The 72089-nt window shown below is 48.3% G+C and overlaps 5 protein-coding genes across 5 annotated transcripts; all 5 read right to left on the bottom strand.

Moving 5' to 3' along the window:
* Window positions 1–24314: 24314 nt before the first annotated feature.
* Window positions 24315–25049, bottom strand: LOC123126000 (zinc finger protein ZAT12-like). The gene has a single exon (XM_044546428.1). The coding sequence runs from the start codon at window positions 24961–24963 to the stop codon at window positions 24439–24441; it is 525 nt and encodes a 174-aa protein (XP_044402363.1). The 5' UTR covers window positions 24964–25049; the 3' UTR covers window positions 24315–24438.
* Window positions 25050–27635: 2586 nt separating this feature from the next.
* Window positions 27636–28562, bottom strand: LOC123125999 (zinc finger protein ZAT6-like). Its single transcript, XM_044546426.1, has one exon. It carries the CDS (start codon window positions 28427–28429, stop codon window positions 27911–27913), a length of 519 nt encoding a protein of 172 aa, XP_044402361.1. The 5' UTR covers window positions 28430–28562; the 3' UTR covers window positions 27636–27910.
* Window positions 28563–32052: 3490 nt separating this feature from the next.
* Window positions 32053–32808, bottom strand: LOC123125998 (zinc finger protein ZAT12). Its single transcript, XM_044546425.1, has one exon. The coding sequence runs from the start codon at window positions 32710–32712 to the stop codon at window positions 32296–32298; it is 417 nt and encodes a 138-aa protein (XP_044402360.1). The 5' UTR covers window positions 32713–32808; the 3' UTR covers window positions 32053–32295.
* Window positions 32809–43436: 10628 nt separating this feature from the next.
* On the bottom strand, window positions 43437–44187 carry LOC123125997 (zinc finger protein ZAT18). The gene has a single exon (XM_044546424.1). It carries the CDS (start codon window positions 44099–44101, stop codon window positions 43595–43597), a length of 507 nt encoding a protein of 168 aa, XP_044402359.1. The 5' UTR covers window positions 44102–44187; the 3' UTR covers window positions 43437–43594.
* Window positions 44188–46794: 2607 nt separating this feature from the next.
* LOC123125995 (zinc finger protein ZAT8-like) lies at window positions 46795–47584 on the bottom strand. The gene has a single exon (XM_044546423.1). It carries the CDS (start codon window positions 47453–47455, stop codon window positions 47054–47056), a length of 402 nt encoding a protein of 133 aa, XP_044402358.1. The 5' UTR covers window positions 47456–47584; the 3' UTR covers window positions 46795–47053.
* Window positions 47585–72089: the final 24505 nt, after the last annotated feature.

The following is a 72089-nucleotide window of genomic DNA, read 5'->3' as shown; positions in this document are numbered from 1 at the left end:
GCCTGGCCAGCGGTGGGAGTAGTATGGGGGCGGTGAGGCCTCCGCGGCAGCACAGCCGGCCACGGGAGGCAGGAGCAGGCGGCACGACCGGCGCTGCTTTGGGCGGCTGGACCAAGAAGACCAGAGGTTGAAGAAGCACTACGGCCGTTGGATGGACATCGTACGGTCACTGAAGCTAGAATCGTTTATATTGACTAAGTTGACAAAGCCCTTGGTACGCTCCAACTTAGTAGGCCCACAGGTCAGCCTCCGAAACGGTGCGCCCCAGATGTCAGGGGGAGGAATCATTTTTTGGGCGGCCGAAGCTAAGAATATCCGAGATTGAAGAAGAAGCACGACATCCGTTGGATAGACATCCAACGGCCACTGCTGCTAGAACCGTGTGTTGACTATAATAAGTTGACAAAGCCTTGCATACGCGTCAACTTATTTTTTTAGGGGACGCGTCACTTAGTAGGCCCACAAGTGTGTGGCAGAGAACTTATAGCCCATTTGCGTTTTGTAAGAATGTACAGCCCATTTTTGAATTCTAATGGAATTTACAACAGCCCATTTACAGTTTGTTAAAAGTACAGCCCATTTTCTAGCTAGGACAACGATTAATAATTTCAACCAACCGTTGAAGACAGAATTCAATAAAATTTCCCACATTTTGATGGGATCCGAAATATTTTTATCCCGAAATTTCTAGTCAGATTAAATATAAATTTGTATTACGTAAAAATCCAACGAAACATTGCGCGCGCAACAATGAAAATTTAAGATTTTCAAAATCCATAAATAATATTTTATAAACTAATTTCGTGTTTGGTGCATTTTTTATAGTTACTGCCCAGTTTTTATAATTACATCCCATTTATTATTTTTTAAAGCCCATTTTCCTGTTAAGCCTAATGCATCCCTCCTAGGAAAGATTTGCAGCCCAGCGGGGCGGAGAATAACAAGTTGACCTTGCCTGGGTATTCCTCAAAAAGACGTATAGCTGGGCTAGCCATTTTCATCTTGAAAAAATTAGTATCTGGGCTGGATATCTGGCCTGGGCTAGACGGGCCACAGCCCGCCCAGTTAATACCCTGCTCTCCTCTGAACAACAACGAAATCATCGCCAAGAAAAACTCTGCAGTGCTCACGCCTCAAAAACACAAATACTGCTCGAGCTGCTTGGTCCCAGCTGTCGGCCGCACCTTGTGCAATTCTCTCGTTTATATTGACTACATAGGTTGACAATGGTGTGGGACCGTGATGTCAGGAAACCAGGAGAAAGCAAAAAAAATATAGTTGTACATAATAAGGAGGCACTTGCGTACGTACGGCTATGGCCCTAGTGGGTCCCTAGTGTCATCCAGTCAAAATAAAGTCATCTCCTGAATCCTCATGTTCGTTGACGATGTTAACAATGCTCGGCGCCACGGCGAGCGCAACAACTCGAAGGACAACGGAGAGGGCCTCGCGGGCCCTACGGATGGTCTGATACAGCGCCCGCTGCTCATTCAGGAAGCCAGGATCATCGGACACCTATGAGCACCTTCGAGAAACTGAGACGGCATGAAACGGTAAGGCCGCGCTTGGGAGCTCTGGTTTATTTCAAACCTGTATTAACATACAAGTGTAATTTACTCGTCATCGGAAACAACGCGTAAAATACAGGCGTAATGAAACCGAGGGCCCGAGGTCTGTAAGTAAAACCGGCGGGTTACGCGTGTAATTTGAGAGACCAGTGTATATTTTACGAGCACTGCTATATGGACGACATTACCAGACGATACATGCACGACGTGCATATCATGCCATCCATGGGCAAGGCTGAAACAGCAGCTAACGGCTGGATTAGCAATCGTCCGAGTGTCGTTCAGCGTTTTTATCGTGTGTGAAGTACTTCCGATATTTTACTAGTCGAAATCGACCAACCAAGCGCCTTCGCCCGAGACCATCTGCTTTAATTTACAAGCGTCAGTTTTACAAGCGGTTTTGGTTGGAAAACGACGATCCAATCATGGCCTAATATCATGAGTTGGTCGGAAGATCATATGGTTTCACGTCTAACCTACCCGACTTGTCGTATAGGCTATGAATGAAACATCAGACGATGAACTTCTTAAGCACGGAAACAACAGAAGAGGATGATCTTCTTAACAAGCAAATCACTGGCATTAGATCGACATGCAAAACAATACGAAGCATTATTCTCAGGAGGCACGGTGAACAGCTCGTGATGCCGCATGCCACAACATTCCAAGCTCAACTTTGCAATCAAACACAAGGCCTGGCATTACATAGACAATATTCAGAACAAACTCTTAACACAAGAATATCTCAGCAGAGTAACTATTTACTTCTAAACTGAACACAGGAATAGGAAAAAACACTCGACGCTGCTCACAGCAAGGGCGTCCCACTCAAAAATATCAAATGCATGTCTTCTGGCTAACATCAATGAGCAAATTTTGACAAGGTTTTCCAATTCCAATATATTAAACTAACGTCTTCTTGCTAACATCAATGATTAAACTTTGACAAGCTTTTCCCATTCAAAATATGTAATGCCTATGATCGTGGAGTCCTGTCGTAGCTTCTTGTACTTGTTTGGGCACTTTTTGCCCAGGGCACTCCACGTGTTGTTAAATTGCCAATGGTCTCTGCAGACTAGTCATGTCACCGGTGTCTAATAATACTCTGTAAAGCTTCTCGGTCATTCCTTCTGTAATGTAGCGCAAACAGTGACTGCTTCTTTCTGCAAAGTGGAACGACCAACTGGACCCAGTAATGCAGCAGTTTGCCTTGGACACATTGGCTCCTTTTGTGCAGTTCAACTAAAATCGAAGTCGGAATAAAACCGAGCTTTAATTTTGATATCCCTGTAAGCAACAATAGGTATAAGGGAAACAATTACTGAGAAATAACGGTTGATGACTTGTACTCCCAGAAGAAAAGCATCTACTGATCTACTTTATCTTAATGGGAAACAAAGCAGGAGAGTAGCAATTCTCCATCAGTGTGATTCATTCATATTGACTGAGACATTATCTTAACAATGCCTTGTTTCAACATGTATAAAGAACGACAAAGCAGAAAAGTACCATTCCTAAAACAATGCAACTGATTCATTTTAACAGAGACATTATCTTAACAATACCTTGGTTAAACATGTAGAAAGAACTACAAAGCAGGATAGTACCATTCCTAACAAGTGTTGCAGTTTTGAACTAAGATTCAGTAGTTAATTAATTCTGAGAGTGGCATTGCTTAATTTTACCAGCGGCATTAGATTAACGAAAAGCATAAACAGTTCCAGGGGAGAGTGGGCGCAACAACAGTATGTGCTTCCATCTACTTATAAAGGGGGTGATGCAGAGTTTGTTGTAACAAAGCAACAAGCATCATGTCTGGGTTGGTCCCATTTTTGTTCACTACTTAATGGGAAAAGACAGCAATACAATAGCTTCAATTCAACATTTATTTAAAACAGTACCAATACAAGTAGCACAACATCTCAAAGCACACTGCACAATCATGTGGATGAAGGCCTGTACTGACCTTTCATGAGACCGACAAAGGTAAAATACGAATCTCGATCTCCTTTTGTGCAGTTCCACCAAAATTAAGCAAAGTCACCGGTGTGACATTCAAGTTGAACTGCACAAAACACTCTTAAAACATAAGTGTTTCGAGTAGCGAAGCAAAATGTCGCAATAGCAACAAGTTGAATCGATAGCCCTGTTTTAACAGAGGCAAAAAAGGAAACAATTACTTGCCGATAAAGGAGGATGAAACAAACGGTGACAGAAAGAAGCATCTAACTTATCTTGGATGGAAAACAAAGTAGGACAGTAGCATTTCTAAAACGGTTGCATTGATTCATATTAACAGAGACATTCTCTTGAAACAACATTCGTTAAAAAATGTAATTTACTTTTAACAGTGGCATTGCTTCAATTTTCCGGCGGCATTCTTAGATTAACAACAGCAAAATAGTTGTATGGGACATGCCAGCACCATGTGCGTCCACACGTATAAATGGGTGATGCAGAGTATGTAGCCAAGCAGCATATATGCGCTGGTCCCATATTTGTTCTCTTTGAACCTTCTTCCTATGTGAGGGCAGCAAATCTAGTCCTGCACAAACTACCCGACCCCCCAGTTTCTTTCCCTTTTCAACAAAGAGATCGGTTCCTTACAGATGTGTGTACTGGGTTACCCCCTTTTCCCTTTTCGACCTACAAAGCGGCTGGATAGCCAGTCTATACTACTTTCCGCCCCTCCTTTCCTCATTGAACCACGTCCTAGATTCTTGCTCCAGCCCACCGCACCCTTCTTTCCTCTTTGAACCAAGACCTAGATTCGACTACAGATCGAAAAAGATCCACATGCAGCTAGAGCAATGACGGTTTCAAAGAACTATACCTTAGGGTCGGGATGTGGCAAGGCGTGCGGCGGAGGCCGGATCTGCCCACACTACGTACGGCAGCGAGGAAGAAGGGGTCGGTGGCCCTCCCGCACAGGCGCTGGGTGAAAGAGAACAGCGCAGCCGGCAGTGGATTGCCTCCCTCGCCGAAGGCGATAGAGTGAACGCTGCACCTCCTCCCCTTCCCGGTGCGACGGGATACGGGCGCCTCCTTCACCAGTTGTGAGGGGGGGAGAGAGACAAGAGGCCAACACAGTCTTGTTTAGATCTGGTGAAGAGAGGGTGAGAGACTGTGAATATAGCAAACCCTAGCAAATGAACGCTGAGCCTCCAGCGTGTAACATATGTAGTGCGGCGAGCGTGTGGAGAGTGCAAACCCTAGCGAACAAGCGCTGAGGCTCCCGCTTATATATATACTACTGTAGTACAGACTCAGCTCCGGTGCCTTCACTGCACCTGCTTTTGGCTGTATGATAGGTGAGCCAGCCACATTTTGGGCCCACCTGTCATAAATCCAAAGGCAAGTGCACTAAGTCAATGAAGATGCGTCCATATAGTACTCTCGTGTATACAGTCAGTGCCGCATTCATGCCTGTCCAGAGCGGACACGACCTCTCACTGGCGTCGGCATTGAAGCGGCACACCGGCCGAGAGAGCGTCGCCCGCGCCGCTTCCGGGTGCACGCGGCTGCTCCGCGTTCAAAGGTCGCAATAGCCGGCTACAACATGCATGTAAAAAGTTCTTGGGAGTCCGTGCTACAGCTAGCTGTTCTCCCCCAACTCGTCAATCTCTTCCAGCAGTGCTAGTACTCCATGGCGCGATCCATCGACAAGCAGGCGGGAAAGTTATCGTATACTCGGTTTGCGGTGAGTGGCATGCCGAGCGACCGTGTGGGGTCGAGCCGTGGAGGAGGGTGAGACACGAACACGACAGACGTGATTTAAACGTTGGTTTTGCTCGATGGCGCGATCCAACGAAACGAAACGTTGGTTTCTCTCCGTTTCCATTTTTTCTCCGGAAAAACGGAAACTTTCCACTCCATTTTCATTCCTATTCCAAGGTTGCCCCGTTACAACATTCCATCAAATACAAAGGAAAACTAACACGCATGCTGATGCATCTCAATGATTCACAGATCATAGCCAATATTTACTTCACAACTAAAGAAAAAAGTTGTGAGAGCGTGTACGAAAGAAAAACTACTGATGGGGTCACTACGACTTAAACCCTAAACCCTAAACATGATTTAATTTCCTGGCCAGGTAGAACCTGTCGAAGGAAAGACGGCTGGCACCCTCGGATCATACGATGCTTTTGTGCAGTTCCACTAAAATCGACCTGAGCATCCCTGATGGCAAAGATATTGAAGAAGTGTGATTAGAATAATAGTACTGGCACTAGTTCATGAGACATAAACTCATCACAAGTAGAAGCCGGTAGAAGTAGAGAAAGATCGACATGGAGATGGAGCTACGGCAGTGGAGCAAGCCGGCTCCAAAAGGAAGATGGACTACCTGGGACGTCGGGCTGTAGCTAGAAGGGCGGTTGGGACGCGGCATCGGCCCATACCGCGGTGACCCCCGATTGGGACGCACCGACTGTGGGTTTTCTCCCTCGCCGATGTCGACCGCGTCTACGCAGAACATTGTTCCCTTCCCCCAGCTGCGGGATCAGGCCCGTCGTTCTATGCTTGTGAAGAGAGCAACCTAAGCAAGCAGGCTTGTAGCTTAGGCTCCTGCTAGTGTATATATAGTGGTTTTCTTTTTCTCTCCATATCAACCATTTTATATTGCGTACGTGTCATTCAAGAGTGAAATGATGGTTGCTTCTTCCGACTAACTTACTGTGTGATTTGACTGCTCCTTAGTGGCCCCTACACGTACTCCCCCTACGTGTATGCAACAGTCACACGTACACATGGACGCAAAAATGCACGCGACGCCCTAATGCATGCATGTCCGAGCACACGACGGAACACACACGGTCACGCTCAAGTGCTCAACCTACACGTGCATGCACACACATACTCAGTCAGGGTGAGCTAGTGACCGTATAAACACCGGAAAATATATATATTGAGCGCAATGAGCGTATTATGAAGTCCACTGACCGTATTTTTACAAATATACAGTGACAGACATTGTATTTATCTCGTTTGAAATTAAGACAATATTAACCGGAGAGGAGGCAGTATGGACTAGCATTACTTTGTTGTGTCCCGTCAACTTGCCGAACGAGGAGAAGGTTGCAGGACGGGAGAAGCTTGCGCGCGGTGGCTCGCAGGACAAGGAGAAACTTTTGACTAATGCAAGCTCTCCCTCGCTCAGGCGGTGGACGTGCAACAGTTAATTCGGTGTCAGATTGCCAGAAGCATACACTATACTACTAGTGCTATTATTGTTCGACTTCCCGAATAGGCGAACAGCCAAGCGCAAAGTAAACAGGTCAGCAAACCTTGCGACGCATATTCGTGCGAACCGTGCTTGCTGCACTTTGAATGTGGCCGAGAGCTGGCTTGATGAAACACCTCGCTTCCTACTTCTTTTTTTGCGGGGTACCTCGCTTCCTAGTGACCAGTGTCTTGGCTGATCGTCCTAAGAATGCTTATATATGAATAAAGCTCTCTCATTTACCCGCAAAAAAGATTAAGCCATATTAACCGGAAAGGAGGGAGTATGGACTAGCACTACTTTTTGGTGTGTCCCGTCAACTCGCAGAACGAGGAGAAGCTTGCAGGACAAGGTGAAGCTCGCTTACGCCTTTTGACTAATGCAACCTACCCTCGGTGGACATGCATCAGTCCATTCGGTGTCAGATTGTCAGAGGCATACACTGTAGTACCCAACATGCGGAGTACCATCATTGTTCGACTTCACGAAGAGGCGAAGAGCCAAGCGCAGTAGTACGAGTAGTACTACTACTAGAACCGCATGGTGGAGCGTCTGTACTCTTATTTTTTTAAATCTCTGATAAAGTACACGTTTATTCCGGAGAAGGGCGGAAAACGGCAGCCCAACATGTAATGAATGATATCGATCAACCAACCATGCTCGAATATATCTTGGCCTCCGTGCGAGCCCGTTTGTGTGTTCTCGCTCCTCGTCTCTCTCAAGGAACGGCGGGTTGGCTCTTTGCCGTCAATTGAGATCGGTTTGCTCACACTCCTGTCCCACATGTCAGTGATATGCCAAGAGGAGGTGCGTTGACCGACTGGCCATACGCGTACTTGGTTTTGCACCTTCATACTACTCCTCCCTCCGTCATAGTTTACAGGGCGCGCTTCATTATGATGCATTTCTCTCAATGCATTTCCACCACCAGAGAGACTTTAGACGCGTTTGGTTTAATGCTCAATTAATTAGGGCGTGGTAACCGCAATCAAGTCCACAATTTTCTCTCCATGTACTGTACTACTACGGAGTGGAGTAAGTGCATGCATGTGTGTACCCGGGGTGGAAGCACTGCATGCATGTGTGTACGCATTATTCCCTCTAGTAATAGACGCCGTGCTATAACTACCAATGCTATTTTTCAGGCCGATCGCTAGTCGCCTTGGTCCCATAGATTTTTTTCTTTTTTCTGAAGCGCGCTGTATAAACAGTGACGGATGGAGTAGTATGAGCTGATTCAAAGAAGAGCGTATTGATGGTTGCTTCTTCAGAGCAACTTACAGTGGGAAAGGTGGGGCTTATGATTTGACTGCTCATTACTCACTATTAATGCGGCGCAACGACCGGGCTGAGTCTCCCATGCGGTTGTGCACTACCCCCTCGGTTCTTAAATATACTCCGGAGTATTTGTCTTTCTAGAGATTTCAACGAGTGACTACTCAAATATTTTTCTTTTTAGAGATTTCAAATGGACTGGCATATACGGATGTATATAGACATATTTTAGAGTGTAGATTCACTCATTAGTCACTTGTTGAAATCTCTAGAAAGACGAATAGAATATTTACGAACGGAGGGAGTACACATACGAAGCAAAATGAGTGAATCTACACTCTAAAATATGCCCGTTTGAAATTTGTAAAAAGACAAATATTTAGGAACGAAGGAGTATAATTTTGTGCATGGCACATGGACCCGGATGATGAAGAGGCTTCTGGCAATGCTATCAAGCTTCCATCATTTGTTTACATAATTGACGTACTATACAAATAATTTTCCAGCGACATGAAATTGTAGAATGGTGTGAGCTTTCAGCTTTGGTTTCGCGTGTCTTGCCATCGATGCTCTTTCGGAAACAATAAAAAACTAACTTCCTTGCTAATGCATGTCAATTATTAGCAGATCAGAGCTAATAATTACATCACAACTGAAGACAGAGTTGTGAGAAGGTGTTAAATTAAAATTGATCCATGCTTTCATTGGCAGCAACGTCCCCCCAGCTCTGTCTAAATCAACAAGGCATGTTGGGAAAAAAGTAGCTGTCTGGAGCATGCAACATTCCGATCATTTTGTGCAGTTCCACTAAAATAGAGCTGAGCGTCCCTGTTCCAAAGATATTAAGTGTGATTACGATAATAGAGGACTGCTGATGAAACAATAAACACACAAATAGAAGCCGGTCACCTTTGCAGTCTCTCTTAAGACTAACTAGTTGGAGAAGATTAGGCTCGGAGTTGGATGAGGAGGATAGAGCAAAACCAATCTCCCTTTGTGCAGTCGCACTGAAATGTAGAGACGTTGCCCGTGTGACATTTTAGTACAACTGCACAAAACACTCTTAAGAAAAAAGTGATTTGTGCAGTTCACCAAAAGGTCGCAATAGCAACGAGTAGAAAGGAAACAATTACTGGCCAATAACAGTTGATGACACATGCGACGACAAAAAAGAAGCATATTCCTTGTCCTAAGGGAAGATAACAACACGGTTGTGTTTGTCTAAAACGGTGTGAGGACGAGAATGCAATATGGAAAGTACGCCGGACGAGCTACGTTTTGGGCAAAGAACTATGGAAGATCCACATGCAGCGACGTGGGAAGACGGGCAGTGGAGCAAGGCCGGAGGGGATACCTGGAGGTCGTCGGGATGTAACTAGGTGAGCGGCGGCGGGCGGAATCTGCGAGCAGGTGGCGTAGGCCCTGCCACGCCGGAGCTTGGTCAGAGAGAAAAGTGTGTACCGCAGATCGGGACGTGCTGCCTCGGCGCCGTCAGACGGAGAAACGATGCACTTCCTCCCTTTCCCCCGGCGGACGGGATGCGGCCGGATCAGTGACCAACGGTGAGAGAGAGAGAGGCCACCGCACTCCCTTTCCCCCGACGGACGGGATGCGGCCGGATCAGTGACCAACGGTGAGAGAGAGAGAGGCCACCGCACTCCCTTTCCCCCGACGGACGGGATGCGGCCGGATCAGTGACCAACGGTGAGAAAGAGAGAGGCCACCGCAGCCTTGTATGAGATACTCTGAAGATCGACAAACCAGGCAGGCAGGCTCCATTGTATATAGTGAGCGGACTACCTTTTTCTCCATAAAAATCGTTTTATATTCTGTGTACGTGCCATTGAGCGCTATAACTTTATTTAAAAATAACGCGGCAACGCGTCAAGTCGAACTTTGTTTCGTGCACGCGTGGTACACGACCTCCCTAGGTAAACAACCGCTACAGGCGTTCAAATTAGCACGTGGGCTGCCATTTCGTAAAGAAATGAGCTCCATCGTGTACCCGCGCGGGTGTGGCTGGGCACGAAGCGTGAGTACATGCACGGTGCACCTATTCTCTTCTTGTATACGTACACCACCTACGTGGGGTTGTGTGAGAGAGATACAAACCTAGAGAGATATAGTGTGTGGGTTCTTGAGAGTTTTTGGGGGGGGGGGGGTCAATCAAAAAATGTAACATATGCAATGTGTGTGAAATAGAGTCCTGGATATAGAGGGGGGCGATCCACGAGAAGAGAGTGGAGGTATCATCGGCTTGAGGTGTCCATAGAATCGAAGAGAGGGATGATGTGTGTGTGTGCGCGCGCGCGATCGATAAAGAGTGCCATCGAATTTGTGTGTGCCCACGTCAAAGATATAGAGTGGCTGGCCTACTGGAATGTGAGATGGGACATGTGCAGTTTGTCTCTGTGGCATGGATACCTACCTGCAGCGCTCGACTATCGGTCTGTGGTGGGGGAAGAGGGAGGCCCAATTAACTATAGAGGTACAATGGCTGGTATATGTGTGGAGGAGGAGAGAGGCCTACCTCATGTATTAAGGAGATCGATCTGCCTCATGTATTAAGGGAGATCGGTCGGCATCCATGCATATGTGCAGGAGAGGAATAAGGTTGGGAGAGAGACAGAGCTAGAGTGTTGGAGGGGGTGGTAGTGGAGTTGCTTCTAACAAATGGAGGGATAGGCTTGCTAGACAAACGGAGGGCACGCCCGCAATATCAATAAGAGAGGAGATGGCTGCTTGTTGTCTGTGCACGTGCGTGTGAGAGACGAGTCAGGAGGCATGCACGAATGATGAGGGGGGACGATGTGGCTGTGGTAAGCAGATGTAACTACATAGGAAGATCAATCGCCCTTTGTTAGAGAAAGGAGAGACATAACTTGTGAGGTACGTCGATCGATGGGGGGTAGTTAAAGTCGATCTAGGTATATGTTGGGAGATCGATCGGTATACATGCATGTGTGTGTTAGAAGCAAATGTGGCACGAGGAGAAGGATAGAGAGAGAGGGATGCATGTAGGAGGTGGTACGAGAGGCATACTATATCGAGGGGGAGGAGTGTGCGAGTACGAGAGAAGAGGGGAAGCTTGTGTTTATGCTAGGCACACCTGGCTAGAGAGGCATATCGATCGATGTGTGCCGTAAAGAAGGAGCTGGGGGGCCTACACACACCGTGGGTGAACGACCTAAAGTGAAAAGACGAATTTGCGCGATGGAGCTAGAGAATGCTGAGGGAGGGTGAGTGGGATGCGGGCGTGTGCATGCACAAGAGAAAGTTAGCGCTAGCTACAAAGATAAGAGGGTTGTGTGGGTGTAAAAGACGAATAGAGATCATATATACTTCATTATAAAAAGCGAATTCGGATATTTGAAGAATTTATCATAGTGTTTCAAACCGACGCATGTGTGAATATATATAACGGTGATACACACGGTGTGGTTATGAACATGTTAGACTACATTTAATATATTTTATCTCTACTCTTATAAAAACGGAGTTGTTGATGATGGTGTGCCTGCCATCCTGCATTATAGGTCGTCCGATTTATATCTGGCGGATAACAAGGAAACTATGATGGTTGAAGTTGGCAACAATCATGATTGTAGATTCTTATTGAAATAGAGAAACGAATTCAAATTTAGTTCGAATTGCAGCGGTAGTATAGACATTTGGAATGCACTAAAATGTTGGTATGAGTAGGTTACATGCATTATACAGCAAGCGAAAAAAATTAATTGGACATAACATGGATTCTTACTCCCTCCTTCCATCTATATAGGGCGTAATGAGATTTTTAAGACCGCCTTTGACTATTGACAAGATTAATAGTACATGACATGCACAATGTGAAAATTATATCATTGAAAGAACCTTTCACAGACGAATTTAACGATGTGCTTTGTGTAAGTTGCATGTCATATATCATTGCTCTAATATTTGGTCAAAGTTAGCATCGAAAAACGCATTAGGCCCTATATAGATGGAAGGAGGGAGTAGCTTTGAATAGCATTTGTATAGTAAAACAGGGCAAGACTCTCTCTTTGTGTGGTGTGAATAGTTTTATTTTTTTCGTTTTCTTTTTGGTTGAGGGAAGTGCGAATTGATTTGGTACGTACAAGTACAATATTACTACACGTTAGGCTTGTCCCTAAAATTCAACCCGCGTCTTGTTATATCCCGAAAATTCAGATATCGTGCTCCCAAAACTGGCGCCTTCACAACCCGCGCCTTGCTATCCCGAAATTACAACGCGCGCGAAAACTCCCTCCAGCTGCCAAATCCCGACACGCGAAATCCCCCTTCTAACCCTGAGCCGAAAGGGCCGCTAGTTCAAATCGGTGGGGGGTACTTTTGTAACACACCCTACATTTTGGACAAGCGCGTCCCTAAGTCATGCTTCACCCCCTCCCATCGCTCCCTTTTCGCCATTCGAAATCCCAGGCCGCCATAACCTCTCCGCTCCAGCCGCGAAACCCCACCCTCCTCCGTCCGCCACCTCACCGCTGCCCAGCCGGAGCCTCTTCCCCGACGACGTCGTCCACCGCAACAGCTCGACGTCCCTCGTCCACCTCCCCGGATGAGGATCCGTCGTCCATCTCGCCGTCCCGCCGGTTCAGCCGCCCCGTCCTCCACCTCCAAGGAGCTGCTCCGACGATCGCCTCGTCTATCGCGGCTGCTCCATCCCCACAGCGCCGCATTAACCTGCTCCACCGGAACCGCAGCATCCTCACCGACTCCTCGGACGAAGCCGAGGCCTACTCGGCGCCACCAAAGAGGTTGTACACTCATCGCATCGCACCTTCTCCTTAACTCGACCTCCCGGCGCCGACGGTGCTCCATCCCGCACCCCCATGGAGCGGCTACCTTGAAGCCGGCGCTGCGGGCGACATCTCCATGCCGGCTCTCCCCCAGTGCGAGGCCCCTTCGGTGGCGGCGTCCATACCAACCGGATCTGCTGCTTCTGCTCTGGCTCTCGCTCGCTCGCGCTGCTGCTGCTGCTCCGGCTCTCGCTCGACCGCTCGCTCGCCCAGCTGCTGCTGCTGCTCTCCTCCTCGCTCGTGCTACTTCTCTGCTCCGATTAAGCCACACTTCAGTCGACTGAATTGACTTTTGGGTCAGTCGATTTTCAGGGGTTGGGGGGGCTTGCCGGAGTTAAGGAAGAACCACCCGCAGCGGGGACGGGGGCTCACCGGAGAGGTACCCCACTATCTATCTTAGGGTTCAGGGTGAGGGGGCGGGGGGCCTAGAGGGCTGGCCTGGGCGGCGGTGGCGAGTTGTTTCGGGGCGGCGAGGCTGCGCTGGGGCCGGCGGTTCGGCCGGTGGTGGCTGGCGGCTCAGCGGGGTGCAGGTTGAAGATGAACTGCAGGCCCTCCCTAAACTACATGTCAAGTGCCTCTCTGCTACCATTGCGTTCAGTTTCGACAGTAGCATTCAGATTCCATAGTAAATTTCAGTTTTGACAGTTAAGTTTAGAGTCAACAGTTTTTACCTCATCTGTTGTAGTAGGTGGTTTTTGGTGATGTTAATTTTACATCCATTTTACATCATCTATTGGAGATGCTATTAGAATCCCACTTGAGATTGAGGATGTCTGTCTTGTGCTGCTTCAGCCTTGACGTCTTACGGCTCACCGGAGCTGCTCCAACGACAGAACGATCCATCACAACAGAGCAGTGCCCTGGACGCCGTCTATAGATACCTCAAATCTCCCTCCACACCTCCGACAGCCACCTCTGCCTCAACTGCTTCAGCGACCAATCCAATGATGCTGAGGTCGACACGGCTACGGCAAAGAGGTTGTACACTTGTTGCATCACTTATTACTATACATTCACGTCGATCCATTAGGGCTATTTTGGTTCAACGGAAAAACGTCGATCCACTGGTTGTTACCATCACTCTAAATTTCTGGATGCTCTCCTTACATAATCTCACCATATTTTTTTCGTATGCATGTCAGATATTGTACACAGTCATGCTGAACATGTAGAGAAAAAGAGAAGAGTTTTGCGCGGCAATACAATGTGATGCAGACATCGCTCCATGGTGGGTTCAATGGCAAACCCTTCCCACCCCTCTCCAGATTGTAATCCAGAGGAAGATATCTGTTCTGAGGCGGATTCAGACGCCGCTGACCACTCCTATTTACCCCCCAAGGTGTTTGCTCTACCTTGGCATGATGATGTTAGTCATATCATGCATATGTTGCCTTGCAGTGCCTACTTTTGACATCATATATGTCATCTGCTTAGTTTAGACATGTTCTGTAATGCCAACTATTTAGTTTCTATATCATATATGGGAATTATGCAGTCTCATGTCTTTTAGCCAGCCATAATATATGTGAAATGTGCAATGCCATCCTGTTTAACCAGGCGTCATATATTTGAATGATATCTTGTCCATCCTTTTCTTTATTACATTTCCATTTGTCGACAATGTTTGTACATTAAACTACTCTTCCTGTGAATCAGCCATTTGGGTGGGAGATGGAAAAATCTGGAGTGAAAACAAGGCCTTCAGAGCAGATAGTGCTACCTGTCGAAGCAGATCTCTTGTTGGGTCCCGATAGCTCCTCAGAGATGGATTCAGAGACAGATGACCAGTCCTATTCCCCCACTGAGGTGTATGCTCTAACTTGGCACGGTTATACTGCTCATATCATGCATACGGTGTCTTGCATTGCATAGTTTAGACATCATATACACAATATTCAACACCATGTTCTTAGTTCAGACATCATATCGAATGCCCTCTGTTTAGCATATAAATCACATATGTGAATTAAATGATGCAATCCTGATTACTTAGATAAAATGTAGGTGAATTATGTCATGCGATCCTGTTTAGTTATTTATCATATCTTTGAATTATGTTATGCTATGCTATCCAGTTTAGATAGACATCATATATGTGAAATTATGTCATGCTATCCGTTTTAGTTAAACAATATACATGTCAACTATTTCATGCCCTCTTTTTTCCACCTATTGCATCTGTCTCTCATACAATGTATGTACATTCAACTACGTTTCCTGTTTATTAGCCATTTGAATTGGAGCGGGTGATGCCAGTATCTAGCGGACTAAAAACACGGTCTTCAAATAAAACAGTGCTACCTCTTGGTGGAGATAGCACCCCGGTTGTACATGTACAAGAACCAGTCCTACCACACATAACCCAAACTCTCGCTGATTGTACCCCTACTGCGATGGACAGAGAACCAGCTTCACCCAATCTAACCCCAACCCCAGCCGATAGTAACCCAGTTCCTGTTGACACAACACTATCTCCACCACAGAGCTCCCAAACAAGAGCAGTTAGTAAGGCAGCTCCAGTGCCCAAAGGGCCAGTACTATCATGGCGAATCCCAACTCCACCAGTTAGTACGCCTATTCCTGTGGAGGAAGCACAACCAGCTAGTCGTAGTTTAGCATCTATCGCATTTGATGTTGTTAAATCGTATGTGCGTATCTTCCCATCTTGGAAATATTATACTGAAGATGAAGGAAAATGCCAGTTGCAGGTGTTTGTCCAGGACTTATGTGTAAGTAATGTTATTCATGGCAATTACTTTGCTTCGTCCCATACATCCTACCTCCATGATGGTTATAATACAGCAAATTTTCCCATTTTTCTCTGTAGAGAAGGACCGATTTGGAAACTCAGGATGAGGTAACCTGTGCTAATACCTCTGCTATCTTCAAGAATGCTTGGTGGCAGTATCGGAATTACCTGAAGAAAACGTACTTCACCGGCAAAGAAACTCATCAAATTCCCTTATGTTCTCCTGAGACACATTTACTGGACGATGACTGGGAAGGCCTTGTTCTGTACTGGTCCCGAACCAAGAATGTGGTAAGGTCTATGAGCTCATTTTATATTTTTTAGTATTATATTCTTGCGTCTTACTGTACTCTGTTCATGTAGAACAAGTGCCTAAACCTGAAGAACAACTGTTCTAATTTAAGATTCCATGCTATCATAGTTCAAAAAAGCACTAGGCGTTAATTGTGCGTTTTGCCACCGCCTTGCGCTTTACTGACCAAAGTGCATGCTTATGCGCAGTTATGCACAGATTATGCGTAGTTATGCGCAATGCGTTTTGCCAACGCCTAGAGCCTAGGCGCGCTTAAGCGCTCGCTTAGGCGCGCCTTTTTTAACTATGATTGCTTTGCTCTTGTATCACTGTATTTACTCATACAAACTTATTTTTAAATTGAAGGATCCAATCGAAACTCCAATGGCACAGCAGGTATGTTCACGCATGTTTCTTTAACAGGTTTGCTCTTATCAATAGCTCTGTTGATTTCAATTTGAATTGTGTATACAGTTGACTTTCATATCATGCACATTACTAGCATCAGAACAGAGCCAATAGTGTTGTTGTACATGTAGACCCGTGGTACCCATCTGAAACCTTGTTGTGTCGTGTAGTTTCCCACGCTTTGAATTCTTTCACTGCTGCTTTGTCTTGAACTGATATGATTTGAACCGTGTCTCTATTTTGATTTGGCAAGACAATGCAGTGACCATAGGACATAGATATATGTTTGTTTGATGCTTTTATTATGTACTAGTACTTGGCAATAGAAGACTTGGTAGTTTAATCCTGTCCACCTTACTAATGAACTGGTTCACCGAAATGAGTTTCATATACTAGTACATGCTAAACTTGTTATGTGTCTGCTTGTTTCTTCTTTTAGAATGCGGACAGAATATTGGGGAAGAGTGCCTTATTAAGCAATGGTAAAGGAAGTAATGCAGATAAGGTTCAAGATAGTGACACATCCTTGTTGGTCTCCAACAAAGCTGATAAAACAGCTAAGGAAGACTATCTTGAAGACAGCGAGACAACCCCAAAGTCCTGTCTTGGTTTAGTGTTCGAGTTACTGGCCACTACCGCTTGCACAAGCTATTCAAACTCACTGTCTGAATCAGTTCGGTTTCTTGAGTCTCAACTACAAGCTGAAAGACATCGATCAGCTATGCTGCGACAAGAAGCGAAAGGACTGCGGAAGTCCCTGGAGCATTCAGATGCATACTTTCTGGTGCAACAGCAAGCGTTGGAGGATTTTAGCGCCAAACAGGACAAAGCTAATCAGCTTGCTAAGCTTATTGCCAGCATGGTGGATACCCAGGATAACGTTTCTTGAGCTCTTCTGAAGTTGTTTCAGTTATGCTCTTGTTTTGCTGCCGCGTTTATTTGCACTGGTGGCCAATTTTGACGGCGAGTGTATGTAATGTGCTGCTTTGTTCCCTATATTTGCACTGGTGGCGAACTTTGATGCCCAGTGGATTTAATATGTGTAATAGCGGTAATAGGCTAGCGTTAATTACTTGCTTATTTATTTCCTTATTGTCTTGTTTAGTTGTTTGCTTGTAGTCACTGCAGTTCTTTTTCTGTTTTTTTCTAGTGGCCACAGTAGCCTATTTTTGGTAACTAGGCCAAAATAATCGTGGCAACACACGGACTGTTGTAACCATGGGCCTCCTGCAGGCCGTATGATCCATGGGCCTTCGTCCGGCCGTAGGATCCATCGGCCTTCTATACGGGCCTTAGGGTCCATGGGCCTTCTACGGGCCGTACGATCCATGGGTCGTACTATCCACGGGCCTCATACGGGCCGTAGGATCCATGGGCCTTCTACGGGGCGTATCATCATTTCGCCAATCATGGGCCGTACTATTCGTGGACCATAACGGGCCGTTAATAGGCCGTATTTGATAACTCTATGAAAACAACCCAACGGGTTTTTTTACATGAAAACGGCCCAACGTGTTAACGGTCCGCAAACGGGCCGACTGTAACGACGGTGTAAGGGCATATTTATCCCTAAGATGTTTTGGTGATTGATGACAATGCTTTTGCGGACTAATCGTGTGCGTTGAGTGTTTTTCAGAGATTCATCCTTTTGGCATGAGACGATTTCCTACCCTCAGAGCTTGAAGCGAAGACGGTGTAGCCCTTTCGGATTAGTTTGGTGGACTAGTTTCATAGGGATCACCGTACTATCAAGAGGGGGTCCGTTTTGGAAAGTCTAGGGCAGAATCATCACGTACACTTCCTTTGCCCCTCCCTCCGAGCCTTTCCGTTTCGATGATGGGCTTGTTTCTCTTCTCTTTGTGCCCTCTCTGGTCCCAGCGGTAGTACCGCGGGCCAGAGCGGTAGTACCGCTTGGGTGCTACAAGCGGTAGTACCGCTCTGGAGCGGTAGTACCGCCCAGAGCAGTAGTACCGCTAGTAGCCCCCATGTGTGTACTAACTCTGGTCCCAACGGTAGTACCGCGGGACGGAGCGGTAGTACCGCTTGGGTGCCACAAGCAGTAGTACCGCTCTGGGAGCGGTAGTACCGCTCCAGAGCAGTAGTACCGCTAGTGGCCCCAAGCCGTAGTACCGCGGTGGTCTCGTGCTAGTACCGCCTCGATTCGAGGGCTCCTTTTTCGTGTCGGGTTTTATGGTACTAGCCGCGGCTGTGGGGGGCCGTAGTACCGCTCCTGTGCGGTAGTACCGCCCTCCCACCGCGGTAGTACCGCTGTGGGCAAAGCGGTAGTACCGCGATGAGGAGCGGTAGTACCGCCTAGAGTGGCAAGCAGTAGTACCGCTGGCACAGCGGTACTACCGCTCTCTTCGGGGCAGAAGTGGGGTAACGGTTGGTTTGTTCCCCCCACTATATAAAGGGGTCTTCTTCCCCAAAGTTGAATCACCTCTTCCCCCAAAAAGCTCCATTGTTGCTCCAAGCTCCATTTTCGCCCGATCTCTCTCCCTAGCCAATCAAACTTGTTGATTTCGGGATTGGTTGAGAAGGCCACGATCTACACTTCCACCAAGAGAAATTTGATTCCCCCCACTTATCCCTAGCGGATCTTGTTACTCTTGGGTGTTTGAGCACCTTAGACGGTTGAGGTCACCGCGGAGCCATAGTCCATTGTGGTGAAGCTTTGTGGTGTCGTTGGGAGCCTCCAATTAAGTTGTGGAGATTGCCCCAACCTTGTTTGTAAAGGTCCGGTTGCCGCCTTCAAGGGCACCAATAGTGGAATCACGGCATCTCGCATTGTGTGAGGGCGTGAGGAGAATACGGTGGCCCTAGTGGCTTCTTGGGGAGCATTGTGCCTCCACACCGCTCCAACGGAGACGTACTTCCCCTCAAAAGGAAGGAACTTCGGTAACACATCCTCGTCTTCTCCGGCTCCACTCTTGGTTATCTCGTTCCTTTACTTTCGCAAGTTTTCTCGTGTTATATTTCTTACTTGCTTGCGTGCGTGTTGTCGTTGCATCATATAGGTTGCTCACTTAGTTGCATATCTAGACAACCTATTTTGATGCAAACTTTAATTTGGTAAAGAAAAGCTAAAAATTGTTAGTTGCCTATTCACCCCCCCCCCTCTAGTCAACTATATCGATCCTTTCAGACGGGCTGAATTTGGCCCACAAGCAGAAAATGACAGTAACGGGCCGTATGTAACCGAATGCTGCAAATGAGCCCAAGAATCAATGGGCCCTGAGAAGGCCGAAAGATAACTTGGGCTGGAAACGACCCAATGGAATAACGGGCCGTTAACGGGTATAAAGTGATACACTGTTCATTATGGGCCAGTTTCACCACGGGCCGTTAATGGGCCAAGAGTTACAAAGGTCCTCATATGGGCCGAAAGAAGTCATGGGCCACACATGGGCCGGAAGTTAGAACGGGCTGAATCATATTGGACGGCCCAGATGACGCTACTGGGCCTAATTCGGATAGGGCGTAACGGGCCCTGGGTTAGCGGGCTATAAATGGGCTATATGCGAACAGGCCGTTAACAGGCTTTCCGTGGGCCGGCCCACCACCTTTTGACCAAGTCAAACGGGCCGGCCTTTTCACAGGAATGGGCCTCTGTTGGGCCGTGCCACGTGTCGCCGTATCATAGGCGCCTTCGGTCCAATGAGCGGATGACATCTGTCCCAACGGTGAGCCGACCCGTGTTTCCTCCAGCCAATGATGAATTTACACGTGGAAAATCCCCATTGGTCGGGGCTGTTAACGGGTTATCGGATCCAAAACCCGACCCGATAGCTTAACGGCGTTCCGTTACGGTGGATGCCACGTGTCGGTCACCCTTGACAAAAGCACTTCTGTGGCGCGCGTTTATCGTCATGGAAGTGGACACTTCCGTGATAATAATTTTGCTAATGTCATGGAACACTTCTACGACAGCACAGGTATGACTATCTTGATTCTGTCATAAATTTGTCATGGATGTACATGCACGACAAAAAACGCAACCTACTGTGACAAACACGTATCATCACGGAAGTGTATTTTTTTGTAGTGTATGAGTTATGTGATTTGATGTAACGAAGTTTGTTCGGAATCTCGGATAAGATCACGGACATGACGAGGAGTCTCGAAATGGTCGAGAGGTAAAGATTCATATATTGGAAGGTTGCATTCGGACATCCGAATGGTTCCGAGTGATTCGAGCATTTTTCCGGAGTACGAGGAGGTTACCGGAACCCCCGGGGAAAGATACGGGCCTTATGGGCCATAGGAGGGAGGCTAACCAGCCCACAAGGGGCTGGTGCGCCCTCCAGAAGGGAGGAGACCGAATTGGACTTGGGAAGGGGGCGCCACCCCCCGTTCCTTCTCCTACTCCCTCTAGTCCCTCTCCTTCCCCTTTTCCCCCTCCGGTAGAAGGAAAAAAGGGTGGGGCCGAATCCCACTGGGACTGGAGTCCTAGTAGGACTCCCCTCTCCCTGGCGCGCCCCTTGTTGGCCGGCCTCCTCCTCCCCTCCTTTATATACGGGGGCAATGGGCACCCCAAACACACAAGTTGATCTTTTAGCCGTGTGCGGTGCCCCCCTCCACAGTTACACACCTCAGTCATATCGTCGTAGTGCTTAAGCAAAGCCCTGCGCCGGTAACTTCATCACCACTGTCACCACGCCGTCGTGCTGACGGAACTCTCCCTCGGCCTCAACTGGATCAAGAGTTCGAGGGACGTCACCGAGCTGAACGTGTGCAAATCGCGAAGGTGCCGTACGTTCGGTACTTGGATCGGTTGGATCGCGAAGACGTTCAACTACATGAATCGCGTTACTAAACACTTCCGCTTTCGGTCTACGAGGGTATGTGGACACACTCTCCCCGCTCGTTGCTATGCTTCTCCTAGATCTTGCGTGATCGTAGGTAATTTTTTTAAATACTACGTTTCCCGACAGTCGTTAGTGCAGTGGACGAGAGAGGAGGTCGAGATGATCGACACTGGAAACGACTCCAGTGTAGTAGGGCGAGAGAGAGGAGGCCAAGATGATCGACCCCGTAGGCGGCGCGGCGAACTGCAGTGCGCACGGAGGCAGAGGAAACTACGAACCGATCGCCTGAATGTAACCGTAGCATCAAGGTGCATCTTTTTTGTGTCGAGCTTACCTCGAATCGAAGCACCGTTGTGTAGATCGGAAGGGGCTAGGAAGAACAGTATTAGAGAGAAGATTTAATGGAGATAGGAGAAGTCGAGAAGATAAGCACGCACAGGTTGCATACCACCTCGTATCCCTTCCATCTCCCCTCGTGCAAGTGACCCACCATGTGCGCTCGTCTCAGCCTGGTTCGCTAGAAACTGCTGATCTAAGCGTTTTCAGCGAGCCAGGCATAAGTGTGCTTTAAATTTCGAGCTGTGCAGGCCCAACAGTAAATGCAACCAACCAAACAAGCTCAATCTTTCCCGCGTGTGCCAGGCTGGGCCTAATGCACGCAACCAAACACGTCCAAGCTACTCGTTGGCGTAGTTGACGCGTCCGCCGTTCAAATGTGTGCTGATTGAGGCCCCGGCTGGCCGGCTGGCCGGCTGCGCGCAAGGCTTCCGGAACAAGTAAACACGGACGACCATGTGGTGTGGTGTGGTGTGGTGTGGATCAACTTGGCTTACCTGGGATCAGCCACGACTAGGAAGCGTAAGCACACACTCCTACTGTCTACGCGGAACCATGTAGGCCCTTGTTACTACGTTAAAACGGATAGCATGCACATGCAGACCCCGTCCGGCGTCTCATTGGTCAACGTACAATTAAGGGACCGCCCCGATCCCATCGTGTCGTGAGTGCAGGAGCACCCCGCGAGCACGAATAAATAAATCTAGCTGAGTTGTAGCTTGCGGTTGAAAAGCACGAGCACGTTGGTGCACCGGCAGGAACTGCTTGCATGCGATTTGGTCGGCCGACGAGCAGCCGCGCGACCTAGCTTTGCTTGTTTGCTTGATTGGTCCGGAGGGAAACGGACGGGTGCCGTGTGCAACTCTGCATATGCAGTTGGGAAGAGCCAAGAAAACGTGGCCCCGTGCAGCGCGGCGAATGCAGGTATGGAACAGAGCGGTGTACAATGGCGGGTAATCCGTTGACCCGAACCTGTCGTGTGGTTCTGCCAATTTTTGTCACGTCCCGGACGAATTTTCCATGCGAACCACTTGCCGCAGCGGCGCCCAGACGAATTGCTATGTAGTCCCTTATATTTCTTTCTTTACAGAGGAAGTAGTAGATCATTTTGGTCGCACGGTCGGCTCGACAGCAAGCTGACAACGACCAAATCGGCTTATGTTGGAAGGCGTTATGGTACATCTAATCTAATGAACAAAAATATTAGCTTTTGACATGCAAAGCATGTACCTTATGTTGGAAGGTGTTATGGTACTGGGAGTTAAGACTATTGGAGATCACCCAAAACAAAGCCTCCTGATGCGCTAAAAAATATTTGGGAGCCCCCCAGTAGCTACTTAGCTGTTAGGTTTTGGGATCCTCCAGAGTTCCCGCAATAATCGTGGTACTATCATTTCCAACGTCATGATTTTATGTTTAGAATATCTACTTCCTGGGGAGTAGTAGAACGCAACATTCATGTTAGAAGCGTCTATATATATCTTACTTCTTTATATTTAGGACGCCGATAAGCGCCACACGTGTGGGCGTTAGGGGGGCTGCCCACACATTTTGTGTGGTGTATAAAAGGAACAGTCCACACACCCACGTGTGGGCAAAAAAAAAGTAATGCCCATACACCTCTTTTTTCCCTCCCGATCCCTCTCACACGCGTGCGTGTGGGCGAAATAGATAACGCCCACACGCCCCGTACGTCAGGCCTCGTACCTCGTGGTCCCGCACGCCCGCGTGACAGTCACCGCGCATCCCGCAGTTGCCATGGTCCAGACCCTCGTCCATGTTCGTTTAACTGCAGTTGCCATGTCGCTGAACTTCGGTTGCCATGTCGGACAACTACAGTTGCCATGGTTGCTCAACTGCAGTTGCCATGTATGGTCTGATCTACTGCAGTTGCCACGATTTCAAAACTTTAGGAGCTGCCACCCACTAAACACTAGGCAGTTGCCATGTAGCACTACAAAAAGGCATGGAAAAAAACATGTTCGGGTAAAAGAGAGACTTGCCATGTGCTCACAAGCACGCTAAGGCAGTTGCCATGTAAAAGAAAGAGTTGCCATCTGCTTACGTTCACGCTACGGCAGTTGCCATGTACCATGCAAAAACACATGGCAACTCGGGTAAAAAAGAGTTGCCATCTGCTTACAAGCAAAGCTAGGGCAGTTGCCATGTACCTGCAGAAACACATGGCAACTGTCAGCTTTGGATGTGGGCTAGGAGACGGGCGTGTGGGCGAAGTGATAAACACCCACACACCAGCCCCCTCTGCATGCGTGAAACTAGTGTTTGGGCGAATTGCTAAACCCCCACACACCAGCACCCCGTGTGGTGAAAAAAGGACGTGTGGGCGACCGGCTGAATGCCCACACACCAGCTTAGTCCTACGTGGCACACAAAAACTGCTAGAACGTGCCAAGATTCGTGCAGAATTGGTTGAACGAGAATCCATGGGTGTGGGCGAGTTGCCAGACGCCCACTTTTCGTATATTTATCGCATCCTGGCAATACTGTACTCGTATCTCTCTCGATGTTCCAAGGACGTAAACTTACGACAGCTGTTAGGAAGAGACAGACCACGAATGGAGCACATGCATGGCGGTCGCGATTTCTAAGTCTCAATCGAATTAATACTCCTGACATCTGACACTGTCAATGGTGAGACGATCTTAAGTTACAAACTGAGGCTCCGTACGGGATTTATCATAAACAATGTCGGTGAACAACAGCATAGTCATAGAACAACAATCTGAGTGCAAGAATGTCAATTGCATTTATAAGAAATGAATTTCTCTTCATTATGTATGCAGCTGCATTTGTGCATGCAAAAATCTCCAGTCAATCGGTTAAAAAAGGGACCCATCCAATGCAAATATCCAGCAAGAACAAAAACGCTAACCACCAAAATTGTACTCTGTACAAGCCTAAAAGGTCGAACAATGAAACTATCTGATTCTAAAGACTCTAGACGAAGAGCTGGAGCAAGACGGGCGGCCGGTCCGCGGCGGCCTGGTGCCCCGCCTCCTGATCCGACAGAGCGACCCACCGATAGATGGCGCCGCTGAGTGCCATCTCCTCCATCTCCTCCCTGTGCCGGCGCATGTGGCCCCCGAGCGCCTGGCCCGTCTCGAAGCCGAGCCCGCAGATGTGGCAGTCGTGCTGCTTGTCCTCCTGCCGCTTCCGCTCCTTGATCGCCCTGGCGACGCCGACGCCGAGCTCGAGCCCATGGCGGCCCCGGAGGTGGCTGGTCCGGTGCCCGCCCAGCGCCTGGAACGTCTCGAAGGCCCGGCCGCACGTCTTGCACACGAACTCGCCCTCCCCGGACGTGGCCACAGCTCTCCCCCGCCGCGTCCTTTTCCCGGCGTCCGCCGCCAGCGCACTGGCCGAGTCCGCCGAGGTGGTGGTGGACGTCGAGGAATCTGAGCTGAGCGACAGCGCGAGGGACACAAATGGCGCCTCCTCCCTCGCGCGCTTCATGCCCGCTCCCATGGATTTGCTGCTTATCTTAACGATCCGCTGTAATCTGTAATTCGATCGATGCTCTGTTGTGCCGTTGGTCTGTGATGAGAACTCGGTGCTAGGAGGAAGAATGGATGGATGCTCTCATGGGCGGCCGCGGTTATATATAGGTTGTGTGGGCAGGAGACGGTGGCGTGCTTGGTGCTTCCGGGGGAGCATACGTGTGTGCCAACTTGGTGGGGGCTGGCTGGCCGTCCTCTGGCGCCTGCGGACGAATCGTCGGAAGCCACCGCGACGTTCGCGACGTGATGGATTGGATCGAGCTCCGTACGTAGCGCGGTCGACCGGCGGCGAACGTGTGGTGCGGAGTGGCGTCACCTGTCACGCCACGACGCGCGTGGCCGCTGCTTGGCCACGAGGGCGGTGGCCGGAATCCGCAATTAATCCATTAATTTAATCCGGACTCCGGAGTTGGACGGCGGCGCCGGCGTGAGCACACGGGCAGGAAGGGTTTGGAACTTCCTATAGTATTTCCTCCGTCCTAAAATAAATGTCTCGAGAATAGTACAACTTTGTACTAGAGGAAGTATGTGAAAAAATCTTCAATCGCACCAAATCTTTCAGGTGTGTGCTCTAGCACATACGTGCTCCATCCGGTACTGTTAAATTATTTACGTGCTTTGCACATCAGAAAATATATAATAGTAGTAGCAGGGGAAATGCATTCTTGACATTTTATTTTCTTCCATACAAATTGTACTAGTCAGGTCCCAAATCTATAGAATCTAGATTGTTCTATTGCTTTTTTTATTGGAGAATCAGATTCTTGGCATCAAAAGAAGATACTTCTAGAATAATATGAGACAATAGTGGGGATTCAATGAAAAGGCCACGTGGCAGAATCTTGTGTGATGAAAAATTTATACAGCGGATGATATTTATTTGGATTCGCCGTCTCTCAACCATCGGATGGAGCATACCCAATGGCTGATATTCAAAGTTATTGTGACACTATACAGGGTATAGATATAGGAAAAAAAAAGTTAGGTCATCTGTTGTGATATACAGAGTGATGCCAACTATTGTTCTGATCGATCTTTTTTTATAAGGGGGGTTACGACCAATCTATTGAGAGAACGGTCATGCTACAGTCAAACTTCACCAGCCGTGATATTTTCACAATAGTATTTGTCAAAGGGAATGAGAATGTAATTGAACTTCCATTCATAACCTTCTTATTATGAAAGAGGACTTTTACGTCTTTTTTATGCATGTTTGCTAGATGTCAGGCAGCTGCAAAATTATTGGCGTACTCATTTTTTTTACTTTGCCAGAGGCACAAACTGGAGGCAACATGACAAGCGTCGACCACGGCAAGGTCTAGCTAGGACCTCGTCGGATATGGGGACGTTGCAGCGACTGACAACGAGCTACAGAGTCCTAGGAGGAGGCGACAAAACAGGTTGATAGGTGCTGATTGGGGGTTGCGGGTGATCATTAGGGTTGTTGCACATCGAGGGGCTTAAAGAGTTGGTTGCGCCGACGACAAGTAACGATGGTAGGAAGATGATGCACGGAATCACCTCAACTTACCTCCTGACACACATCATTACCTCAACTTACCTCCTAACACACCTATTGATACCATTACCAAAGCCTAAACCATAGAGCTTTCGCTAACCATCGTATTATCATATAAAATCATCACCATTTCCTATTTTTTGGATGTGACAAATGGTCTGCAACTACCAACTGGCGACAAACTTAGCACTCCGTACAATTTTTCCAATTTGTACATACATAATCATTTAGTTATCCACAGTCGAAACCTAGCTTTCACCCCCCCCAAAAGCACAACTATCGCATACTTTTTGCTCACTCATTTCTCTTTGTTGGATACACTCTGGCTTCCCCGCCGATGATTTTGCGTATTGTTGATTACCATTTCCTCCAACACTTCGAGAGGGCTAGCAACTTCAACTTGGAGATGGTAGCACAAGTAAGGGTGGTAGGTGGATGATTGCATGCATTGTTGAAGTGATGCCACTTGGAAATGGTAGCATGCATGGGCGGAGCTATACTAGGATTGCATGCATTGTCGATGAGCATGAACTTCAACTTCATATTTGTGTCTCTTGTTGTGGTTCAATGATGGGGTCTCGTTAACATCTCAACGTAGATGTTTATCGCATCTTCTCGATTCTCATTTCCTTCTCCACTTGCACAAATGTCGACACTTGTCACTATTATGCTCATATCCCTAGATGTGTCACTCTGTCAGGATGTAGACTCACTGTAGCTGTTTTGGAACAGACAGATCACGGATAAAACACAAGTAGTGGATCGCGGTTTTCTAAATCTCAAACCACTACATATTCCGGACACCACTATATTGTCAACGTTTGGGCGATCTTAAATTGTGAAGGTAGAGCTTTATATTGCAGAATTTTACAAATTTAGGCCCCGAATTGGACTTGTGAATTGTGATCATATACAAAATGCCCCCGCAAAAAAATACACAAATGGGGGTGAACAGCAGCATATTCATAGAACAGCAGTCTGAGGACAAGATTATGTCAATCGCATTTAGAGCAAAAGAATTTGTCTTTAGGTATGTATATGTGCACATAAATCCCTAGTCGACCGGTCAAGAAAATGAACCGATCCAAAGCAAAATTCCATGAACGAGAAGTCGAGAACTCTAACCAGCAATAACGTACTCTATCGAACAATTAGGCTATCTAATTCTGAAGACACAATTAACCTAAACCTAGGGTCTGTTCGGCAACCCGCCGGCTCCTAAAAATACGAGGAGGTGCGGAGTGGAGGGACTACAGCTCCATCCTTTTTAACTACAGCTCTGCCAGCTCCCGGAGCGGAGCGGCGGAGTGGAGGGACTCCGAACAGGACGCTAATGTACCATTCTGAAGATTTGCACAAGTCCTGAATTAGCAAGCAGAGAGGTCGAGCTAGGTAACTAGAGAAACAGCTCGAGCAAGACTGGCGGCCGGTCGGCGGCGTGCTGGTGCCCAGCCTCTTGATCCGACAGCGCGACCCACCGGTCCATGGCGTCGCTGAGTGCCATCTCCTCGCGGTGCCGCCGCATGTGCCCGCCCAGCGCATGTCCCGTCTCGAAGCCCAGCCCGCAGATGTGGCAGTCGTGCTGCTTTTCCTCCTGCCGCTTCCGCTGCTTGATGGCCCTGGCGACGCCGACGCCGAGCTCCAGCCCATGGCGGCCGCGCAGGTGGCTGGTCCGGTGCCCGCCGAGCGCCTGGAACGTCTCGAAGGCACGCCCGCAAGTCTTGCACACGAACTCCCCCTCCCCGGACGTGGCCACAGCTCTCCCCCGCCGCGCCCTCTTCCTGGGGACCAGCGCCGGCGCACCGGTCGAGCTGTCCGACGTCGTGGTGGACGTCACCGAGGAGTCTGTCCTGAGCGACAGCGCCAGCGACACAACTGGCTCCTCCTCCCTCGCGCGCTTCATGCCCGCTCCCATGTAGTTGCTGCTCGTCTTCCTGATCTCGCGTGTGGAATTCGATCGATGCTCTGTTGTGCTGTTGGTCTGTGAGAACTCGGTACCAGGAAGAAGAATGGATTGATGCTCTGTTGTGTAGTTGGTCTGCGAGAATGGATTGATGCTCTCATGGGCGGCCGCAGTTATATATAGGTTGTGTGGGCAGGAGGCGGTGGCGTGCGTGGTGCTTCCGGGGGAGCATACGTGTGTGCCAAGTTGGTGGGGGCTGGCCGACCTCTGGCGTCTGTGCACCAATCGTCGGAGGCCACGGCGACGTTCTTTCACGTGACGGATGGGATAGAGCTAGAGCTCGGATATTATATTGTTTTGGCAGATAGCTCGATTGGATATTTTCCTTCGTACGTAGCGCGGGTCGACCGGAGGGGAACGTGTGGTGCGGACCGCGGAGTGGCGTCACCTGGCACGCCAAAAGGCGCGTGGCGGCGCGCCGCTTCTTGCCCGCGTGGGCGGTGGCCGGAATCGCAGATTGATCCATTAATTTAATCCTGACTCCAGAGTTGGACGGCGGCGCCGGCGTGAGCGTGCGGGCAGGAAGGGCGTGGAACGTTCTAGAGTCTGTGGAAAGATCTTTGATCGCGCCAAATCTTTCAGATTTGAGACGTGTGTGGTGTGTGCTCTAGCATACTCCTCTGCAGTCATGTTATTACTGCACCGGTACAGTTACTTGCACAATCTACCGTTTAATCTAATCGGAAGGCTCTCATTTCTTCCCATCTATCCCTGTCAAAGCATCGTCTTCTTCCTTCCGCCGACGCCGCCTCCGACCTCCACCTCCTTGATCAGCTTGTCGGGCACGCAGGTGCTGCTCCTGCCGGCCGCTTGTCAGGCACGCCATGGACCTCTCGCCGCCTGCTGCAGCAGCTAGCTGCGCTAATTATTACGCCGTAATGGCTAAGTGCAAAGCTGATACAACATCATAGAGATCCGAATGCCTGACTGTATCTGTACGTACAGCGTGCAGGCATATGTTTACCCCTAGAAAATCAGAGGAGGACGTAGTACTACATAACTCGTCGAGTTCTTTAATCCGGTCGGTGGTCGGTGAGCGCCGGTGAACAGCAAGAACGGCCGCACCACTAGTGGAACGTTGCCCTTCTGCTGGTCGAGGACGGAGGCTTGCTTTTTAGAGCCGGGGAGAAGGACTCCATGACAGCCAGCGCCGCGAGCAGCAGGGCGACCTGGAGGCTCCTCCCGCCGGTCTCTACGAGGAACACGATGACGGCGATGTTCCTGAGCAGCACGAGTAACCTCGACATGGAGGAAGGTATCAACCGGACGAGGGGACAAGCACGCCTGGGCCGCCACACTCTCCTTGAACGACTCAATCAACCATGCCATGCCCTCCACGTCTGGTGCCCCCAAGAACTACTGGTCGCATCAGGCCTTCGATGGCGACGACCGACGAGGACGAAGCAGTGCGGCTCACGGGCTCATAGATTTTTCTTTCCATTTATTAACAAGATTAAGGAGGAGAAAGGAGAACCGTCAGATTATAATGGACAGTAGATATTAAAGCTACAGTACCCGTACAGTGATGACCTTCTTATTATGAAAGAGGACTTTGACGTCTTTTTTATGCATGTTTGCTAGATATCAGGTACCTGTAAAATTATTGGCGTAGTCATTTTTTTTTTACTTTGCCAGAGGCCCAAGCTGGAGGCAACATGACAAGCGTCAACCACGACAAGGTCGAGCTAGGACCTCGCCGGATATGGCGATGCTGCTCCGACCGACAACAAGCTACAGAGTCCTAGGCGGAGGCGACAAAACATGTTGGTAGGTGCGGATCGGGTGATGCTGGTGATCGTCAGGGTTGTTGCACATCGAGGAGCTTAAAGAGATGGTTGCGGCGATGATAAGTAACGATGGTAGGACGATGATGCACGGAATCACCTCAACTTACCTCCTGACACACCTCGTTACCTCAACTTACGTCTTAACACACCTATTGATACCATTACCAAAGCCTAAACCATAGAGCTTTAGCTCACCATCATATTATCATATGAAATCATCACCATTCCCTATTTTTTGATGTGACAAATGGTCTGCAACTACCAACTGGCAACAAACTTAGTGCTCCGTACAACTTCTCCAATTTGTACATATAGAATCATTTAGTTATCCACAGTCAAAACCTAGCTCCCCCCCCCCCCCTCCAAATCACAACTATCACATACTCTTTGCTCACTAATTTTCTCTTTGTTGGATACACTCTGTCTTCCCCGCCGATGATTTAGCGTATTGTGGATTATCATCTCCTCCAACACTTCGAGAGGCTAGCAACTTCAACTTGGAGATGGTAGCACAAGTAACAGTCGTAGGTGGATGATTGCATGCATTGTTGAAGTGATGCCACTTGGAAATGGTAGCACGCATGGGCGGAGCTACACTAGGATTGCATGCATTGTCGATGAGCATGAACATTAACTTCATATTTGTGTCTCTGGTGGTGGTTCAGTGATGGGGTCTCGTTAGCGTCTCAACAAGAAGATAAATAAGAGTGTCCCACCGATCAGAAGCAATAATTAAAATAGATGCATTGTATATACTCCCATACAAAACTATAGGGATGAAGCCAACCCATCCACCTCCATCCATGCTTGTGTTCTCACTTCTATTATGTCTATTGTACCGAGGATTCCAGGCGACTTCTGCCTTATCCACACGCGATTTCCTTCCCCACACGACTAACGGTTGAGCCCTATAGAGGATTTTTAACTCATGTATGAATACATGATCATTTCTTTTGTAGATATGTCATTCCTACAAATACATGCAATTTATCAACACTAGACAAAAACCTTGATCAAAATGTGTAGCTCATGAGCCACACCGATCGACGGCCTATGTGACTTTTAATCTCCCTCCACGAATGAGTATATCAAATACGTTTCAAAACTTGTTGGTTGTGGTGAGTGCACGACATAAGACCCAAATCTAGGTGGGGATACACAATTTATGTGGACTTGTTTTATTATTGCCATAATTTTGTTTTAAATTAGTTTTTGACTTTTTACATGTTGTTCAAAAGCCTACACATTTGATCATGTTTGTGCTCACTTCATCAAATGAAGGCCCATGAGTTTCATGCCTTTGGCGCAGCCACTTGGAGAAGGTGTACAAGTGAACAGCCATTATTTTGGCGGAGCTATACTAGGATTTGGATGTACAAGTGAACAATCATTATTTTGGCAAACATTTTGAATGGCACATATATAATTCACGTATATAGGACAATGCACATCAAATGAATGAGGAAATATGCGTAAAACTAGGATTTTTAGGTGACTCTGTACACCCATTCTTGAGCTGCTGGCTCCGCCACTAGGAGGGATTTTTCTTTGGGTACAGCCACTTGACAAGGGAGCTTCGGTGCTTATAGTCATCACTAGGTGATCTACGAATCTAGGTATAGTTTTTATTATTTTGGGTGTTCGTTGTACTGCCATGACTGAAAATGAATAGATCGGAAGTTTTGACGCAAAAAAAAATGGTAGCAAGGGATTTGTTCAATGATAGAGTGAAAGACCCTCTTTGGAAAAAAAAAACACATGGAATTGATCGACTCAACTCGTAGGCGGTTCAGTTAGAACAGAATAACGAACAAATCAATGTAACACGTATGTAGTCTCAGAAATCAACGAACGAACAAGTCCTAAATACGTACATAATCATAAAAATGAGAGAATGAACCAAGGATCAACACCTACTAGTGTGCAGCAAATGTACAAATCCAATCGCGCACACAGGAGAACCAGTAAACCTGCACTGGGTGCCTACCTATATCGAACCAGCTATAGAGAAACCAATGAAACGCTAGCCAGCTAGACGAAGAGCTGGAGCAGAACCGGCGGTGCCTGGGCCGTGGTGGCGGCCCCGTGCTCGCGGTGCCGGCGCATATGTCCCCCGAGCGCCTGCCCCATCTCGAACTCGAGCCCGCAGATGTGGCACCGGTGCGCCTGCTTCTGGTCCGTGGTCTTCCTGGTCGCCGGCTGATCGGACCCGGCAGCGAGGCCGAGCGCGAGCCCGTTGCGGCCGCGGAGGTGGCTGGTCCGGTGCCCGCCAAGCGCCTGGAACGACGGGAACGAGCGGCTGCACGTCTTGCACACGAACTCCCCGTCCGCGGCGCCGCGGCGCATCTTCTTGCTGCGGTCGGCGATGGCGCCGAGGGAGAGCGAGAGGGAGAGGGACGAGGGCGCATCGGCCTCATCTCTGTACTGCTGCTTCATTGACGAAACCATGGCGGCTAGTCGGATGACCTCTACAAGAGTTCGTAGTTCTGTGCGGATTCGGTCACTCGGAAGAGCTCGGAATTGGCTGTGGATATGGCTCGGTCGTGCAGGGTTAGCCTTTTATAGTGCTAGCGGTGGGGAGTGGCTGGTACTAGTAGCCACCAGGTACATCGCTTGTAGACCACGTCTGGCTTGACGACTGCGGTGCGGAGGCACGACTTGGAGCCCGTCGCGATCGGCGGCGACCCCCCTAAAGCGCAGGTCAGGAAAGATAGAACCTTCTCCTCTGCTCGCGTCAGCCTAGAGTAATTGCTTAGCCTGCTCCGAGGTAGCCCGTGACGCGGTTACGTGCATGTGGACCGAAGGGACAGCGAAATGGGACGGAACCATAATTTGACAGCTCGCGGTCCATATCCGTTGTACTCCTGGTTGGGTATTTGTTGCTGCATGGACCGGCCTACTTTATGTTGACTGGCGCCGATTTGACGGATCAATCAACGACGATTCTTTCGCCAGAAGAATGAGGGCATGCATACTATTCCACAGTTCTTTCTCTTCTTTTGCATGGACGGTTCCAAGTTTCCAGTTTCGGTTCTTGCTCCTGTTCTCCAGTCCAAGAATGGCTTGCCGCGTCCGCATGAATTACAGCACCACATGCATGCAGCTATGGAATTTCTCCGTGATGCATGGCACATGCGCCACGCGCTCCAACGATCGTCCGTGTGCATGCATTGCACTCGTACGCGTGTGTGCATGTGCCTGTATTTCACGGAAATGACTACAAATCCTGACTAGCTAACTGCAATACGCGCTAAATTAGTTCTTTTGCACCACAAGCCATGAATGAGCATGTGCATATCGAGACTCAAGAAACGGATGGCGACGACCCCGATTCAAGTCAATTGTTGTTGGGTACGGCTGGGGAGTGACGTCCCTGTTGTGGAGCTTATGACATACTCCTACTTCTCTCTCGAGCGGTCTGGTCCAATGCGCTAACACATCGGTCCGCAAACTGGTCTGGACGTCTGTTTATCCACAGCAGGGCCGTCTCCAGAAATTTAAGGCCCCTGTGCGAAATGCAAATTGTGGTCCTAAACTTTCTAGAATACTTGGTTTTTAAGAAAAGAAATTTGAATAAATTCAAACACTGTATAAATTATAGGCTAGTCAAGGTAATATAACAAAAATAAACGACCTAAATGTTAAACGAGCAACTATCTTGGAAATCTTGGTGTGTGTCAAGTTGATTAACTAACCAACTTCATATAACAAAAATAAACGACCTGAATTGATGCGTATGCGCACAATATACTGACTAATATAATTATTCAACAGTACACAATATAGTCTAAATTTAATGGATTCAATTTGAGCGCACCTCTTAGACATATCGGTGATGCCCTCACCTTTGGTCTTGGCCACCCGCTGCTTCAACTTGTGTGTTTTGATTTGCTGCGACTTTCCGATCGAGCGACCCGCGGCTAGCGGAATCATGGAATTAATTCTTGATACGAGAAGAGCTATGAATTATGAACTGAGCTGTGTCTCCGGGCAGGAAATGAAGCAATCACTAAAGCAAAAAAAAAACAAAGGAAACGAAGCAATCAAAAACGAGACAACACCATTAGCCCTGCGGCGGCGCATATCTGTCAGTTCGTCTCCGGAAAGATCGTAGATTGATCAATGTATCGGTAGGCGGGAGCCACTAGTTAACGAGCGCTTCTTCGGGAGCCTCGCAACAATCAGCGCCACTTGGCGCGCTCTCAGCCATTCACCACGCGTTGCGCTCTGGGTGCTCCCTCCGGATTTTTATTTTTATTTTTCCGCACGCGTTTTCGGCTATTTAAAAGTTTTTTTTAGGTTTTTCCGATGTTTTGGTTTTCCACCGGTCTTCCTTAGCTTTTCGACCAAAAAATCCGAAATAAAAAATTTGCGTGAAAAAACACGTTTTTTATTCTTTCGCGAGAGTCACTGTTTTGCTTCCGCGAGAGGCACGGTTTTGCTTTCGCGAGAGTCACGGTCGTGCCTCTCGGAAACGAAAAAAAAACGTGTTTTCTGTTTTTTTTTCTTTCGCGAGAGTCACGGTTTTGCTTCCGCGAGAGGCACGGTTGTGCTTTCGCGAGAGTCACGGCAGTGCCTCTAGGAAATGAAAAAAAACCGCGTTTTCTGTTTTTGTCCTTTCGCGAGAGTCACGGTTTACCTTCGCGAGAGGCACGGCTGTGCCTTCGCGAGAGTCACGGCTGTGCCTCTCAGAAACGGAAAATCGCGAGAGTCACGGTTTTGCTTCCGCGAGAGGCACGGTTGTGCTTTCGCGAGAGTCACGGCCGTGCCTCCTCGGAAACGAAAAAAAGGTGTTTTCTCTTCTTCTTTTTCTTTCGCGAGAGTCACGGTTTTGCTTCCGCGAGAGGCGCGGTTGTGATTTCGTGAGAGGCATAGGCGTGCCTCTTTCAGAAAGGGAAAAAACCCGTGCTCCCGGTTCGGTTTTTTTCATGAAAAAAAAGTTCGTCAAAACATATCAACATGGGATCTAGTTTTGAAGATCTCGCCGCGAGGAATCCAACGGTGAATGCGATTTGAGATTTGGACGCACGGTTTGAGAGATAAAACATTTTGAATAAACGGATCTAAGAAAAAAGAAAAACTCCCAGGTTGCGACAAGTGGCGCGCTGCATGTGAGTGATCTTTACAACAAGTACTCCTCAACTAGTGATTTCGTCGGTAGGCTGTGTAGATCGGGACTAGGGCTCGGTTCAGGACATATTGGAGCAGGCCCAGTTCAAGGGAGCCCGCGACTAGCTGCGAAAAAAGGGCCCAAAACAAATAATATACTGGCCCAAAACGGGGGCCCTAGAAATTGGGGACCCTGTGCGGTCGCATAGCCTGCACATGCCCTTGGACGGGCCTGATCCACAAACGGGAGGCAAACCAGAGAGGCCTTTACGAGCGTCCGGACCAGTGCCACGCATGCGTCCGACACCCGGATCGCACAGAAAACCCTCTCTAGCGCCGACGTGAAACGGTTGTTGCGCAAATGCTGGTCAGCATCACTCCAGAGCGTAAAGCCATCATTTGTGCCCGCACAGATCGGACGTGACCTCTCACTGGAGGTGGCATAGAGGCGACGTGCCGGCCAAGAACGTCGCCCATGCCACGTCCAGGTGTCCATGCCTATTCAATGGTGGAGAGACTTGACCAAAAGTCTCTCAGCATTCAAACTAGCCGCCTGACATACCCACTTCGGCGCCCGCAGTCACACAACCTGCTGCTTGGCCTGGCCGGCTCTCGCTATCTATACGTGGTCAATCCCTACACGATCTCCACCGCACCACACCCCCATTCCCGATCTCCTCCATGCACCACGTCGACCATGAACTCGAGCTCCAAAGCGATGTGTGACAAACTCTCCATCAAACAGAAGCAGAAGTTGGCCGGCATTGCGGCTAGCTGGCAGGCCCACCATGTCAGCCGGAGGGCAGCAACACCGACGAGAAGATGGACGAGGTGTACGACGACGAGCCGGCACCACCGCCCTCACCGGCATCACCTTAGAGCATCCGCGGGAACATTTCACCTTGGAGCATGACGTTTGGCAGGTGCAGGAGGACCAAAGCTATAACCTCCGGCGAGCAGGTGAATGACGATGCCGTCGGGGACATGGTCGCCGAGGACCTGGGCTTCCTGAATGAGCAGCATGTGCTATGCCAGTTCACGTGCAGCGGCCTGTTTGCGGAGATCGACGCGGAGGTGGCTGAAGAGGAGGTGCAGGCAAACACGGACGGCGCCAGCTCCGTGTTAGCTGCGCTGCCACCTCGGTTCGTACCCCGCCGCCACGACCACGAGGCCAGCGTGTCCATGTTCGGCGCCGTCGATACAGCAGACTCGGGCGTGGAAGAGTAGCACATGAGACGCCGCCACCACTTGTGTTCTAGGAAGGTCTCTCCCTATTCTTTCGCTCTCGTGGCTTCACTTCGAGGGCTCATGGTCGATGAGCTTGCCGGACATGGGGAAGACAGAATGAAGGGCACGTACTCCGCCATGGCCGGCGATCATTTAGATTAGGTCAAAAAAGTCTCACCCGCTTTTTTTAGTTGAAATATGTCCAAAATATAATGAATTTGGTCCGACTTGCATGAAATTTGTCCATTTTGTTCAAGTTTGCTTTGAAGTGTATGCGGAAATGATTAGATGGACGGCTTCCATGTCAGTGTCCACCGATGGGTACAAACAGGTCCACGGACAAATGTAGCGCCCGTTTTAGAGGTCTGGCATTACAGATGCCCTTACTCCCCTATAGTCTCATTGGTGTCCCTCTTCCATCTCCTTTCTTCTCGAAGTTGTCGTCAAGTTCCTCATATCCGTGCTCATGCAACACAAACTCTATGGGCCATCTCAGGATGGAAATGGGCTAACCCAGACCTGGCCTTGGAGCCGGCACCTGTGGCCCAAGACCAATTTGAGAAGCTACATATCGACCCATATAAAGAATAGTCAGTGGCTTCGTTGGCCCGATGGGTACTTCAGATCAACCCAAATTCTTGTTTTACATTGTCTTATGGACAAACCAGATGTTAAAATTAGGTACGGTCCAATGGAATCCGACTAGCGTAAGAATTAGTAAGATTTCTAACACGTGGTTAACAGAAAAAAAAATCAAGCCACCTGCTTGTGTTTTTGTGCATGTGCATCTTGCCGAAACATATCAAGAATTTTTTTGTTCATATATGCAAGCTTGCGTTTGATGGAAATTATATGACAGACTCGTCGCAAAATCAAGTCATACGACAAGGTCGACGCAATGAAGGTTGTAGATGCTGTGAGTTACAAACTTTAAGGTGGCCGGCCCGGCAAACCCAGCGGGTCACCCGGTGCCTGCATCTTTTTTTAGAAAAGGAGGATGACCCCCGGCCTCTGTATCTGGGCAATGCATACGGCCACTTTATTAATGATTCTCACAAGACTTTACAATGTCATACAACAGTAAGACTAAAGCCGCCGTCTAAGCAACGATGCCTCCAGATCCTAGGGTTTCCCCCGGAGCAGCATGAGTGGGTCGACAGTAGTTACACGACGATGCCTCCACCAAGGTAACGGCGAGAACGCCGCCATCGCCTGCCGTCGGTTCGGTTTTCACCGGCAACCATGTCTCCCCTACTCAGAGCTGGGACAAGATGATGGATCTCAAGATCCGATCACCAAGCCTCTGGCCGGCCATCTCTGGAAGAAGATGACCACCACGTCCACCAGCGTCACCACGCCGGGCACGCGTCGCCGCCGGCACCCCCATGGTGCCTAGAGGCCAACAAGCCCCGACAAACAGCACGCCTCGCTAGCCGCCATGGCCCAAACCCAAGCACCGCCAGATCTAGATCGGATCGGGGTCAAGGGCCCCAAGCCACAGCCGCCGCGGAGGCAGCATCACTGGACGGTGCCTGGCCCTCCACCCCGCTGTAGGACCGAGTCATCGCCGGAGCTCCGCCGCGCCAGCCCGGTAACTGCATTGTTGACCCAAATCTCTTTTGAGACCGACCCACATAACCCATTGGCCTTGAATTTTTCGGTCGGGTCAGCGACCCAGCAGGCCAACCCGGCCCATTCCCATCCTGAGGGCCATCGGGCACCAATAGGTGTGTCACTAGTTTCTTTAGATGCAAGTCATAGGGAGGATCCTCTTTTATATCATAAAACCCCATAAAACGGATGGGCAGAAACTTACAACGTTCTAAGAGTGCAAACAAAAATAAATCTACTAGGCATACCAGCTTACAAAGGTAGATAAGCAAGCACTGACTCGAATAGCACAAAAGGGCACAACTAAGCCATATTAGCCGATCAAGACGGAGCCCCCATCCCCCCCACCCCCCCACACACACAGATGAAGGCGGAGCCCCCCTCCCCCCACACAGATACACCGACACCCACCCCCTTCCCACGCGCAACCGCGACTTCCAAATCAGGTGCCACGCGAAGGAGGAGCCCTCATCGCCACGCCGCGACTCACGTGGCAAGGCCGTGAAGGATGAGGTGCCGCCGGCGATCCCAAAGGCGCGTGGGCACCTCCTCCACTACCTTGGTGGTCGTGGAGCTTCATGAGGCCCGAGTAGAGGGCGCATAAGGAGGCGGCGAGGCGGGAGCGGTGCGCTGCGTTCGCCAAGTCTGACGAGGCGCCCAGTTGGGTTCACAAGGACCCCGACCTCGCGGAGGCCTGGGCAATTGGACGGTCGTTGATAACCGCCGAGACGACTGTGCGGCAACGCCTCCGCCTGGATGGGGAGCTCGCTAAGATCGGCGAGGGGTGGTATCGCAGCGAGACCGACGCCGCGGCCGGCGGCAGCGGCAAGGCTAAGGCTCCAAGGATGGGGTTGGTCACGGAGGCCATCCGCACAACACAGGAGGAAGCGGAGCGGCTCCATTGCGAGCGCCAGGCGGCAGCCGAGCAGGGCCGCCGCACCCTCGCGTCCTTGTACCGCCGGGAAGGGATCACTCTAATGACGACAACGACGCAGACGACAACGGCACGGAGGTGCCGCTGGACAGGCTGGGCACACGTATAACGTCACCGCCCGCTACAAGCTAGTATAGATTTTTGTTTGCTTTTAGGTTTTATTAGTTGAACGGACGAAGTACCGTCCTTTTTATGTAAATTATGTTCAAGCTTAAATGAATTTTGTTTTGATACCACGGAAATCAGTTGGCTTGTTCAAATGCACTTTAAAATGTATGCGGGCACCGTTGAATGACCGGCTCGCGTATCACTTTCTGCGAACGTGTCCACGCAAATGCGCAGACAAATACAGTGTGCATGTTCACATTGGAGAGATGTCCTCGGCCACGACTAGGTAACGTCAGCACGGACACACTCCGATCTACGCGGGACTATGTAGCATGCACATGCAGACCCCTTTTGGGGCCATCTTCTCGCTGAGTGCACGAGCACCGCACACTGCTTGCTAGCAGATTTAAAATGGCACCAAAAGGAACAGATATCTAGCCGCCAGCACGAATAAACAAATAAATCGAGTCGGTTGCAGTTGACAAGCAACGCGCCACTGCGTTGGTGCACCGGCCGGAATTGCTTGCGGCCGACGAGCAGCCGCGCGAGAGCGAGCAAGCTTGCTTGGTCAGCAGGGAAACGGGAGCCGTGTGCAACTGTGCAAATTATGCAGTTGGGAGCAGCGGAGAAAACGTGGCCCCTGCGACGCGGCGAATGCAGGTATGGAACAGAGCTGTCTTTCTACAGGAGTAACCCATTGACCCGAACCTGCAGCTCAGTGGTTCTACGTGGCCGCACCGCCGGCTCCGCAGCTACTTGCTGACAACTTGGTACGCGTACGTCTCTCGAGAGAGCGCTGGATCGCGCCCTGGCAAAACCGCGTACAGTACCGGCCGGTTTGGGCCCTGCCCTTCTCCACATGAATCCAGGCTACCCGTCCGTACAAATTATGCTTTATTTGATATTCATCATGTAAACAGGTCAGCTAACGTCCTGACGCATCTTTATGCAAAGCGTGCTTGCAATCTGAATGTGACCGATAGCTAGCTTGAGGAGACTCCTACCTTCTTGGTGACCAGCCTCTTGGCTGATTGTCCTGAAAATGCCTTCATATGAATAAAAAACTCTCTATGTTTCCCCCCAAAAAAAGAAAGGCTACCCGTCCATCTACGCAAAGTTGTTCCTAGAATGTGATGATGGGCAAAGCCAGTGATGACTGATGAGCTTTTTTTTGTTGAGAACAATGACCGATGAGTATTATTCGCAAAATAAAAAATGACCGATGAGTACGTTGTACGGACCTGGTTTTACTAAAAATATTAGTATTTAATTAAGCTTCATTTCTTTGCAAGCGTATCAACGCGTCTGCCGTAAAATGACTTCAAGCTCTTCATCGTGTGTGACCTTAGGGCCATGGCGGCGCGGTGGATCTCGGCCCTTGCCGGCGGGAGGCTATGTTTTTAATTGTTTTCTCGCGTTTTGTTAGGGTTTGATGTTTTCCGATGGGATCCTTTCGATCTACGCAACTCTTCATCGGCGGCGGTTGTTGTTCCGCTGAGCTGGTCCTATGGGGCCTTAGCACGACGACTTCCCGAAGTTTTGCCCGGCTCCACCGAGGGAGGGGCAATGACGGCGGCGCGCCTTCGGCTCGCTTCAGTGCTTGTAGTCGTCGCTAGGTGGTCTACGGATCTGGATGTAATTTTTATTATTTCCGGCATTCGTTGTACTGCCATGATGGAAGATGAAAAGATCGAAAGTTTTTTTTAAAAAAAGTTAATATTCCCTTCGCTTCAAAAATAATTAAAGTTCTAGAATTGTGCTATGACAAACTTGCTTAAGTTTGATCAACTCTACAGAAAGATTTACTAAGATTTTGCGACATCAAATACATATAATACGAAAGCATATGTCATAAAGATTCTCACGAGATTAATTCGATGCTATAGATGCGATATATTTTAAGAACTGATTAAACTTAAAACAAATTTGACTTAGGACATAACCAAAACTTCAATTATTTTGCAACGCATGCAGTATTTTGCCGAGCAGCAACTAGCTAGACCGCTTTTACCAGACGCTCCTCATCCTTGGGCCAAAAGCTGCGCGGAGATACCGTGCGATATACCCCGGTCGGTGCTCTTCGTCTCTGACCTCAGGGCGGAGAACAACCTCATCGACTGACATGGTACTCTTCTCCGGCAAGTTGATTCACCGCGGCTAGTTCTTCTCGACCAGCAGGGCCATGTCGATGACCGCGCAGGACGCGAAGGTGACTGGATAGCGGAGGGTTATGACGTATAGTTTCGTGCCATCTGGATCGTGTCTGTGGCCTGTTATACTGAGGAGGTACACAGATCGAACCGGGATGGGGGTGGTGGCATTCGATGGCACGCACCATTATCGAGACTGCATTATTGTCTCGATGGCGGAATGACCAACAATGGAAGTTGGCGATATACAGATCTTGTGTCTGGGCACCTCTTGGCCCAAGGTGGATGCGGTAGTGGTGGAGATGGTGGTGCCGTCACCAGGGATGCAGGACATGCCAATTGTGCTGGACGACGACGAGGAAGCCAGACAGATGAGGAAGAAGGGGATACGGGAGATCACGCAGCTGCTTCAACGTTCCTCTCGGTCCCCACGTCGCTCCGTAAGGATCCGCGCGCTCGTCCTCAACTCGGGCGAGCAAACGAATCACTGTATTGTCAATGTTGAGTCGTTCTCAAGCTGTGATGGTAGCTCTTTATATTGCATGAGTTTACGTACGGAGGCTCCGTACTGGACTTATCAAATATACAATCGCGTTGAACAACAACATCTCTACTCCTAATGTCTGAGTTGATAGGATTGCGTCCATGGCTTTTTTTCGTCCCTTCACCCTCAGTCCGCCGGTTTATTTTTGCGTCACCTCTCACACAACGGAAAAAAAAAATCTAAACTAATCAGAACTTTCCATGTCGACACAAGCTATTTAGTAATGTCTTTATGTGAAACAATCAATCACGATCAATCTCTAAAGATCAAATCTAAATTAATTAACCTTGCCATAAATCTCTCATGCGTCCGAGACGGTGCCTCCTCGAGTCCGACCAAGTCCTGCCACCTCCTCACATACCTCTCTTTTAAGCTTACATGGGTGGATGGTGCGTTGATCAGGGAAGTTTTGATGGTGTCTTATCTTCGGAGGCATCCGGTGTCACTTGAAACGCGACTTTGTCTTTTAGTTTAGGGTAGGCATCTTGTGTTGTGGTTGTAATGTGTGTGGTGACATGTATTCAGACTGCTATGGTGTGGAGTTTGCGCTACACTTGTAGTTTGTAACAAGGGTAGTCCTCTTGTAACCTGCTTCTTTCTTCTATAAAAATACGATACGCCTAGGCGTACTTTTGAAAAGGAAGATGTCTTAAGCAAAAAAAAAAGATCGAGATGGTTGAAAAAGGATTTAAAAAGTATATGTGTGACACTATTGTTGTTGAACTACTAAAAATATGTATGCCCCCGCTGCCACCGTCAAGGATTCTCTTGATCGGGCACTACATTTTGTTCCTTATTTCGGTGAGAAGGTGATCATAGTTCTTCTATTTTGAGTATCTGTGTTACGATAAATACAAAGAATCTCATCAATGGGGTTTTTAACTGGTTTGAGGGTGTGTCAAAGAAACAAGCATGTCCTGCTAATGAACCATGACAAAGTTTGGCGACTGAGGTTGTAGCAGTAGGAGAATCACTCGAGGTATTGTAAAATGGCTAAGATAGCAAATATGCACATCTTATGTTTTCTATAAAAGAATTTTACATTGTACGGATATCCTACTTAGGGAAAGTTGTGGTGTCAACAATTTGATAAGACCCGGAGGAAACACTAGCCAGATTTTGAGTGGAGTGGCAACCTAGTGAAGTACTCCCTCCAGTCGTTTTTACTCTGCGTATAAGATTTGTGTCAAGTCAAACTTTGCAAAGTTTGACCAAATTTATATTAAAAAAATACCAACATCTACAATACCAAATATATAAAATATGAAACTACATTTCACAATGAATCTAATGATATTGATTTGGTATTGTGAATGTCAATACATTTTTCTATAAGTTTGGTTAAATTAGGGATATTTTGAATTTAGATAGATCCATTTATTGGCCCGTGGCAACGCACGGACATTCTACTAGTATTCATAGAAAAACAATCTGGATGCAAGAATCTGTCAATAGCATTTGGAACAAACGAATGTGTCTTCATTATGTATACAAGTGCATGTAAACCTTCAGTCAATCGGTTAGAAAATGGACCGATCCAAAGCAAATATCCAGCACGAACGGGAACGCTAATCAGCAAATACGTACTCTATACGACGTTGAACAAACAAGTCCTGAACTAACAAGCATTGAGATCCAGCTAGCAGGCTAGACGAACAGCTCGAGCAAAACAGGCAGCCGGTCGGCGGCGGCCTGGTGCCCCGCCTCCTGATCCGACAGCGCGACCCACCGGTCGAGCGCCATCTCCTCGCGGTGCCGCCGCATGTGCCCGCCGAGCGCCTGGCCTGTCTCGAAGCCCAGTGTGCAGATCTGGCAGTCGTGCTGCTGCTTGTCGTCGTGCCTTTGCCGCTCCCCGATGGCCCTGGCGACGCCGACGCCGAGCTCCAGCCCGCAGCGGCCGCGGAGGTGGCTGGTCCGGTGGCCGCCGAGCGCCTGGAACGTCTCGAAGGCGCGCCCGCAAGTCTTGCAGACGAACTCTCCCTCCCCCGAAGTGGCCACTACCCTCCCTCGCCGTGCCCTCTTCCTGGGCGCTGCCGCCGGCGCACCGGCCGAGTCGGCCGAGGTTGTGGTGGACGTCGATGAGTCTGTGATGAGAGACAGCGCCAGCGACGCTGCTGGCTCCTTCTCCCTTGCGCGCTTCATCCCCTCTCCCATGGATTCGCTACTCGTCTAAATGATTTGCTGCTCGTCTGTGATCGAAGCTTTTTTGTGCTGTTGTGGAGTTGTGTCTGGAGAAGGAAGAATGGATGGATAGATGGGTCGGCAGGGGAGACGGGCGCACTTATATATAGGCTGTGTAGCTGGCATGCGTGTTGCTGCCGGGGGAGCTTACGTGTGCGCCGAGTTGGTGGGGGCTGGCCTACCTCTGGCGTCTGTGGACCAATCGTTCGAAGCCACCGCGACGTTTGCGACGTGACGGATAGGATCGGGCTCTCGGATATTTCAGTCGTGCGTAGCGCGGCCGATCGTGTGGTGTGAGTAAATTGCACAGAAGTACCACCATCGAGGCATTGGAAGCAGCTTGGTATTAAGTTTGGTAATTTTTACATGTCAGTACCAAGTCTGGGGCTAGACGTTACAAAAAGGTCTAAATCGCGTATAAACGCTTATTGACAGTGTATCTGACCGGCAGGGCCCGCCTGTCAGCTGCTGACGTGGCATTTTTTTTGCAGAAACCCCCCGCACCTCCTTCGTCCTCACGCGCGACGGTGCCCGATCTGGATCGAGGGGAGGAGCCCCTCGAGCCCGTGCTCCTTCGCCTCCCGTAACCCCCGTCCCCTCGCCCTCTCCCCGTGGCGGCCTCCTACCTCAGCCGGCGCGCTCCCGTTAAGCCGTCTTACCTTACCACTGCAAGAGAAGCAGATCACTCGGAGCTCTTCTTCTTCTTCCTCCTACTGCTGCTGTGGCGCGGCGATGAGGTGAGTGAGCAGAGCTTGCCCGGGAGGGGGGTCGATGCCCACGCAGCAGCTCACGACATTCCAGCTGCTCCCGCCCGCTCACGCGCACGGCGACCGGCGACAGTACCAGTACCAGCACCACCACCAGGACCTGCGGCGGCGGAGGAGGAGGCCTGTGGGACCCCGCGTCTGTGCTCGACCGCCGGGCCAGCCCCGCCGCGCATCCCACGCTGTCTTCCCCCTCGCCCCTGCCCGCCGGCGTGGCGGCCCTCGCCAAGAACGTCTCCGCGGCCCCGCCGGCGCAGGCATGGCCGCCCCCGCCGGGCCCCGGGGCGAACGACGACGACACCAAGGACGACTGGGTCCACCACCTGCCGCCCCTCGACATGGTCGGCTGGGGCGACCCGCACGCCACCGCGATGCAGGAGCCGCACCCGCCGCCCTCCTCGCAGGATAGCACCTTCCTCCGCTGGATCATCGGCGGCGGGGACGACGAGGACGACGACTCCGGGGGTGGAGCGCGCGGGGGTGGAGATGGAGGCGGGCGCGGAGGGAGAGTGCGAGGGCGAGGGCGGCGAGGCGGGCGCGGAGCGACACCGTGGGGGGGGGGGGTTCTGCAGAAAAATGCCACGTCAGCAGCTGACAGGCGGGCCCTGCCGGTCAGATACACTGTCAATACGCGTTTATACGCGATTTAGACCTTTTTGTAACGTCTAGCCCCAGACTTGATACTGACATGTAAAAATTACCAAACTTGGTACCAATCTGTTTCCAATGCCCCAATTGTGGTACTTCTGTGCAATTTACTCAGTGGCGTCAGATGTCACGCCACAAGGCGCGTGGCGACGGGCAGCTGTTTAGCTTCCAGGGACTCTGTATTTGGACGGCGGAAGGGCCTGGAAGGTTCTAGAGCCCGGGAAAAGATCTTTGAATGGCGCAAGATCATTCAGACTTGCGTGTGCTGCATACATACTACTCCGTATTTTCTACTGACTGCGCTACGCACACTAGTACTTCATGGCATCCGTAGACAAGTTCTGTTCACAAGGAAAGGAGTATTAAAGGAAAGTTTAATACTTCCTCTGATCCATAATACTCCCTCCGTCTCAAAATAAGTGTCTCAAGATTAATAGAAATTTATACTAGAGCTAGTACAAAGTTGAGACACTTATTTTGAGACGGAAGGAGTAATTAACATTTTTACAGAGAAAAGGTTAGGTAATCTACCGTGACGTACCTAGTGATGACCAATCTCATTTTCTTCTTTTCTTCGGAGGGGGGATACCGTCTACGGTAGGATTGATTGAGACACTACGGCCACTCTTCACTGGGCATATTGTTTGTTAAAGTGAATCAGAACGTAATCGAATTATGATTGATTTTTGTTGACGATCTCCCTTACTGTGGACATAATCAGATTCAGTGGTCAACCCGTTAACAGGAAAGAATAAAATAGTCCGCGTGTGGATAGAAGCGATCTGAAATCTTCTAGAGTTTGTGAAAAGATCTTTAATCGCGCAGGATCTTTCATACTTGGGTAGTGTATACACTAGCACGCACAGTAAAAGAAGTTAGGTAACCATAGTCGAACCTAGCTTCATGTATACTCACTTCGTCTTTAAGTGCATTTGTCGCCTACTCTTCGCTCACTCATTCTCTTCCTTTCATTGGATACACTCATGTCTTTTCCGCCGATGGTTCAGGCTCTCTTTGATTCGTAGGATTCTTAAAACATAGGAATAAAAAAAGGATTGGAGTGGCATATGCCCATTTGAATCTCATAGAATTAGCACAGCGTGTTTGATGCCACGGGAAAACAATGAAAGTGAAAAAAAAGATTGAAGTGGATGCTAAATTGAAATCTAGTACACATGCATAACTTTATGAATATTGAAATCTAGGTTTCCGAATATAGCTTCGAACAGTGTTTCCGAGTGTTTTTTCAGAATGGACTATTCATAAGGGTTTCCGTGCAACTAACTTCCAGAAATCAACGCCCATATAGTGTCCGCAAAAGCACAATAACACATATATAGTCTCTGTAATAAATGAATGAACGAGTCCTAAATATTTACATAAGCGTACAAACATGAGATAATGAACCGAGACCAACGCCTACTAGTGTGCAACAAATCTACAAATCCAATCGCGCACATAGATGAACCAGCAAACCGGCACTAGATGTCTATCCTTATCGAACCAGCTAGAGCTAGACGAAGAGCTGTAGCAGAACGGGCGGCGCCTGCGCCATGGTGGTGGCTTCCTGTTCGCGGTGCCGGCGCATGTGGCCGCCTAGGGCCTGCCCCAGCTCGAACTCAAGCCCGCAGACGTGGCACTGGTGCGCCAGGTTCTGCTTCGTGGCCTTCTTGGTCGCCGGCTCGGAACCCTGGGCGAGGCTGAGGGCAAGCCCATGACGGCCACGGAGGTGGCTTGTCCGGTGCCCGCCCAGCGCCTGGAACGACGGGAACGAGCGGCCGCACGTCTTGCACACGAACTCGCCGTCCGCACTGCGGCGCATCTTCTTGTTCCGGTCAGCCACGACACCGAGGGAGAGCGAGAGGGACAGTGGCACCTCGGCCTGATCTCTGCAGTGCTTCATCGACGAGACCATCGGCGCGAGGCAAATGCGATATGATCAATGAGAGTTCGCGCGTCTGTGCGAACTGTGAAGCGATGGGCGAGATGAGATGTGGAATGGATTCAGTCACTTGGAAGAGCTCAGAGGAATTGGCTGTGGATGTGGCTCGGCTCCGTGGATTGTTGGCCTTTTATTCTATAGATGGAGTACTACTACTAGCAGGTAGCAGCAAGGTGCGTCACGTGTACACCACGTCGCTCTTGACGTCCGAGGTAGGAGGCACGACTTGAGCCCGTCGCCATCGACGGCGACCCGACTTGAAGTTAGAACCTTCTCTTCTGCTCGCGTCAGTTTAGAATAATCGCTTAGCTTGCTCCCCAGGTAGCCCGAACGCGGTTGGACGGAAGCTTAATTAATTATTAGCTGTGGTGATATGTACTATAAGCTGGTGCGCGGTGGGACGCAGACGCAATCCATGTCCGATGCCGTTGGACACGAACATTAGTACTGGTCGTGGTGGTCGAGTATTTGTCGTTACTGATTTGACGGGCCATTCGACGACGAGACTTGCGCCTGAAGAACAAGAGATCACACCCGATTCCACACTTCCTATTCCTGCCGGGATGATTCCACATTTCCAATTTTGTTCTCTTCTTCTAGTGTAAAAATGGCTTTCCGCACGTTTAAAAAAAAATCTTGCACGTTTCAAAAAAATGGCTTTCCGCGTTCACCACAATTGCTGCACCACGGCCAAGGAATTTCTCCGTGCATGGAGTTGCATGCGCGACGCGCTCGATCGATTGTCAGTGTGCGTTATACTCATACGCGTGTGCGTGTGTCTGTTTTTCTCCGAAATACTACAAATTCTGACTAGCTAACATCGGTACGAACTGAACTAGTTCTTTCGCACGGCAAGCCAGGACCATGCAGAGACTCTCGAAAGATCCATAGCGACCACGCCGATCCAACTCAATTGTTGTTGGGTACAGCTACGGCGTGACGTCCGTGTTCTATAGTTTACTAGTAAGGTACACGTGCATTGCACGCATAAGATTTGGCAAGTAAATTATGAATAAATACCACACTGTAGCATATAAGTTTTGAGTCATATATGCATGATGTAGATATTCGTTTAATTTTATAGTTCATCTCATTCAAAATCAATTAGTTTTATAAAAAAATCTATTTTAAGATTCATGAAATTGTGCATTGTAAAGCATAAAGCAAAAACAAATAATGGCAATTTATTTAAAAAAAAAAGTTTGGTCAATTATGATACGAAAGATTCTAGAACAAAGGAGAAGTGCTTGTGTTTTGAGGTTTGTGCATTATGCTTAAGTTCAACCATGGAGTCTTCTAGATTCTACATGTGGCTGAATCTGATGGAATGTAGATGATATCCAACGGCCAGTAGTGCTCGGATTTGCCATCTCTGCACCGTCGGATTGGCTTCATCCAACGACAAACTTTCAAAGTTATTCACACACTATTTAGGGGGTATAGATACTACTCTCTCTACAATAGTTTCATCTCCGTCCCTCCTTTTTCTTCTCAAAGTTGTCCTCGAGTTCACCGCGTCCGTGCGACGCCAACTAAAGTTCCATCACACACGCACCGATCAAGATCGTCACTAGTTTATCTTGGATGAAGGAAGCAAGGGAGCACCCGCCCCATAAAGTGGGACCAACAAAAGGTTTACAAGCTTCAGAGAGTTCAGTGGAAAATAAAAATTGTGGGAATACCAGCTTTCGAAGATAGCTTAGTGAGCACACACTCAAATCACACAAGACGGAACGACTAAGCCATCTTACGCATTCAAGTACTACGGCCGGTTGGCGGTGTGCAGGAGCCTCAGTTTTGCGAGAGCCACATCCGACATTCCCCGCTCCTTTCTGTTGTCCTGGGTCGTCATAGCTGGGCGCGACACTAATCTAGCAGAGAGTGTTACCCATCGCTCACCGGCGCCCTTAGGTGTCGTTGTTGTTGCCACCAAGTTGCCGAGGAACTCCCGCCCTCGTCTTGTCCTTTCATTTCTCTTCCCTTGTTTATCTCTGCAACAACATGTCGTGTCTTAGGAACTTAGAACATTCGTGTGCAATAGTTTTTGGTTGAGAAATTAACTGTTCTAACTCAAGAGAAAAGACGAAGTCCATAGATGAATATAAACAACTATGACTCCAAATTAGTTACATTAAATTTATCATAAATATATTTTTATAAAAATATAGTGATGTGATGTTTTATTTATGGGCATGTATTTTCATTAAAATGGACAAATATATATACAATTGGTTTATGAGAGAACTAAAATTTCAGGTGTTGAATAAAAGTGAGTAGAGAAAATTGATTTGTTTGAAATAACTAACCCTCAACTCCTTGAAAGCAAAAATTGGATCAGTTGATTTTGGACAGGAGAGGTGTGAAGAGGCAGCGCCAATGAAGAAGGAAGGGGGACATGGAGGGATGGTCAGGAAGACAGCAACGTGGCGAAGGGGGTGGCTGGGGTCCGTAACAGAGTAGCTATCCGTGGGTGCTGGAGCAGTTAAGCCTGTGTTGTAGCTGTCAGGCTAGGGAAAAGGGAAGAAAGTCGGATAGTCGTACGATCGATATCCAATGGTCATAGCGAACGATGAAAATACAATAAGAAGCAAAAAAAAAAAAAACATATGTATAGGCATTACCACAAAATCATGACGTCGCAGCTTCTCGTGTACTAGCACTTGTTTTCTCTCACAAATGCTATACTACTAGAAGCGATCGCGCGCCTTGCCGCGCCATTTGTCTTACATGTGTATCTAAGTGATTATTCATTGCTGGGATGCTTGCTTTCTAGGGGCTCTAGGCAGTACTTTTGTGTAGGTTGGACTTGTGTCAGCGTTCTCTTTTTGGTGTCATTTTAGCAGCGCAGTGGTCTGTCACACAGGGTCGCGTCGTTCTCCAACATGCAGGTAGGAGCTAAAACAAGGGAAAGAATAAGCCCCTTAGAAACATGCCACTCGTCTCTCGGCAAAGAACGTTGGTTGTTCGTGGAGCAAGCCCTGCTCCAGTATCAACACTTTCTTAGGCTGAAATGTCCCTTCCCAACCAGTTATGCAGTCTTTACCTAGATAGAACAGAAATAGTTAATGTAAATCTCTTGGGATTCAGACTAGTCCAAAAGGCTCCTTGCAGTGTTGTAAAAGTCTTAATAGCAAGCTTGGAGAAGGAATGGTTAGTGTACATCCCGGGCCACTCAACAGAGGACCAACTATCTTCTTTTACTTTTTCAATAAATTTCATGACCATCACATCAATCAACTCCTCTGATAAAATGATCTTCAGTTAATAGTTGTTTTCTTGGGCTTGCATCACCAATTCCCCGGTACCAAAAAAACATAGGTACTCCCTCTGTTTCTTTTTAGTCTGCATATAAGATTTGGTCAAAGTCAAACTTCGCAAAGTTTGACCAACTTTGTAGAAAAAATATGAACATCTACAATACTAAATTTATATGGTATGGAAATTAATTTCATGATGCATCTAACAATACTGATTTCATATTATGAATCTCACTAGTAGAAAAGAGGGCTTTGGTTCAGGCCGGGTCAGCCCATTAGTCCCGGTTCAGTCCAGAACCGGGACCCATGGGGGCACTGGTCCCGGTTCGTGAGGCCAGGGGCCTGCCGGGCCTCGTGGGGGCATTGGTCCCGGTTCGTCTGGCTCCTTTGGTCCCGGTTAGTGGGACGAACCGGGACCAATGGGCCTCGCTCCTGGCCCACCACCATTGGACCCGGCTGGTGGCTTGAACCGGGACCACAGGCTGCCCTTTAGTCCCGGTTCATGCCACGAACCGGGACCAATGAGGTGCCTATATCTACCCCTCGCCCGTGAGCAGTGTTGGTGATCGTAGCAGAATTTTAAAATTTCCTACGCATCACCAAGATCCATCTATGGAGTATACTAGCAACGAGGGGAAAGGAGTGCATCTACATACCCTTGCAGATCGCGAGCGGAAGCGTTTCAATGAACGGGGTTGATGGAGTCGTACTCGCCGTGATCCAAATCACCGATGACCGAGTGCCGAACGGACGGCACCTCCGCGTTCAACACACGTAGGAGCAGCGACGTCTCCTCCTTCTTGATCCAGCAAGGGGGAAGGAGAGGTTGATGGAGATCCAGCAGCACGACGGCGTGGTGGTGGATGTAGCGGGGATCCCGGCAGGGATTCGCCAAGCGCAAGCGGGGAGGAGAGGTGTTGCAGGGGGAGAGGGAGGCGCCAGGGGTTGTGTTGTTGCTGCCCTCCCTCCCCCCACTATATATAGGCCCCCTGGGAGGGGGGGCGCCGGCCTGGAACCCATCTACATGGGGCGGGGCGGCCAAGGGGGAAGGGGGGGTGGCTTCCCCCCCAAGCCAAGCGGGGCGCCCCCCACCCCTAGGGTTTCCAACCCTAGGCGCAGGGGGAGGCCCAAGGGGGGGCGCCCCAGCCCACTAAGGGCTGGTTCCCTTCCCACTTCAGCCCATGGGGCCCTCCGGGATAGGTGGCCCCACCCGGTGGACCCCCGGGACCATTCCGGTGGTCCCGGTACAATACCGATAACCCCCGAAACTTTCCCGGTGGCCGAAACTGGACTTCCCATATATAATTCTTCACCTCCGGACCATTCTGGAACTCCTCGTGACGTCCGGGATCTCATCCGGGACTCCGAACAACTTTCGGGTTTCCGCATACTCATATCTCTACAACCCTAGCGTCACCGAACCTTAAGTGTGTAGACCCTACGGATTCGGGAGACATGCAGACATGACCGAGACGCCTCTCCGGTCAATAACCAACAGCGGGATCTGGATACCCATGTTGGCTCCCACATGTTCCACGATGATCTCATCGGATGAACCACGATGTCGAGGATTCAATCAATCCCGTATACAATTCCCTTTGTCAATCGGTATGTTACTTGCCCGAGATTCGATCGTCGGTATCCCAATACCTTGTTCAATCTCGTTACCGGCAAGTCTCTTTACTCGTACCGTAATGCATGATCCCGTGACTACCTCCTTAGTCACATTGAGCTCATTATGATGATGCACTACCGAGTGGGCCCAGAGATACCTCTCCGTCACACGGAGTGACAAATCCCAGTCTCGATCCGTGTCAACCCAACAGACACTTTCAGAAATACCCGTAGTGTTCCTTTATAGTCACCCAGTTACGTTGTGACGTTTGGCACACCCTACGGTATCCGGGAGTTACACGATCTCATGGTCTAAGGAAAAGATACTTGACATTGGAAAAGCTCTAGCAAACGAACTACACGATCTTTTATGCTATGCTTAGGATTGGGTCTTGTCCATCACATCATTCTCCTAATGATGTCATCCCGTTATCAATGACATCCAATGTCCATAGTCAGGAAACCATGACTATCTGTTGATCAACGAGCTAGTCAACTAGAGGCTTACTAGGGACACATTGTGGTCTATGTATTCACACATGTATTACGATTTCCGGATAACACAATTATAGCATGAACAATAAACAATTATCAAGAACAAAGAAATATAATAATAACCATTTATTATTGCCTCTAGGGCATATTTCCAACAGTCTCCCACTTGCACTAGAGTCAATAATCTAGTTACATTGTGATGAATCGAACACCCATAGCGTTCTGGTGTTGATCATGTTTTGCTCTAGGGAGAGGTTTAGTCAACGGATCTGCTACATTCAGGTCCGTATGTACTTTACAAATATCTATGTCTCCATTCTGAACACTTTCACGAATGGAGTCGAAGCGACGCTTGATATGTCTGGTCTTCCTGTGAAACCTGGGCTCCTTGGCAAGGGCAATAGCTCCAGTGTTGTCACAGAAGAGAGTCATCGGGTCCGACGCATTGGGAATCACCCCTAGGTCGGTAATGAACTCCTTTATCCAGACTGCTTCCTGTGCTGCCTCTGAGGCCGCCATGTACTCCGCTTCACATGTAGATCCCGCCACGACGCTTTGCTTGCAACTGCACTAGCTTACTGCTCCTCCATTCAAAATATACACGTATCCGGTTTGTGACTTCGAGTCATCCAGATCTGTGTCGAAGCTAGCGTCGACGTAACCCTTTACGACGAGCTCTTCGTCACCTCCATAAACGAGAAACATATCCTTAGTCCTCTTCAGGTACTTTAGGATATTCTTGACCGCTGTCCAGTGTTCCATGCCGGGATTACTTTGGTACCTTCCTACCAAACTTACGGCAAGGTTTACATCATGTCTGGTACACAGCATGGCATACATAATAGACCCTATGGCCGAGGCATAGGGGATGACACTCATCTTTTCTATATCTTTTGCCGTGGTCGGACATTGAGCCGTGCTCAATTGCACACCTTGCAATACAGGCAAGAACCCCTTCTTGGACTGATCCATACTGAACTTCTTTAATATCTTGTCAAGGTATGTACTCTGTGAAAGACCAATGAGGCGTCTTGATCTATCTCTATAGATCTTGATGCCTAATATATAAGCAGCTTCTCCAAGGTCCTTCATTGAAAAACACTTATTCAAATAGGCCTTTATACTTTCCAATAATTCTATATCATTTCCCATCAATAGTATGTCATCCACATATAATATGAGAAATGCTACAGAGCTCCCACTCACTTTCTTGTAAACACAGGCTTCTCCATAAGTCTGTGTAAATCCAAACGCTTTGATCATCTCATCAAATCGAATGTTCCAACTCCGAGATGCTTGCACCAGCCCATAGATGGAGCGCTGGAGCTTGCATACCTTGTTAGCATTCTTAGGATCGACAAAATCTTCCGGCTGCATCATATACAATTCTTCCTTAAGAAAGCCGTTAAGGAATGCCGTTTTGACGTCCATCTGCCATATCTCATAATCATAGTATGCGGCAATTGCTAACATGATTCGGACGGACTTCAGCTTCGCTACGGGTGAGAAAGTCTCATCGTAGTCAACCCCTTGAACTTGTCGATAAACCTTAGCGACAAGTCGAGCCTTGTAGATGGTTACATTACCATCCGCGTCTGTCTTCCTCTTATAAATCCATTTATTTTCTATGGCTCGCCGATCATCGAGCAAGTCAGTCAAAGTCCATACTTCGTTTTCATACATGGATCCTATCTCGGATTTCATGGCTTCTAGCCATTTGTCGGAATCCGGGCCCGCCATCGCTTCTTCATAGTTCAAAGGTTCACCGTTGTCTAACAACATGATTTCCAGGACAGGGTTGCCGTACCACTCTGGTGCGGAACGTGTCCTTGTGGACCTACGAAGTTCAGCAGTAACTTGATCCGAAGCTTCATGATCATCATCATTAACTTCCTCCCCAGTCGGTGTAGGCACCACAGGAACATCTTCCCGCGCTGCGCTACTTTCCGGTTCGGAAGGGGTGACTATCACCTCATCAAGTTCCACTTTCCTCCCACTTAATTCTTTCGAGAGAAACTCTTTCTCCAGAAAGGACCCATTCTTGGCAACGAAGATCTTGCCTTCGGATCTGAGGTAGAAGGTATACCCAATGGTTTCCTTAGGGTATCCTATGAAGACGCATTTTTCCGATTTGGGTTCGAGCTTTTCAGGTTGAAGTTTCTTGACATAAGCATCGCATCCCCAAACTTTTAGAAACGACAGCTTAGGTTTCTTCCCAAACCATAATTCATACGGTGTCGTCTCAACGGATTTCGACGGAGCCCTATTTAAAGTGAATGCGGCAGTCTCTAAAGCATAGCCCCAAAATGAGAGCGGTAGATCGATAAGAGACATCATAGATCGCACCATATCCAATAGAGTGCGATTACGACGTTCGGACACACCGTTTCGTTGAGGTGTTCCAGGCGGCGTGAGTTGTGAAACGATTCCACATTTCTTTAAGTGCGTACCAATTTCGTGACTTAAATATTCTCCACCACGATCTGATCGTAAGAACTTTATTTTCCTGTCACGTTGATTCTCAACCTCACTCTGAAATTCCTTAAACTTTTCAAAGGTTTCAGACTTGTGTTTCATTAGGTAGACATACCCATATCTATTTAAGTCATCAGTGAGAGTGAGAACATAACGATATCCTCCGCGAGCCTCAACACTCATTGGACCGCACACATCGGTATGTATGATTTCCAATAAGTTGGTTGCTCGCTCCATTGTTCCGGAGAATGGAGACTTGGTCATCTTACCCATGAGGCATGGTTCGCACGTGTCAAATGATTCGTAATCAAGAGACTCCAAAAGTCCATCTGCATGGAGCTTCTTCATGCGCTTGACACCAATGTGACCAAGGCGGCAGTGCCATAAGTATGTGGGACTATCGTTATCAACTTTACATCTTTTGGTATTCACACTATGAATATGTGTAACATCACGTTCGAGATTCATCAAGAATAAACCATTGACCAGCGGGGCATGACCATAAAACATATCTCTCATATAAATAGAACAACCATTATTCTCGGATTTAAATGAGTAGCCATCTTGAATTAAACGAGATCCAGATACAATGTTCATGCTCAAAGCTGGCACTAAATAACAATTATTGAGGTTTAAAACTAATCCCGTAGGTAAATGCAGAGGTAGCGTGCCGACGGCGATCACATCGACCTTGGAACCATTCCCGACGCGCATCGTCACCTCGTCCTTTGCCAGTCTCCGCTTATTCCGCAGCTCCTGTTTTGAGTTACAAATATGAGCAACCGCACCGGTATCAAATACCCAGGAGCTACTACGAGTACTAGTAAGGTACACATCAATTACATGTATATCACATATACCTTTGGTGTTGCCGGCCTTCTTGTCCGCTAAGTATTTGGGGCAGTTCCGCTTCCAGTAACCACTTCCCTTGCAATAAAAGCACTCAGTCTCAGGCTTGGGTCCATTCTTTGACTTCTTCCCGGCAACTGGCTTACCGGGCGCGGCAACTCCCTTGCCGTCCTTCTTGAAGTTCTTCTTACCCTTGCCCTTCTTGAACTTAGTGGTTTTATTCACCATCAACACTTGATGTTCCTTTCTGATCTCCACCTCCGCTGATTTCAGCATTGAATATACCTCAGGAATGGTCTTTTACATCCCTTGCATATTGAAGTTCATCACAAAGCTCTTGTAGCTCGGTGGAAGCGACTGAAGGATTCTGTCAATGACCGCGTCATCCGGGAGATTAACTCCCAGCTGAGACAAGCGGTTGTGTAACCCAGACATTCTGAGTATGTGCTCACTAACAGAACTATTTTCCTCCATTTTACAGCTGAAGAACTTGTCGAAGACTTCATATCTCTCGACCCGGGCATGAGCTTGGAAAACCATTTTCAGCTCTTCGAACATCTCATATGCTCGATGCTTCTCAAAACGCTTTTGGAGCCCCGGTTCTAAGCTGTAAAGCATGCCGCACTGAACGAGGGAGTAATCATCAGCACGTGATTGCCAAGCGTTCATAACGTCTTGGTTTTCTGGGATTGGTGCTTCACCTACCGGTGCTTCTAGGACATAATCTTTCTTGGCAGCTATGAGGATGATCCTCAGGTTCCGGACCCAGTCCGTATAGTTACTGCCATCATCTTTCAGCTTGGTTTTCTCTAGGAACACGTTGAAGTTGAGGACAACGTGGGCCATTTGATCTACAAGACATATTGTAAAGATTTTAGACTAAGTTCATGATAATTAAGTTCATATAATCAAATTATTCAATGAACTCCCACTCAGACAGACATCCCTCTAGTCATCTAAGTGAAACATGATCCGAGTTAACTAGGCCGTGTCCGATCATCACGTGAGACGGACTAGTCAAGATCGGTGAACATCTCCATGTTGATCGTATCTTCTATACGACTCATGCTCGACCTTTCGGTCCTCCGTGTTCCGAGGCCATGTCTGTACATGCTAGGCTCGTCAAGTCAACCTAAGTGTATTGCGTGTGTTCCGAGGTCATGTCTGTACATGCTAGGCTCGTCAACACCCGTTGTATGCGAACGTTAGAATCTATCACACCCGATCATCACGTGGTGCTTCGAAACAACGAACCTTCGCAACGGTGCACAGTTAGGGGGAACACTTTCTTGAAATTATTATAAGGGATCATCTTACTTACTACCGTCGTTCTAAGCAAATAAGATGCAAAACATGATAAACATCACATGCAATCAAATAGTGACATGATATGGCCAATATCATTTTGCTCCTTTGATCTCCATCTTCGGGGCGCCATGATCATCTTCGTCACCGGCATGACACCATAATCTCCATCATTGTGTCTTCATGAAGTTGTCATGCCAACGATTACTTCTACTTCTATGGCTCCTGTCGGTTGTCATACTCATCGACATGCAAGTCGTGATTCCTATTACAAGAATATGATCAATCTCATACATCACATATATCATTCATCACATCTTCTGGCCATATCACATCACATAGCCCATGCTGCAAAAACAAGTTAGACGTCCTCTAATTGTTGTTGCAAGATTTTTACGTGTTTTGTATAGGTTTCTAGCAAGAACGTTTCTTACCTACGTAAAACCACAACGTGATATGCCAATTTCTATTTACCCTTCATAAGGACCCTTTTTATCGAATCCGTTCCGACTAAAGTGGGAGAGACAGACACCCGCTAGCCACCTTATGCAACTAGTGCATGTCAGTCGGTGGAACCTGTCTCATGTAAGCGTACATGTAAGGTCGGTCCAGGCCGCTTCATCCCACAATACCACCGAAACAAGATAAGACTACTAGCGGCAAGAAGAATTGGCAACATCTACGCCCACAACTGCTTTGTGTTCTCCTCGTGCATAGTAACTACGCATAGGCCTGGCTCATGATGCCACTGTTGGTGATCGTAGCAGAATTTTAAAATTTCCTACGCATCACCAAGATCCATCTATGGAGTATACTAGCAACGAGGGGAAAGGAGTGCATCTACATACCCTTGTAGATCGCGAGTGGAAGCGTTCCAATGAACGGGGTTGATGGAGTCGTACTCGCCGTGATCCAAATCACCGATGACCGAGTGCCGAACGGACGGCACCTCCGCGTTCAACACACGTACGGAGCAGCGACGTCTCCTCCTTCTTGATCCAGCAAGGGGGAAGGAGAGGTTGATGGAGATCCAGCAGCACGACGGCGTGGTGGTGGATGTAGCGGGGATCCCGGCAGGGCTTCGCCAAGCGCAAGCGGGGAGGAGAGGTGTTGCAGGGGGAGAGTGAGGCGCCATGGGCTGTGTTGTTGCTGCCCTCCCTCCCCCCACTATATATAGGCCCCCTGGGAGGGGGGGCCGGCCTGGAACCCATCTACATGGGGGGCGGCGGCCAAGGGGGAAGGGGGGGTGGCTTCCCCCCAAGCCAAGTGGGGCGCCCCCACCCCTAGGGTTTCCAACCCTAGGCGCAGGGGGAGGCCCAAGGGGGGGCGCCCCAGCCCACTAAGGGCTGGTTCCCTTCCCACTTCAGCCCATGGGGCCCTTCGGGATAGGTGTCCCCACCCGGTGGACCCCCGGGACCCTTCCGGTGGTCCCGGTACAATACCGATAACCCCCGAAACTTTCCCGGTGGCCGAAACTGGACTTCCCATATATAATTCTTCACCTCCGGACCATTCCGGAACTCCTCGTGACGTCCGGGATCTCATCCGGGACTCCGAACAACTTTCGGGTTTCCGCATACTCATATCTCTACAACCCTAGCGTCACCGAACCTTAAGTGTGTAGACCCTACGGATTCGGGAGACATGCAGACATGACCGAGACGCCTCTCCGGTCAATAACCAACAGCGGGATCTGGATACCCATGTTGGCTCCCACATGTTCCACGATGATCTCATCGGATGAACCACGATGTCGAGGATTCAATCAATCCCGTATACAATTCCCTTTGTCAATCGGTATGTTACTTGCCCGAGATTCGATCGTCGGTATCCCAATACCTTGTTCAATCTCGTTACCGGCAAGTCTCTTTACTCGTACCGTAACGCATGATCCCGTGACTACCTCCTTAGTCACATTAATCTCATTATGATGATGCACTACCGAGTGGGCCCAGAGATACCTCTCCGTCACACGGAGTGACAAATCCCAGTCTCGATCCGTGTCAACCCAACAGACACTTTCAGAAATACCCGCAGTGTACCTTTATAGTCACCCAGTTACGTTGTGACGTTTGGCACACCCAAAGCACTCCTACGGTATCCGGGAGTTATACGATCTCATGGTCTAAGGAAAAGATACCTGACATTGGAAAAGCTCTAGCAAACGAACTACACGACCTTTTATGCTATGCTTAGGATTGGGTCTTGTCCATCACATCATTCTCCTAATGATGTCATCCCGTTATCAATGACATCCAATGTCCATAGTCAGGAAACCATGACTATCTGTTGATCAACGAGCTAGTCAACTAGAGGCTTACTAGGGACACGTTGTGGTCTATGTATTCACACATGTATTACGATTTCCGGATAACACAATTATAGCATGAACAATAGACAATTATCATGAACAAAGAAATATAATAATAACCATTTATTATTGCCTCTAGGGCATATTTCCAACAAGCAGAGCACTGGAGTGCTCTGTTTTTCTCTGGCCGGCAAGGGGAGGGCTTTGTGGTGCTCTACCTCACCTCCTATGTACATGAGGTGTTCGATGAAATGCCCGAGCCACACTAGTTAAGCTTTCTCGTCTCGAAGCTCGACCTCAAAGCTCCATTTTCCTCGAGATTTTTCTAGGTTTAGCGGCCCATCACGTCCCATTCCCGACTTCACCGTCGTCGATCGCCCGCGCCGATCTCGTCGCCGGCACCACCGTGGTGAGCCTCTTGTTCTTATCTTCTTTCTGAAAGAAAAAAATTCTTACTTTAGATAGATACTTGTCTAATTTTCTTACTATTTTATTGCTTGTTATTATATAGTGCGATGGTTTTGGTATCCGCCCCCGTCGGCCCTCGTCCTGTCTATGATTCGGATGTGGTATATACTATCTTTATAACTATTGGTTCATTTATTGTTTATGAAAATTATGCCGACCAACGTGACATAGATTTTATTTATCTAGGAGGTATGTGAAACGGAAATTCCAACCGACCCTATTGTCTAGAGGTTAAATTTAGTTGAAGAAGAAAATAATTTCTTGAAGGAAAAAATAAAAAAATTGAGGAGGAGAAGATGATATTGGAGTTGCATGTTGCGGATGTCGTCGATGATCACAAGATCAAGATGGATGCAATGCGCTTGAAGATTAGAAAGATTAGAAAATATGCGATTCATACCGAGGCTTGGTATCATTATGCCATTGTTACCTTGGTTGCGATTATGATCGCATTTGTTTTTGCATTGAAATGTTTTACATAGTTTCAATGTATGGTTTAATTAATTAGATGCTCTGGAGAGCTATATGTTGTTAGATGAGAACTATGTATGTACTTTGGTTTTAATGTGATGACTAACTTCTATTAATTTGGTCACTTAATTATCTATTCATGATGTTCTGTAATGGTTTTTGACACACTTAATTATATATAAGGCACGCAGATGAACCGGCAATGGATGTACGGTGACAGACACACCTCCGAGTACATTAAGGGCGTGCATGATTTTTTCGAAGTGGCTGAGGCAAACAAGCAGAATGGTTTTATGTGTTGTCCATGCCCTAAATGTGGGAATACGAAGTCTTACTCTGACCGGAAAATCCTTCACACCCACCTACTTTACAAGGGTTTCATGCCACACTATAATGTTTGGACGTGGCACGGAGAAATAGGGGTTATGATGGAAGACGGCGAAGAAGAAGAGGCCGATGACAACTATGTGCCCCCTGAATACGGTGATGCTGCAACGGGGGAAGCTGCTGAAGATCAAGAGGAACCAGACGATGTGCCCAATGATGCTGCAATGGGGGAAGCTGCTGAAGATCAAGAGGAACCAGTGCCCGCTGATGATGATCTCCGCCGGGTCATTGTCGATGCAAGGACGCAATGCGAAAGTCAAAAGGAGAAGCTGAAGTTTGATCGCATGTTAGAGGATCACAAAAAAGGGTTGTACCCCAATTGCGAAGATGGCAATACAAAGCTCCGTACCGTACTGGAATTGCTGCAGTGGAAGGCAGAGAATGCTGTGCCTGACAAAGGATTTGAGAAGCTATTGAAAATATTGAAGAAGAAGCTTCCAAAGGATAACGAATTGCCCGACAGTACATACGCAACAAAGAAGGTCGTATGCCCTCTAGGATTGGAGGTGCAGAAGATACATGCATGCCCTAATGACTGCATCCTCTACCGCGGTGCGTACAAGGATCTGAACGCATGCCCGGTATGCGGTGCATTGCGGTATAAGATCAGACGAGATGACCCTGGTGATGTTGACGGCGAGCCCCCCAGGAAGAGGGTTCCTGCGAAGGTGATGTGGTATGCTCCTATAATACCATGGTTGAAACGTCTGTTCAGAAACGAAGAGCGTGCAAAGTTGATGCGATGGCACAGTGAGGACCGTAAGAAAGACGGGAAGTTGAGAGCACCCGCTGACGGGTCGCAGTGGAGAAAAATCGAGAGAAAGTACTGGGCTGAGTTTGCAGGTGACCCAAGGAACGTATGGTTTGGTTTAAGCGCGGATGGCATTAATCCTTTTGGGGAGCAGAGCGGCAATCACAGCACCTGGCCCGTGACTCTATGTATGTATAACCTTCCTCCTTGGATGTGCATGAAGCGGAAGTTCATTATGATGCCAGTTCTCATCCAAGGCCCTAAGCAACCCGGCAACGACATTGATGTGTACCTAAGGCCATTAGTTGAAGAACTTTTACAGCTGTGGAATGGAAACGGTGTACGTACGTGGGATGAGCACAAACAGGAGGAATTTAACCTGCACGCGTTGGTGTTTGTAACCATCAACGATTGGCCCGCTCTTAGTAACCTTTCAGGACAGACAAACAAGGGATACCACGCATGCACGCACTGTTTAGATGACACTGAAAGTATATACCTGGACAAATGCAGGAAGAATGTGTACCTGGGCCATCGTCGATTTCTTCCGACCAACCATCAATGTCGAAAGAAAGGCAAGCATTTCAAAGGCGAGGCAGATCACCAGAAGAAGCCCGCCATGCGTACCGGTGATCACGTACTTGCTATGGTAAATGATTTACACGTAATCTTTGGAAAGGGTCCCGGCGGACTAGCTGTTCCGAATGACGCTGAGGGACACGCACCCATGTGGAAGAAGAAATCTATATTTTGGGACCTACCCTACTAGAAAGACCTAGAGGTCCGCTCTTCAATCGACGTGATGCACCTGACGAAGAACCTTTGCGTGAACCTGCTAGGCTTCTTGGGCGTGTATGGGAAGACAAAAGATACACCTGAGGCACGGGAGGACCTTCAACGTTTGCACGAAAAAGACGACATGCCTCCGAAGCAGTATGAAGGTCCTGCCAGCTACGCTCTTACGAAAGAAGAGAAAGAAATCTTCTTTGAATGCCTGCTCACTATGAAGGTCCCGACTGGTTTCTCGTCGAATATAAAGGGAATAATAAATATGCCAGAGAAAAAGCTCCAGAACCTAAAGTCTCATGACTGCCACGTGATTATGACGCAACTGCTTCCGGTTGCATTGAGGGGGCTTCTACCGGAAAACGTCCGATTAGCCATTGTGAAGCTATGTGCATTCCTCAATGCAATCTTTCAGAAGGTGATCGATCCAGAAATCATACCAAGGCTAAGGAGTGATGTGGCGCAATGTCTTGTCAGTTTCGAGCTGGTGTTCCCACCATCCTTCTTCAATATCATGACGCACGTCCTAGTTCATTTAGTCGACGAGATTGTCATTCTGGGGCCCGTATTTCTACACAATATGTTCCCCTTTGAGAGGTTCATGGGAGTCCTAAAGAAATATGTCCGTAACCATGCTAGGCCAGAAGGAAGCATCTCCATGGGCCATCAAACAGAGGATGTCATTGGGTTTTGTGTTGACTTCATTCCTGGCCTTAAGAAGATAGGTCTCCCTAAATCGCGGTATGAGGGGAGACTGACTGGAAAAGGCACGCTTGGAGGGGACTCAATAATATGCAGGGACGGATATTCTTGGTCTCAAGCACACTACACAGTTCTACAGAACTCTACCTTGGTGATCCCGTATGTCGATGAACACAAGAACAGTCTGCGCTCCAAACACCCGGAGCAGTGCGACGACTGGATTACATGTGAACACATCAGGACTTTCAGCAGTTGGTTGGAAACACGTCTCAGAGGTGACAACACTGTTTGTGATGAGCTGTACTCGTTGTCCAGGGGACCATCTTTGACTGTATTGACTTACAAAGGATACAAGATAAATGGGAATACATTTTACACGATCGCCCAAGATCAAAAGAGCACCAACCAAAAAAGCGGTGTCCGCTTTGATGCAGCAACCGAGAGGGGAAAGGACACATATTATGGTTACATAGTGGACATGTGGGAACTTGACTACGGACATGATTTTAAGGTCCCTTTGTTTAAGTGCAAATGGTCAATCTGTCAGGAGGCGGGGTACAGGTAGACCCACAGTACGGAATGACAACAGTGGATCTGAAAAATCTTGGGTACACTGACGAACCGTTCGTCCTAGCCAATGATGTGGCATAGGTTATCTATGTGAAGGACATGTCTACCAAACCGAGAAAAAGAAAAGATAAGGAAGCGAATAAATCATACGATGAGTCAAAGCGCCACATAGTTCTTTCAGGAAAAGGGACATCGTGGGGGTGGAGGGCAAGACAGTCATATCTGAAGATTATGAAAAGTTTCATGAAATTCCTCCCTTCAAAGTCAAGGCTGACCCAAGCATCCTGATAAACGATGAAGATTATCCATGGTTACGGTGCAAAAGCAAATGACACAAGCGAAGAAAAAGTGAAGACTTTCTCCCGCAACTATTATGATGATACCATGCCAACTTTGTACCAGACGAGTATGATATCATTGTCCGTTTTGTACATGAAGTGCATCCAGTTTTTGCCGTAACGCTCTCAACTTTCTTGCACATGCTATGTGGATGAAATGATGATACCATGCCAACTTTCAACCTTTTCAGAGTTCATTTGAAATGCTTTTCAATTTCAGGGTCTTATAGCTCAAAATAATCAATAAATTCATGAAAAATAACAAATGAAGTCGGAAAGGGTTGAAAATTGATGATGTGGCTTTGAATGATGCATTTTGAACACACAAAAAGTCAGGAGTTCAAATAAGTTTTAAAAAATAAAATCCCTTTGTAACAGACGAGTTTCCATATGAAATCCTGATACTTCGAAAGAGATTGTCCGTTTTGTACACGAAGTGCATCCAGTTTTTGCCGTAACCCTCTTAACTTTCTTGCACATGCTATGTGGATGAAATGATGATACCATGCCAACTTTCAACCTTTTCAGAGGTCATTTGAAATGCTTTTCAATTTTAGGGTCTTATAGCTCAAAATAATCAGTAAATGCATGAAAAATGGTGCATGAAAAATAACAAATAAAATAAATAAGTAATTAGAAACAAAATAATATAAACTTTAATAAAATATATAAGTACAAACAAAATAAAATAAACTTTAATAACATAAATAAAATTTATGAAACTAAAATTATCAAAGTATTTTCTGTTCAAAACATTATAAGCAACCTCTAGTATTATTGAAACTAAAATTATATAAAATTGATGCTACTAAAATTATCGAAGTATTTTCTGTTCCAAATCATTGAAAGCAAAAAGAATTTTCATAAAGAACTTTTTTGTTAGAAACTTTAATAGCAACAAGAATTATCATAAAGTAAAATAAATAAGTAGTTAGAAACAAAATAAAATAAAATAAATAAGTTTTTTGTTGTAAGTAGAAACAAAACAAAATAAATAAAGAAAAAAGAAAACAAAAAACAGGCAAAAAATAAAAAATATGCCACCTACTGGGCCACCACGGCCTGAATACGACTAGAAACCCATCGATGGGCCAGGATTCAGGCCCGCAGAAGGCCCAGTAGGCCCATCAGGCATAGCAATGACAATTAGGCCCGTAAGCCTGCAATGGAGAGGAGCTCGAGAGGGGAGCGGCAGTGGGGCTTATAAACCACTGCGCGCCCCTCTCAACTAGCAAGGTGGGACTAAACTTCCGACGCGGGTGCAGCAGCACAAGGCCTTTGGTCCCGGTTGGTGGCACCAACCGATACTAAAGGGGTGCATTGGTACCGGTTCGTGGCAGCAACCGGTACCAATGCCCCCCTTTAGTCCCGGTTGGTGCCACCAACCGGGACCAAAGGCCGCCGCTTCTTTGGTCCCGGTTGGTGACACCAACCGGGACTAAAGGTGGCATTGGTACCGGTTTGTGCCACTAACCGGTACCAATGGGTTTGCTATATAAGCCAGCACTTGTGAAAATTTCGTCAGTTCTTCGATCCCTCCGACGACACCGCCAGGCTGCCCGAGCTCGCCCGCGCCCTCGCCGTTGCCGCGCCCTCGCCCGACGTCGTCGCCGCGCGCCGCCCCTGCCGCGCCCCCGACCCACCCCACCATCGCCGTTGCCGTCGCCCGCGCCCTCACCGTCGCCGCGCGCCGTCCCTGCCTGGACGCGCGCCGCCCCTGCCCCAACGCCGTCTCCGCGCCCCTGCTTGCCCCGACGTCGCCCGCCGCGCGCTCCTCCCTCTGTGAGCACCGCGCCTCTGCCGGCCCCGCCGCCGCACTAATATATCCACCTGCTGTCATGTTTGTGTAATAATTGCCATGTTGTAATATTTGCAGAAACAATGGAGCACGGACGAGACGAGGAAGCAGAAGAGGTGTTGGGGGACATAATCTTAGCCGGAGGTGATGTCTTGTCGTAGAGTGGAGGAGGAAAGACATGATTATGATGGCTCCGGTGACCCAATGTTGGTGCAAGAAGGAGCCCGTGGTGACGGCTCCGTTGACCGAACAGAGTCCGGCCAGGTAAATATATTAGTTAAGACTGTGTTGACTAGCTAATTGATGCATTCATTGTTTTGGTATGTACACATATTAATTAACTCTCGTCTTTCTTCTTTTTTCTAGCCCTCCGGATCGAGCACAACTTCGGTAAAGAGACGAGGCCCGAAAAGAAAGTTGCGCTCGGATGAAAGGTTTGAGATCACAGCAATCGCGCGCGACGGCCAACCGATTGAACCCATCCGGACAAAGGAAGCATTTGCTGCTCAGTGCAGGGTTCTTGTTAGGGACAAGATCCCGATCAGCATCCACCAATGGTATAAGCCTAAGAAGGAAGACCCTGAGGTGTCTTATGTCAATGATATGCAGAAAGATGATCTTTGGACTGAGCTAAAGGCAAATTTCACCCTACCGCCAGAGGAGGATCCGGAGAAGCCAGTTAAAGAGCAATTAATCAAGTCTCATGCTCTTAAGAAGATGGCAGACCTATTCAGGAGGTGGAAGAATGAGCTGAAAACATTTGTCGACAAAGAAGACACACCAGAATTCATCGGCAAAAATGAGAAGATCAGAGATCACTGGCCTGCATTTGTGGCCCACAAGACATCGGAAAAGAGTAAGAAGTTGTCAGCGACAAACAAGAAAAATGCTGCGAAGAAGAAGCTTCACCATCGCACGGGGTCAGGTGGCTACATCAAAGCCCGTCCTAAGTGGGCCAAGGCTGAGAATGATCTGCTTGATAAAGTGATCGAACCAGAGACAGTGAACTGGCCAGACCGTTGCCGGATTTGGTTTTTCGGGGCTGGCGGAACCTTGGACCCTGTATCAGGGAAGTGCGTTTGGACGGACGAGCAAATGAGAATACCGGTCAAGAGGCTTCAGCACTATATCGATGCAGCGCACCAAGGGACGTTCGTTCCAGACAGAGAGAACGATGAGCTCACAATGGCCCTCGGGAATCCAGAGCACCCTGGACGGACACGAGACACGCCAGGCTCCGTTCGTGGAAGGCTGGTTTTCCGGACGCAGGCGGTTACAAATGCCAGGAGAGGAGGAAAAAAGTGGAGCAGACCTAAATTCAGAAGCTGCACGAAAGGGTTCAAGCGCTAGAGGAACGAGACGTAGCTCGCAGCAATCGACCTGCCGAAACTACCCCCGAAGCTACCCCGCCATCTCAGCGGAGAAGCAGCGTGGCTTCCACCGAGCTGCTTCAGCCGGAGCATGTCTTGACGGCTCCTGCTAGCTACCCCGTGGATGCTATCACGGAGTCTCAACATTGCCATCTTATGACACGATGGGAGAACTTCAAAGTCAAGGCGACTGTCGGCTCTGTTCGACCTCCTGAACCCGGCGCAACTTTTCACTGTCGTCCGATTCCAGAAGGATATGCTAGGGTGACGGTGGATGAAATAACGGAGAGATTTGAGGACCTCCAGCTTGACCACCCTACCGGTGAAGGGGAGACTCGGCTGGGTTCTACTCTGAAGACTCCATGCCTATGGCGGAAGGAGCTCATCAACCTTCCGAACTGGACGCCTCCGGCGAGTAAAGGCACTCCGCCTCCTCCTCCGCCTCCTCCTCCGGCGAGTGATCAGGGCACTCAGCCTCCTTCTCCGGCGCGTGGCGGCACTCCGCCTCCTCCTCCGCCTCCTCCTCCGGCTAGAGATCAGGGCACTCAGCCTCCTTCTCCGGCGCGTGGCGGCACTCCGCCTCCTTCTCCGCCTGCGCCGGCGCCCGAGCAGCCAGCCTCCTCCTTCTTCGCCTCGTCAGCAAGGGCGAAAGAGATCCGCCGCCGCTCCGGCTGCTCCGGCGCGTCGTAGTCCTTCTCCTCTGCCTCATTAGCAAGGAAAGAAGACAGCCGCAGCCGCTCCGTCTGCTCTGCCGGCGTCTAGCAGTACAGCCAGAGGCGGGAGGCAATACAGATTCGGTCCTTCTCTGAAGACTCCAGAGAAGTTACCATACGAGAGGACCGACGAGGAAACCACGAAGATCGTGCGAGCCGAAGTGACGAACTTCTTTGAAGGGGTGAAAGCAAAGAAACATCCACCTCCGGAGGAGAAGGTAGATCAGGTGAAAGCGAAGCGCACTCTAGCTGCCCTGACAAAACCACCAAAGTCTCCGCTGAAAGGCAACTATGAGCGCATTATTGCAAAGACATTTTTCGAAGCGGAGCGGTCGGGAAGTACTGTCAGTGACCAAAGGTTAAAAGAACGACGAGCTGGGAAAAAAATTGCCCAGCTCGGCGAACAAGCGAACCAATCGTGCCCCCCGCTCAAGGTGTCTAGCGACATCGTCGCTAATGATCCGAGGATGGTGGCCGGTTATAGCAATCTTGGAGATTACCTGCCCGACGATGTATATTATGATTTCTTGGAGGTGGACGAACACAAATACCATTACGGGAAGCCTCTCGTCAAAGATGAAAGATCTCAAACAACGATGATGCGAAGATTACATGATTGGTACATGAAAACCTGCAGAGAGTGGAGGGATACTTTGACGCTGAGAGTTAAAGAGGAGCATGACCTCGTTGGAATTGAACTGTTGAATGTTCCATTTGAGGAGTTCTTCCAATTTTTCAATCAAAAGGCCCTCGATAAATCAACGGTCACTTGCTACTGTCTGTAAGTAGTACTACTTCTGTCATCAAGTCTCTATATATAGGTCAGCTCTTTCATTGCATGTATTTATAATTATCCTCACTATATTATGCAGATTGAAGATCGCCGAATTGAAGAAAAGACAAATCGGTGATATTGGATTCATTAACACAAATCTCATAGATGCAACTGAGGTTAAATATCATGCCGAAAATACCGAGGCCAACTTGCTATGATCGTTGGTAATAAATGAAAACAAAGATATAATACTCTTTCCTTACAACTTAAAGTGAGTGTCCACACGACCTATGAGCGGGGCTACTCTGACGAACAATATGAAGTGCGTAAGCAATAATATTCATAATTTTATTTTATTACCATCATTTGTGTTGAGTTTCATTTATTCATATATATATATATATGTATTGACCCCCTTCTTCAAATTAGATCTTTCGGATGCGGGATGAACTCCTAGCACCAGATCGTATGCGAGCAATTCAAGAGGAATTGGCGGCATTCTTCCTTGACCACGTGATCGCTGAAAACGGAGAATACTATGTGGACCCTGCGTTCATATATAATTAGGAGATTATATTGTAAGAGATAATTATTGTATATATGTAGCCGGTAGTGTCGGATAGATATACGAGAACTTGTTGTTCGACCAATCTCTCGGAGAAGAAGAGGTGGTCGATATCACTTCTCTCTGTATGCATATGTTCATGACGATCTTCTGTTTCCTTCATTTTCTTACTAGCTAGCGTGTCTAGTCCTCTCTATACGTATATAGTACGTAGCGTCGACCAAGCACGGAGATAAGAGAGGACACTTCTCTCTATTAATTAGCTAGCCAACACAATATATGAAACACCTAAATTAACCCCCAAAACACCCAACCCCCCTCCCCTTTCAAAAAAAACAAAAACCCCAGCCCCTGAAATGCTGACGCGTGGATGCCTATTGGTCCCGATTAGTGCCACCAACCGGGACAAAAGGCCCTCCTGCCTGGGCTCGCCGCACCGGCCACGTGGAGGCCCATCTGTCCCGGTTCGTGTAAGAAACCGGAACTAAAGGGCTAGGGCATTAGTAACGACCCTTTAGTCCCGGTTCAAAAACCGGGACAAAAGGCCCTTACCAACCGGGACAGATGACCCTTTTTCTACTAGTGTGTTGATATTTTTTTTATAAACTTAGTCAAAGTTAACAAAGTTTGACTTTGACCAAATCTTATATGCAGACTAAAAAGAAACGGAGTGACTATCATTCATGTGGCAAAACTGATAAAAACATTATACTAAATTTGAGACAGTTATTTTGGGACTTTCGGACGGAAAGAGTACCATTCATGTAACAACAAGTAGTTAAGTGCAAATATCATGCATCTTTGGAAGGTCACGGCACATCGCTTCGGAAAAACATGAAGTTTTCAAACTTACATTACACCTGCCATTGAGCCTACCAAGCCTCGAGCACACATTCACTATCCGGACACCACATGGAGAAGGCTTGAGCAATGGCAGCACAGCTTCAACTACCCGCTTTGTACAAAAATAGTTCATCTCGATAACTTGCAGAGTTCTCTACTCCACTGTTGATGTGTACACAGACATCTTCCAGAGTACCAGACCACCAATTGTATACTTAAGGTGTCCTTTTCTTCATGTTTATGTAAAGCAGAACAACCTATAATTCATATCCTACATTTCACACATATGAAACTGAATACTCATTTTCATACTGCACACCCAACATTTTTCTGCTAAATATTCACCCTTCAATTAAGTGCACGAAAGGACATTTTGTCATATAAGTATTCATAATTCAATGGATGCAGCTTAGCAATTAGGCACATTATTTTCAACTACTACATTACTCAATGGATAGAGATGAAATAAAAGTGAGTAAGATCGAGAAGTAAGATCATCTCTATGTATGAAATTATACAAACTGAGATCAAAAGTGGAGAACTAAAATCACCTTGGTGTACAAAATTGTCCACACTTAGATTAAAAGCAGAGAGCCTTAGTAATTGAACTATTTCACAATACAGAGGAAGCATATTTTCTGACTGAATCACGTGAAGGTCGGACATGCGCTCACCTAAGCAAGTGGGGCGAGAAGCACGACGCTCAGAAGAACATACACTATATAATACACAACAGTCAAGAGAATAACTAATGCCTCTGAATCCGATCATATGTACTGCTCCATATAATCGTACTTTTTTTACTGTAACATGTACCACTTACTAACGGAAAATTCTGCCGGTGTCTATGGCTCTATGCCTAAAAATAATAATCAGCAAGATGGAGTGTAAGAACAGATATGCTATTGTCCACTTTGCCATTCAGCTATTTAGGAGTATCCCCCCAAAGCCTGATGCTAGCACTTATTGCGACACATTGCAGTATTGTCCTGCCTGCTCCTTACTATACCATAAAAGTAAATGAGGCTGACTGCAAACATACAGATCAAGCATATAAGTCAGGGGTAAATTCGAGGAGTAACACTTTCTAATTTGTTGTTCTAAATAAAAAGCAATATTTAAACATCTGAAATGCATGTCACCGGCATACGCATATAAAGATATATTATATACTTCAATGATATAATTCAGATGATGTAAGAGGCTCATTTCAAGTGATGCAACAGGTCAACATCCACCAGGAGCAATATATGGAAAATGAGGATATTTACCACTCTGTAGTAACCAGGGATGCAGACCAGTTAAAAAATTGATATAGAAACATGTATTTACAAAAGAGAAAATGGCTTCTATACCACTGAGACAAGCATCAATTGCTCATTTGCCATCGAACAAAGCTCTAGTGCTCATATACCAGACACAAACGAATTCTAGTGCTTATTTGCCATCGCCGTTAGTCCATCGTCAGAATCTCTACGTTTTCCTGTCAGTCAATCTGAGAATTCCAGTTTTACCCTCGTCTCATCTCTTCTCTTAGAATAGAAATAAAAAACAGAAAAATCAACGCACACCACACCACCCGACCAGTTCACGCACGCACACAGCAGCGGCCATGACGGAACCGCCGCCGCCGCCGCTCCCCCAGCGCATGCCCCTCCTCCCTCTCCCGCTCCCTCAGGCTAACTACTCGTCGAAGGTTCTGCCGCTCCCCCAGCCTTTGTCGAGGCCGAAGGTTCCGCCGCTCCCCGAGCCCCAGCGAATGGA

The sequence above is a fragment of the Triticum aestivum genome, chromosome 5D, assembly GCF_018294505.1.
Source record: "Triticum aestivum cultivar Chinese Spring chromosome 5D, IWGSC CS RefSeq v2.1, whole genome shotgun sequence".
Taxonomy (NCBI): domain Eukaryota; kingdom Viridiplantae; phylum Streptophyta; class Magnoliopsida; order Poales; family Poaceae; genus Triticum; species Triticum aestivum.
Note: the sequence above shows the minus strand (reverse complement) of the source record. Positions and strands in the feature narration are given on the sequence as shown.

Excerpts from the sequence above, each read along its gene's own strand:
- LOC123125997 (XM_044546424.1), bottom strand. The coding sequence starts at position 44,101 with ATGGGAGAGGGGATGAAGCGCGCAAGGGAGAAGGAGCCAGCAGCGTCG.
- LOC123126000 (XM_044546428.1), bottom strand. The coding sequence starts at position 24,963 with ATGGGAGCGGGCATGAAGCGCGCGAGGGAGGAGGCGCCATTTGTGTCC.
- LOC123125995 (XM_044546423.1), bottom strand. The coding sequence starts at position 47,455 with ATGGTCTCGTCGATGAAGCACTGCAGAGATCAGGCCGAGGTGCCACTG.
- LOC123125999 (XM_044546426.1), bottom strand. The coding sequence starts at position 28,429 with ATGGGAGCGGGCATGAAGCGCGCGAGGGAGGAGGAGCCAGTTGTGTCG.
- LOC123125998 (XM_044546425.1), bottom strand. The coding sequence starts at position 32,712 with ATGGTTTCGTCAATGAAGCAGCAGTACAGAGATGAGGCCGATGCGCCC.